This window comes from Myodes glareolus, chromosome X, assembly GCF_982192425.1.
Source record: "Myodes glareolus chromosome X, mMyoGla1.1, whole genome shotgun sequence".
Classification (NCBI taxonomy): domain Eukaryota; kingdom Metazoa; phylum Chordata; class Mammalia; order Rodentia; family Cricetidae; genus Myodes; species Myodes glareolus.
Window position 1 is genome coordinate 17,188,845 of NC_142053.1, and position 72,089 is coordinate 17,260,933.

Here is a 72,089-nt window from a genome sequence, read left to right on the forward strand (position 1 = left end):
GCCTCAGCAGGTATTCATGTGTTTTGGATTTGGGGAGCATATGGATTGCCCAGCACTGTCCCTGTCAAACGTCAAATGTCAGCTTCTCTTTGACAGACCATTTTTCTAATTGGTCAAGGTCACCTTAGATTTTGCTCTTGCTTCATGAGGAATTTTCAGGTTGTATTTCCACCCCCTCACTCTCCAGCTTCATTGCCCAACATTGTGTCTTTGAAAATTTGTGGGAATTTTCTTATTTCTTTCATTTCAGGCCCTTCAGAAAAAATTAGAATGTCCAAGAGAAATGTCTGTGGTCTCTGGTATATGTTGTCCCAGGTTTTTCCTAAAGCACTGCTTAATGCCCTTGCTGTAAGTCTCATGTAATGGTATAATCCAGGCCCGATATCCCCAGCTCATTAATGGAAATTCCTTGCAGATCCTCGTAGCTTTAGTGAAGTCCAGATGTGTCCTACACTGATTGCTCCACCTTTTTATTCAAGACTTGAAACTCTGTCACAGAAGGAAATTACATGGGTTCATCACAAAGCTATCGCCTTGGAATCTTTTGTGAACAAATGACTCGCTTGATTTTAATCCTATGATCTTTGTTGCAAGAAATTAAAAAAAACTGATTCAGTATAGAAATACTATTTTAATTGCTGGAGTGAGCCAGAGATGACACAGATTGCCTTGAAGAAGAGGTGCTAAAGATGCCATCCCTACAAGCATTAAAGGGAAATTTACATTGGTTAGGATATTGACCTGTATGCCTGGCCTCCCAGGTTTCTTTTCAATATTAAGTTGCAGTGATCCTGCATTCTTTTATGATCTAATAATATGTTTTCTTTCATTTTAAATCGCTTTTCAATTGCTTGGTTTTAAAGGCATTTTCCAATTTCTATAGAAAGAAATTACTTTTTTCCTCCATCCCATACTTTAGCTCATGTCCGATAGGATTGTAAATGAGCAGAGGGGACTGACAGACTAAAACAGGCACTATTTATCTTTTAGCTTTGAAGCAAAGCAGAGGAAAAAGGAGTAACACTTTATTGAATTCTTCCAGATTGCGTAAATTGAATTGATGGCGGTTGAACTACAAATGCAGAGTTCAGGGGATGCACGGAGGCTTAAGAAATGGCTAGCGGTATCTTTGACTTTCCATATAGCTCTTTCCTGGGACTTTATCAGATACTGGCTTACTGAAAGAATTTGCAAGCTTTGAAAACTGATGACTAATTAATAAGGCCTACCAAAAGTAACCAAGTAACATGAAGATGACTATTAGAAACCCGATAAAAGCTAAGCACAAGCAAGCTAAATATTGTCAATGTCTAATCTCCAAATTATATGCTCAAGGTAAAGTACTTCTATTTCTTTTCTCCTTATGATGGCCTTTGTAGAAATACAACATTCTGTGGGACATTCACATCGCTGAACCCCCTGATTCCACTTTTACAGAATAGGTTGTTAAGGCTCCCAACCAGCTGAAAACCTCACTAGATCTATGAAGTAAGTGATGAGTATTAGTCTCCATTTTGACATGTGCTGGAGGACATACAGAGCTGGTTCACTGCAAAGAAATGAACCATAGGTGAAAATGTGACTTGTGCTGCTGCTCAGCGTCTACAGAGAAAGGCACCTTTTTCTTTTGATTTGGTTTTCAACACAGGGACTTCCCTGGGTAACCACTACGGCTGTCCAAGAACTCCCTCTCTCTGAAGATCAGGCTTGCCTTGAACTCACAGATGTTCCCCTGACTCTGCCTTCCAAGTGCTGGGATTAAAGGCTAAGTAAGCCACAGCTGCCTGGCAAAAAGTATGTTCCTAAGGAAGCTGAAGATGGAAGGGCTCTGCTCCTATCATGTGCACTGGGAAGAGCAAGATCGTATGTGCGAAGACCGCATATATAGCTCCTTAGTAATGTCTCCATATTTAAAAATTCTTGGTATTTGTACCTCAATATTTTCATATAACTTGACAAAAACAAGTCGTATGGATTTTAAGTCAAATCCCAAAGACATTCTTGTACCAGAATCAGATGAATATTTGGGGAAAATCTGTCCATATGTTTAGATCTCATTGTTTTTGTCTAAGAGATCCTAGAACACACTTAGACATAAAGAACGGCTATGTACAGTAACAATTAACTCAAGTGACATATTTTTTCATATATCTTTTACAGAACACAGGGCAGAAGAAAGTCCTGCCAACAAACTGCCAGGGATATTGAAGATTTGGTGCATCCGTTATTGAGGAATGAGTCAGCATAGAAAAGATAACACAGCAGAGGAACACAATATGCAGAGACAGCACTATCTTTTCTATTCTGTTTTGGAGGAAGGAGTTTAGAAGTAGAAATTGAATTTTATTTGCATCGATTCACTGTTTTCTGAGTATTTTTGAAGATACATTATTCTTCTGTGTTGACACGAGTTCAGAAATAAAAGGCCTTGAAATAGATTACAAGATGAATATATCTATTTGGAAATGAACCTAGCAAGCACACATGTGAGGTAGCAAAGGAAAGCTAGCTCAAAAAGTTTTGCCTTCTCAACTCGCTTTTCTCCATGCCCTGTTATAGCTCAGCCCGTCGGGAGAATTGTGAGGAACGGTAGAATATATAGAATATATGTAGAGAGTTATCACAACTGAAGGACAAGGTGGCCATATGGAATACTCACTGAGTTCCAATTTACCAATTTTAGAACAATGTTTCCATGGATTTTTGACACTGTAGTACTTCTGACTTGCTCTACCCGTAGGCTGAGCCTCTTCTATTGGCTAGAAGACAAATACAACCTTTCAAATTGAACAAATGAATGCGGAGCAACCACCCATGGTATACTGACACTGAATCTAGGGATCTTGGAGTTTAGAGTATCTAGCCTGCTGTTGCTTTCTCAATGTATTAAATGATGTGTTTAAGTGGACTATAGTGCAGTAACTCATTAGGCATTTTATATACAATTAACCCACGTTAGAATCTATGCTAGATCAAAGACCTAATAATTCTCTGACTAACAGCAATGTCTATATACTGATTCATTTTTCCTAAAATGTTACATTCTTCCTAGACAGTGACTATCATCCCAAAATCATTTTCCCATAAACACTCTCTTAATCTCTCAGTTAGTGACCTTGGGTGTGTACAACTCTCTTTTCCTACACTTCTGTTCCTGCAATTATATCTGCGTTTTTTTTTAAAAAATTTTAAGTCAGATGTGGTGACATATGCCTTTAATCCCAGCACTCAGGAGGCAGAGGCAGGTCTCTGAGTTCAGGACCAGCCTGGTTTACAGAGAAAGTTCCAGAACAGCCAGGACTACACATAGAAACCCTGTCTTGACAGAACAAAACAAAAGTTTTCTAGTTCAACCTAAGATGCTAGTTACAGATCATCTTTTAATTCTGAACCTAGGCCGGGCTCATTTAACCCATTCCCTTCACTGATTTTAAGGTACCACCCACTTTCACCTGTCCTCTGCCAGAAGAAAGCACTATAAATCTAGTACTTCAGCATCTTTGAAGTATTTTTCTTTTGACCTCTACTAACTATTGATCATCCACCACTGAAATATTGTTTAATAGTACCTTCTGTATTTATTCATTTGAGCTTTATCATAAAGGCATAATTCCAGTACCAGTATTCTCATTTTGCTGATGAGTAACTGAGGCACATCCAAGTTAATCAACCAGTCTAAGACGGAGCTGAAAGTTGAGGCTGCACATTCTGCATCCAGAATATGTGTGTTCATGTATAAACTATTGGAGAAGCTGTTTCATCTATAGTTTCCATATTGATATTGGTAACATAAACTTCATCATCTATGAAAACAAGAGCTTGGGTTCAAGCTCACAACTAAAGGGTCTGCCTAGCATGTTTGGTGCCCCGGGTTCAATTTTCAGCAAAACAAGAAGTTCAGTAACTCTATAAAGGGCTTGACTTCATATGACAACATTGTTTTGTTCTATTTCATAAAGGTTTAGTTGTTTAATTACAAAAATATAAAACGAGCCAATAAGTAGAAATCACTAGTAGATCTACCTTAAAAACAGATAAGAATCATTATACCACTTCATTAAGATGTCTCTATATATGGGTGTGGCTTAAGTGTATATGGTTCCCATAGACTCATGTGTTTGAATGCTTGGTCCATAGGGGGTGGCATATAGGAGGTGTGGCCTTGTTGGAGTAGGTGTGGTCTTGTTAGAAAGGAAGTATGTCAAGGTGGCTGCTTTGAGGTTTCAGAATCTCAAGCAAGATCTCAGATATATTTTTGCTGCTACCTGTAGATCAAGATATGGAATTTTCAGTTCCTTCTCAAGCACCATGTTTGCCTGTATGCTGCCATTCTTTCTGCTATGACTACAAGGAACTAAGCCTCTGAACTGTAAGCCAACCCTAATTAAATGCTTTTTCTTATAAGAGTTTCCATGGTCTTGGCGTTTCATCACAGCAATAGGAACTCTACGATAGAAGTTGGTACCAGGGACTTAGATGTTTCTGTGATAGGTCTGATCATGTTTTTCTTTGGAGAAATGTGGTCATTGAAAAAGTAATTGAATGTGTTAAGTGGGGCTTGATGGGCCATCCTAGTAGGGACATGAAGACAATGATGCTGACGGTGATTTTATCGGTTGGGGCCTGGTTCAAGAGGTTTCGGAGGAGAAGAAGTTTGGTATGTGGCCTGGAGACTATTTGTGATATATTGGTGAACAATGTGGCTGTTTTTTGTCCTTGCCCAGATGAGGCTATTTTGAAGAATTTTGGATTGGATGCACTGGCAGAAGAAATCTGTCTTGTGGTTACTTGTGTCACTGTTAGGAAGATCTATCATAAAAAAGAGCAAGCTGGGTGAGGAAAAATATAAAATGTACAATTAGAGGAGAAAGGGGGTACCAGGAAGTAAAATGGAGCTAAGTCCTGTATTCAAGGAGATAAATGAATTAAAGAAAAGCCTGCTATTAAATGGAATAAAGGGAATGGTGGCCTCATGTCAAGATCTAACCCAGATAAGCTTCCACCTTGTGGTCAAGACTCCACCCAGAGAAACTTCCAATGTGTGAAAAGGAATTAAAGAAAAGCTTTGGTCCAGGTACGGTGATGCATGCCTTTAATCCCAGCACTCAGAAGCCAGAAACTTGTGGTTTTATAAATTCAAGGCCAGCCTGGCTACAGAGTGGGTTCCAGGACAGTCAAGCTTAGGCAGTGAAGAAAACCATCAAAAACAGAGAGTTGGTGAAGATGTAATTCAACAAGCAGGGCATGTTCCAGCCTCAGCAAGCAGCAGAACTTGGAAGCCTTGTCCGTGTTGGTCTGGAGTTAAGGGCAGAAGAAAGCAACTATGGAATTTACCTCTGGGACCAAGGAAAGCCGCTGTGGCAAGGCATGTGGCAGGGGGTTCCCAGCATGGGACCTAGAGAGGCCATTTTGTGAAACTGTGAAGGTAAATCCTGGATTACCTTGGAGGCCCCAAAATGTTGGAGGTGCCAGAGCCATGGGAAACCTACCGAGGAAAACTGCTAACAGGGAGTGAAACCAGCCAGAGAGAAAGAAGTGTGTTGCTGTCAACAAAGATGGACCAGTTGAAGATCTGTAGAGTGCTTTGATATCAGAGCTGCAGAGTTTGGAGTTTGCCCAGTGGGGTTTTGGTCTTGCTGTGGTCCAGTATTTCCTCACTATGCTCCCTTCCCTACCTTCCTGTATTTTGGAACACTAATGAATATCCTGTGCCATTATATGGTGGAAGTATGTGATCTGCTTTTTTATTTTTATTTTACAGGGGATTATAGTTAAGAGATTGCATGAATCTCAAAATAAACTTTCAACTTTGGACTTTGAAACATTATTGAGACTGTGATAGACTATGGGGACTTTTGAAGTTGAACAAAATATATTTTCCATTATGTTATGACTTTAAGCCTATGGAGGGCAGGAAGTAGTTGGTGATTTGAATAAGCATCGCTACAATAGACTCATGTGTTTGAATGCTTGACAGTATTAGAGATGTGTCCACATCGGAATAGGTGTGGTCCTGTTGGAGGAGGTATGTCACTAGGGGCTAGATTTGAGGTTTCAGAAGTTCAAGTTAGGCCTAATGTATCAGTTTTTTCCTGTAGCCTGTGGATGAAGATGTAGAACTCTCAGCTCCTTCTCTGGCACCCTGTCTGCCTGCATGCTGCCCTGTTTCTTGCCATGATGATAATGGACTAAACCTTCAAAACTGTAAGCCAGCCCCAAGTAAATGCTATTCCTTATAAGAGTTGCCATAGACATGTTGTCTCTTCACAGCAATAGAAACTCTAACTGATACAATGGAGTTTATGTACCCAAGGATTGACATAAGATGGTTAATTGTATGACAATAGAAAAAGTTACCATGATGTGCCAACCTCAGAATTTTTCTTGTTTATGCATTTATGATATTTTCTTGTTTCTCTTTTTCAGTTGTTTCACCCTGCAGGTGTCCAGATAAGCTGGGCATGAACTAGCAGTCTCACTGACCAATCGGAACAGGGAGTAGAGGGTTAAATTGAAAGCTGAATTCAGTTCTTGTCTCTATCCATTCTACCGAGAAGGACTTTTGGAATAAACAGGAATGGGTTCAAATCCTCACCTCACTACTTATTGGATCCCAGTCTATTTCCTTATCTTTGTGATGAGGATAATATGACCAGCCTCGCAGGGCTGTTGTGAGGATAAAGTGACCTATTGTGTATAAAGTATTCAAAGCAGGGCCTGGCACGATCCCAGGATGTAGAGATGTTTAATAGCTGTCATTATGTAACCCTGCTGGAGAGATTAAATGTTCAACCTCTGAAATCAGGCAGTCTAGGATGCGTTCGTGAATCTCCCCCTTCCATGCTGTGTTAGACAACTTACTTAACCTCACTGAGCCTCCGTGTTTGCATCTGAAAGAAAATAAGTCAATTTTAGTGGAGTTTTTTATTTTAATTTTGTCTCTGCCTATCACCTCAGCATGGCAATATCCTCTAGATGTTTACTTTCCTACTGTACACTCAAAATTTAATAAAAGGAATATAGACTTCTGGGGCATTAGTAGGAGTGATTTAGAAATATTTTTTTGTAATACAGATGTCTTGTACCCATGAACATAGTACAAATTTTACCAGGGCTAGACAATTTGTTTAATTTAAAAAAAAAAGTCAAGGATTCACATTACCTAGCTTTGCTAGCTCTGCCACTATATGACAAATTATAACTCTCTCTCTCTCTCTCTCTCTCTCTCTCTCTCTCTCTCTTTCTCTCTCTGTTTCTGCCTCACACATTCTCCCTCCTGTTTTCTTAATTCTAAAATGAAACTCCAAAGCAGTACATAGCTCATCATGAGCCAACACCTAGGAAGTGCTTACTACAATACTCCATGTACAATGAATGTCAGTAACTGTTACTCCTTCAGAAATGACTAGAACCCTTGGTTGGCTCTTAGAGAATAAAGACTCTCACTCACCAATTTACAACCTGGAATCTTTCATAACTGACGTAGGAATAGCATCCTTTTAGAGATACTCTGTGACTGAAGCAGACATACATGGTGATGCAGAATCACAAACGAAGATAGAAATGAGATTTTAAAAAAGTGCTGGGAAAAGAGATGCAAACTTTGCATCAAAAGATCCCAATTTAGGCCAGTGAGATCATCCAGCCGGTCCAGGTGCTTGTTGCTCTGTACCTGATCCCTTGACTTTGATCCTTGGAACACACATGATGGAAGGAGAGAATCAACTCCTCTGAGTTGTCATCTGACCTCCACACCCGACCTGACTCATTCTGTAGCACACATGCACAGACACACATACACACACATGAATTCACACATGCGCAAGCGCAGGTAAGCACATCCTCTAATATATGTATATAACCAAATTACAGTGCTTCTTCTAAATGCAGGCAGAGGTGTTATATTAGTGTTTGTAGGCTTTGTTTTTAAATTTTAGCAGCTTTTCTTCCCCTTATCTCATCAGGATAATGTCCTATATCTATCTTCAAACACTTAATAAGGTAAGCTGTCTTGTGAAATTCACATACCTTTACTGAGAATTAATACATCTGAAAATTGAGCACAATAAACCCTTTTGGAAATGCCAGAACAGAATTAGAACACCAAGAAAAAGGTGTGTTAAATCACTATGTGCCAAGAACAAAATGTTTCTTGGTCATCACAGGTGCTGTTAAATTTTTAACAGATCTTTGCCCCTATACAGCTTAGATGAAAAATGAACTTTTACCTTGGGAATTTCTAGAATCATCTGCTTAAGATCTGGACCTGGTCAGAACGGAAAGAAACTCCCAGGCCCTTAATTGAACTTGGTGCCGGGGTCCAAACAGTAACACTCACACTTAAACTTGGGTGCCTGTTAAAATAGGTGGCATTACTAATCAACCCGGTGGTGGCTACCCGCTGCCCAGAACACGGATAATTAAGTTCAAGGGCCATTTTTCTCCCGAGGGTTTGCTATTTCATAGCCAATTACCAGGGCAGCTTCACCCCACTTTGAACTTTGTGGAAAGTAAGGGCAGCATATGCATCTGCGGCCTCAATAGCTTCCCTGTAGTTCCTGCCATCAACTCTATTCATCTGTTTCTAAAGGAGTGTCAGCATCCACCTGCCTTTTCGTATTTAACTCCTTCATTTAGAAAGAAGCAGCAGGAAATTTGAACCAAGAGCTATTTTTATCTTTATAATGGCAAAAGCAATTTTAACACTATATCCCCTCTGTAATCTGCATTTTTTACAATCTGCTATATTTTAAAATATCAAACTCAGGAATGAATGTGCCCCCTCTCAGACGCTAACATGCTTCCTAATGCATTTTTTTTTCCTAATTAGAATGGTGCTCAGTTAAGAGCAAGACAGTTAATGTTCTTGGTCCCTAAACCGAATACAAATTCTACCAAAGAGAGGTCAGTTTTCCTAAAGGAAGTGCAGTTTTATTATGGCATGAGTTTGTTTGAAAAGGGATGATTACTAAATTGTACCAACCATACTGCTAGAATTAAAGAAGACATGTGGTACAAGGATAAGCCTGTACTTCTCCATCCAGTGGCATACAGAGCAGGCTGTCCCAGGCCTACTGTCTGCGAGAGTGGCTGCACAAGGACAGTGGGGAGAAAAGATGGGAGATGAGTGTATAAGTGACAGATTCCGCTCTCTATTCCTATTGGTGGACTCGGCATCTCTGCTCACACTCAAGCACACACGTACACCTTCTCTCTCCTCTCTTCTCTCCCCTGTCTCTTCAGCTCCTGAAATACCTCCTAGAATCATTCCCTATATTACAAACCCAGAGAACATCTCTTTATCTTCAGAACATCTTTTCAAGGCCTTTTGAAGACCAGGAACGACTTTCACAAAAGAAAAACCAACTTGGAGGTGAAAGGGAGACTCATATAATGCTATCTTCAGAATGCAGCTTCAGGCATTCCCTCCTTCACATTTTTCCCGTTTGTTGCTCTGTACAAGAGTTTATGGAACTTGACCTTATGTGCAATTTGCCTCGGGAACCTATTGAAATGCAAGCAATCCCTACTGGGATCCCAGTTGAAAAGATTGCTACAGATGCATGAAGCATATTTTTTAAGATCAGCATGGTTGATTCTAATCTTCTCTGTCTCCCCGAATAAGCTGTCTATTCTCCAAGGCCAGAGATACCATCTCATAATTCTACAGAGCCTCAACATGTCAAAATCATAATTGGAATACCTTAAATGCTTCTGGATTAACTGATGAATTCTCATAAAAGGCTGATTAAAACTACAGAAGCCAGCATGGCGTACGACTGGTATCCCTTAGAGGCTGTGGAATGTGGAATAAGCTATTCATCGTCTCTAAACTTCCATTTCCTCTTCTGTAACACAGTAAGGCAACTCTGAAGACCATATAAAGTAACTCTTGAAAGCAGCATGCACAGCACTTGATACAAAGTAGAGTCTCCAAAAAGTAAACTTCTGCATTGTCTTACATTCCCCAGGATAAGGATTGAAAGCGATCTGCTAAAACTTCTGAAAATGGCTGCTTGAATGTTTTGCTCCTTTCCTAGAATTTTCTGGAAATTTCTGAAAGTCATATATTTGTTTCCTTCTTATAGTGAATAAAGCAAATTTAGCATGGTGAAAAGGTCCCTAGAACTTGTAATCAGACACCCTACATTCACAATTTTGTTAGCATTCCTAATGCCTGCAGCCCCTCTACTATTATCTATATTGTAGAGATATAAAATAAAACAAAGAAGATAAATATCATTTATTAAACTTACCCTGAAAGTTTCAGGTATCCTTGTGAAAAATATCTTTATTTTTCCGTTGCCTATCCATTTCTACTTTCCTTTCTATAGAATCCCATGTTATTTTCACAGAAGTAGATTTCTGGGACTTGTAATGATTTGACAGCACTTCAACCAGAACTTTCCACTGAATTAGACATCGACCAGAATCTAGTTTAGGTACTGATGCTTGCTTGTATCACTTTCTTCCTTCCTTCGTTCCTTCATTCCTTTCTTTCTTTCTTTCTTTCTTTCTTTCTTTCTTTCTTTCTTCTTTTAGGTGTTTTGAAGGGAAATAAATCATTTCAAAATGGCATATAAGAGAGTAATGCAAAACATATCCTTCTAACGTTGTAATTTTACTGTTTCCTCAGTAGCTATAGTTTTAATCAGAAATTTAAATAACATTATATATTTGTGCAGGTGATAATATTTTTAGTCCTTTTAACTTCGCAGTAGGCAAGCGTTCTCTGATCCTAAGTTGAAAAGTTTTAAAATAGTGCAGGTTGAAGCACATGTACCCTTTTTTATGTTTGCTTTTTTAATTTCAAAACCCCAAATCATAGAATATTTGACAAGAGTGTACATTTCTATAACTTGTTCCTACTATAGACTTTAAATAAAATCCATAGTTTCCCATATTAAGACAGATGTGTGAGGTGCAATATCTGATTCTATTTTCAATGGCAAGGAAGAAAGTGATAAAGTTGACTTAGGTTTCAGACAACCTAGTTTTAGGCACTATAGCTTTTGTCTGGTGTCATCCTTCATGGAGAATGAGTTCAGCTCCTCATGTTCTAGTAGACCTCCAACACATTTCAGGTTGCTATGATAGTGCTTTCCTCATGCACTCCTGTCTTGATCCAGGTTGCCTGGGAAACAGACTCTGAGGATAAAGTTAACCTCTAGTCGGATTACTTGGGATGGGGGCAGGGAGTATGCTCTCAATAGCATTGCTACTGAGTGACTTATAATGGCATATGAGTTCGTAAAAGGAAAAAGCCTTGTTTACAGTTTGGGAAAGATCTAGTAACCGAAGAGTTCACAGCTTCTTTCCCTATCACTTTTACTTTTTGAGAAAAAAAAAAAAACGAAGTCAGATAGTATGCGCATGTAGACTTTGCTGAAAGACAGATAATCAAAACTGTGGGAGTCTGATTTGGGGGATGCGCTGCTCCTGGCACCGCCTAAGTTTCAGCATCTTCTCTTTTTCAACAAAGGATCCCCTGTGGAAATCTTAATATCTCGAACCTACTAATATAGGACTACCTTTAAGGAGGGAATGGGACTGGGAAGACAAAAAGTATATGTGTTTTCAATAGAGATTTCAGGCCATCGGAAAGAAGCTAAGCTGGCTCTTTAGGGTTATTCTGAACAAGGCAAGGGGTGGGGAATCTGGCTTTTGAAAAACTGTATCAAGCAGTTATCTAATACAGCCTGGCCTAAGAAGGGGACAAATTTAAGCACCTTTTGATAAAATGGAAATCCCTAGAGGTCAAATAATTTATACCTTTTCACACTTGTATAAATGAATGCCTTATTTATTATATTAGGAGTAAACCACTAGGCTTATACACATAGCCCAATCATGGTAATTACCTACTTATACACAGTAAATTAATATAAAGTGTGGTGTCTTAAAACAATGATGATTTGTTGTCCATCAGAAATTGTGTGTATTATGACATAGAAAGAACATAGTAGGGTCTGACGCCAAAACTCAGATTCAAGATTGGTTGTTAAAAATCATCAGAAAATTCACTCAAGCCTTTGTCTTCAGTTTTGCTACCTGATACTGTTGACCAACGGTGTAGACTATTTATTTGACCAAGCTCTAGTTAGTCTCCTGTGAAGTCTCTTCTCAAGTAGACTTCTGTAGGGTTTTTTGTTTTGTTTTGTTTCTTGTTTGTTGTTGTTGTTGTTGGCTTCTGTGTTCAACTCTACACCATCCAATTAGAGTGAGAATCCGAGAATCCTGTTGAGTCAGGTTGTATAGCAAGTGTTCGCTTTTGCTAGCTCATCAAATTCATTTCCCATATTTAGATCTGATAACCCTTGCTGATCTTTGGGGGTGGGGGAAACTGTTGAGTCAGTTTGGCAAAGAATTGTCCTATCTATCTCTTAGCAAATTTACACATCCACTTTGCTCTTTATCTATTCATATCTAGCACTTCCTTGGAGCTGAGACTTATAAGGACCTTACTCTCTTTAAAATGCATCAAGAATACCATTTTTCTTCAACTCCAGAACATTGGCATGTAGCTCCTCTAAGTAGTTTAGGTTTGATCAGAGTATGGTGACTGTGTTCCATTGACAAGGGGTGAAGAGTAGAGTGGCAGAGAGATAAAAATGGGAAGAAGAGGAGGAGAGGTAAAATAATACAGGAAGAAAGAGGAAAGGAGTGGAGAGAGGAAGGAAAAAAGAGGACTGGCAGAACTATTAAAATCTATCCTCCAGAGTCACCTGTGCTTTGTCCAATGCTTCATGGCCATCCATTGAGGCAGTTAAGAGGGATGAAACCCTCCCGTTACTCAATGTAAAAATAACAAGAGCATCTTTAGAATGTACTTTAGAACCAGCCAGTCATGAAAGGGGCACCTAGATTGAACAACTAGGCAGTTGTTTATTCTATTGCTTATGGTCACTTAAATTCACTAACTTTGCATATTAGAAACAGTTTCACTAGATGTGATGACTAATCTTAGCTATCAACTGGACTATATCTGGAATCAACTAAAAATTTATCTCAAAATCATAGCTAATACTAATGTTTCTTCTCATCTACTCCTTGTTATTTTATGCATCCTTACCTGGCACTTATAGTATCCAAAGTAATTGAGTTGGTGGAATGACCCAGACTCTCATGTTCTGATATTCTAGCCCCTCGTCAAATAGACATTTACAAGAATACAGCGATGTTTAATCTATTCATCATCCATAGCTGGGAAACAACCTTTCCTAGATGGCCATCCTCAATCTAGTGCCATTTGGTCTTATGTTGCTTTATCTTAATTGTCACCTAATTGGACTTAGAATCACTGAGATTATACCTGTAAGGATGTTTCCAGAAAGGATTAACTCAAGAAAGAAGACACCCTGATGGGAACAACAACATTCCAAGTGTTGGTAACCTAGACTGAATAAAAGGGGAGCAAAAGAAGAAGCTGGATAAGCACCACCATTCCTCTTTCTTTGCATCCTCATGAACTGAAATGTTAGCTGTTGTTGGAGGTCGCTGTTTTTTCCCCAGCTGCCCAGACCATGAAATAATCACTCAGAAACTGTATTAATTAAATCACTGCTTGGCCAATCACTTAAGCGTATTGCTCGCTAGCTCTTGTATCTTTGGTTAACGTTAACCCATTTCCAGTATTTTATATTTTACCATGAGGCTGGTGGCCTACTGGCAAGATTCCAGCTGGCAGCTTGTGTCTTTCCCCTCTGGCAGCTACATGGCATCTCATGACTCTACCTTCTTTCTCCCAACATTCAGTTTAGTTTTTCCCCCACCTAGCTCTATTCTGCCCTACTATAGGCCCAAAGAAGTTTCTTTATTAATCAATGATAAACATAGCATACAGAGGGGAATCCTATGTCAGTAAGCAATTGGCCTCCTAATACCATAGACAGAACCCATTCCCACCACTATGCTTTCTCCATCACATAGTTTCCCTGAACTATGAGTAAATATAAGTCTTTTCTTCCCCACATATTACTTCTTGCGATGTGTTTAGTCTCATACCAATGGGAAAAATCACTAATACAAAGCATATTCTTTAGTCCAATGGTATTTTGACATTGCTGTCCATTCTTCATCTAATAAGGATTTAGTCCATGGTTTTGAGCTTTCATTTCTAAAAGTCTAAATACCACATAAAGTTGGATTGAATGAATTTACTAAATTTCTCTTATTAATATCTCTTTTGTTATAAGAACCAATGTCCCTTAGGGCGGGTGAGGAAAAGTTTCATGCCTTTCCACTTCTACAGCGTCCACTCCTAAAGATTTGTCCCTTTCCCTAGAATTCTCTGTACTCTTATGTTTTCCTTTGCAGACCCCCAACTAGCAGGCTTAGTCATCAGTCCAAGAAACTGTGTATATTCTCACCTTAGGTTATTTCTCTCCACGTGAGATATATACATGTAAGCATACTCTAACTCTGCCTTTAACTGGTACCTCTTTAGGCAACAGCAGTTCATGTTCACTTTGTATCCACGTAACAGCCAAACCCACTTTGCTTCCCCCTAACACCTCTATTTGCTTCTCATAGGGAATGTTTTCCCACCATTCTGATGTGAGCTGTGGCGCCAATATAACACTAGTAAGTATAGCATGTAGTTCAGAGCCATCAATTCATGCAGCTCACTTGGTCATGCTCATGATCAACCTAAAATGCACTGTGTCCAAAATTAAGATAGAGTATTTAAGCCCACCCCAACCACACACATGAGAGACCATTTTAGTTTTCCATTACTACTGGATTGGTGTTCCTATTGGGCATGCTGTAAATCTAACACTGCTCCTCTTTTTCTTTTCTTTTTTTGTTTTTTGTTTTTGTGTTTCCTTCAGTACTAGAGTTGAGCCCAGGGTATTATGTTTGCGAGGCAAGTACTTTCCCACTGAAAGAAACATCAAACCCGTATTTGTTGCTGTTTTGTTTTGCTTTTATTTGTTTTGAGACTTGGTCTCACTTTGTAGCTCAGGTTGGCCTATAACTCAGCTTCCTGAGTACTATAATCACAGGTGTATACCACTATATCTAATTCCAAATTTTGTTTTGACTTTGGAGATATATCCAGTATCATTAAGTCTGTGGAGTCAAATGCTAGATGAACCAAAACTGTCTCCACCAGAGACATATGCTGTCTTCAGAGTTCAAAGGGACTCACAAAACACTTTGTTTTCTTTGTTGTGGTAGAGCAAGCAAGATGTAGCAACTTGCTGTCAACTTGGAAGGGGACATTCCAGTATTGAACAGGGAATCACTAAAAAGAAAAGTCCAAGGAAAACAGGCCTCTGAGACTTTATATCCTACCTTGCACCTTCTGTGATGTCCGTATCTTCATACAGTGTTTGATAGACTTGCCGCGTCCCCTGCTTTCTCACTAATAATATGTCATTTATAGATTGGATCAATATGGAGTTCTGTAGGCCTTCAAAATGGCCTAGCTTTCCTCAGATCACATAAGGACTGTGTGAGAAGGTTAACATAGCCTTGAGTAGGAGTCTAAATTTTGCTGTCACTTGCCCCACATTAATGCAAACTTCTTTTGAGCCTCCTTCTTGATAAGAATGGATTAAAAACTTATTTGTCATATCGATGACCACATGCCATGTACCTAAACTGATGCAAACATGCTTCAGTATGATTGTAGCTACAGCTAGACTCAGTTTACCAGAGTCCACTATAATCCTTCAGCATGCAATGATTTCTTTTAGGGAGAAAACTGCTAAATTAGTGAGTATATCATGAGAACTCGCAACTTTTTTGCTGTGGGATAATGCTTTTGTACACTGTGAAAAATTGTCATTCATACTGGTTTAATAAAACACTTTCAGTAGCCAGGCAGGAAGTATAGGTGAGACAACCAGACTAGGAAAATTCTGGAAAGAGGAAAGTCAGAGAGTCAGTCACCAGCTAGATGCAGAGGAAGCAATATGAGAATGCCTTATTGAGAAAAGGTACCAAGCCATGTGGCTAAACATAGACAAGAATTATGGGTGAATTTAAGTCATAAGAACTAGTTAGTAATTAGTCTGAGAAATAGGCCAAACACTTTATAATTAATATAAGCTTCTGTGTGTTTCTTTGGGATTAAATGGCTGCAGGACCAGGAGGAACAGAAACTACCTTCTACACTCTTGCATTCTTCAAAGTTCTTAGAGAGGCATCAGTTTCTAACATTCTTCAGAGGTACCATTTCATTTGCTGTTTCAACTGAACTTAGGGAGAAGGAAAGGAGAAAATGATTAAGGCCTTGTATTTAGCCCTCCCCCTGTGGTAGTACTTACACCCATTCTAATTAGAAAATTTGACGTTGGGGTGAGAGCTACAAAGGAGATTTCACAAATACAGACCTACTCTGATTTCAATTTACGCCAGGGCTCCATTTGTTACTGACCTAGCAGAAGGATCATGACAAGACATCTTCCATCCAGGAGTCATTATCAACTGACCCTAACAAATTTCTAGTACTTGTACAGTTTGTCTTCCCAATGGTTGGTTTCCCAAATGGATGATCTTAAGTTCTTTCAGAGTGAAAGTGAAGGAACCTCCGCAGGTTTTCTGCTTGCTTTACTTTTGGATATTCCATAAGCCCAGAGACAAAAAAAAATAGACAAGAGAAAATTTCTCATTAAGGAGGCTATCTTTTCTCAGCATTATCCAGGAATTTGGGGGGTAATGTCAGTTTAAAAAATTGTTTGATTCCCATTTATATTACTCCCCGAATATCATGTTCTATTAATAATCCCCATAGCTCTTTGCAGAGCAGCAGTCCTTGCTGTTTACTACAGTAGTCACACATACCTTTCCCTGATAAAAAACATTACTAACATACAATCTCTATTATTACCAGAACTCCTTATTACCTTTGCTATCAAGTAGCCAAGTTCTTCATCAGCATCTCCTACCACCAATCTTAGTCAGTATAGAGAAGTCAGTAAACTTCTCCATAATGATGCTGTCCTTCTCACAAGCACATTCTAGTGGTTTAGTAAAATGACCAATTTCTCAGTCTTCCTGTGGAAAGTGTTTGGCTGGTGTGTTTTTCAGGATTTCAATGTATACTCTTTCCCTACTCAAACAATTCTGGAGACCTCTGATCCCTTTTTCTACCACCTTCTGTGAAATTACTGATAGTAATTTTTACTTCATAGTATTCTGAGGAATACTTTCCCCAACTTATTATGAGTCATCCTGATGGCATTTTAGCACTATCCTTCCAGCGTTCCTGGCAAGTTAAGTTGTATAGTAAAGGAGTGTTGACCTTTCTTACATTACTAAACTCTCATTTCCCCATTTACCGTATGGATTTGTTCTGTTACTCCTGGTCTGGCATATTTAGAATCCAGTCCATTATATACTCTCCTGACTCCCATTAATAAATATTGACTAGGTCCTTCAGTTCAGTTGGTATGCATTCCATTTTTATTTTAAAACACTCAGTGATTTCTCAACTATGAAATTCTATGGTTATAGCAAAAACTAAATGGTATATAAGGGTAGACTTTTGGAGCACAGGAATAGCTACAGTATCTTCTAGCTTGAGAATAGCATGGGACTTTAACAAGGAAGACTAAACCACGTTTGCAGATCAAGAGAATCCAGGAGAATTAAAGAAATTGAAATATTAAACTCCATTGACCCAATGCCTCAGGTACCTCTGCCCAATCAGTACCCTGACCTTCACACAGCTGATTCTCTAGAAGTTGAAGATTTCACCTTCAGCGTATCTGTGAGGTCCTTATAAATAAATCTTAGCTTCATCTTGGCTTCTGGTAAGAAGACACCAGAATCTTTTTATATACTGCCAAAGATATTTGACATTCCTGCTCTACCTGTATTCCGCTGTCTTTGTCCAAGGCATTGGTGGCACCTAGCCAAAGCCATTAAGTTTTCTTGTGTTTATAGTTACTACTTCATTCAAATATTCAACCATAAAAAGTACTCTCACCACCAAGGTAATCCCTGCCTCTGAAAACCTATCCCAGGTTCCCACTAATAGTCTAATTCACTGTTACAGAGTGCTGAAAGCTGTTAATATTCCACTTACTACCAGAATAATGGGTTTCATTCTCAGCTGGCTTATAGGTAATCCAATTCCAAAATCATAGTTTTGGCTGATCCTCATAAACTAATTCCTAGAATCCAGCCATTAGGAGATATATCTGAAATAAGAACTTTGGGGGGTATTTAGTGGGTATAATTATGTCTTCACAAAAATCAAACTTCTCAAGGAACTGAGAAATAAATTGGATTCAGGGAAGTCTTGAACAGTCACACAACTCCTACAGAGATTTCAGGTAGTACCACAGTGTCCTTAGGTTTGGCATAGCCTTGCAAAGTTTCTCTGATAGTTGGAGAAATATTTTATAGTTGATTTAAATGTTCAACAATTTACATACGTATTGAAAAATTTCTACTACAAGATCTTCTCTTACGGTTGATCTATGTTTAGGAGTACTTCTTATGTAGCAGTAATCTAATCATTTATGTAACAGTATTAATGGCATATCATTGTATATCAACAAGTAGGTGTAATACAGAATTAAGATAAAGGTTAGTATATTAGTGGTTTTCTTGGGAGGAAGTTTTTAAACAATAAATAATTTCTTGTTATTGTCATGTACCATTGCTCTCTTAAAAACTTGGCAGAAGTAGAGGGGTAAATTCAATCTTAGAAGAGTAATCAAAGAAAAAATACTGGGATAAAGTTGCAGTATTGTCTTTATGGAACTTAATACTCCTTAAAGACCTTTAAATTGGTCATAGGGCCATTGCCTCCTCATCCCTCACACGTAGCAGGCAGAAGAGCTGACCGAGCACCTCTCCAACTACAAAACTAGAGAAAGCAGACTCTGCATCTTGCTTAGGCATAAAAGTGGAGCTGACCCTGTTGATCGGAACATGAGTGAGGTGGCCCCATCTCTTATCTGCCATGTGGTGCCTGTGTCAAATGGGAGAGTTGGACTTGAGGTCATGAGAACAAGTGAGCTGCAGCACTAGGGAGAACAGGCCCTGCACCTCACTTGGGCAACCCAGTAGAACTGACCTTGCTAGTGATGGTGTGCGTGAGTCAACCCCAAAAGCACAAGCTTGGGAGACCTAACCCCACTTCCTCTCTGTCATGCAGCAAGGGGGAGAGCTGCCCCCTTGTCCCTTGCCCCTTACTGTCTACAGCACTCAGAAGAATAGGCCCAACACCTCACTTGGGCACAACAGTGTGCTAACCCTGCTGGTGGGGGCTCAAGTGAGCCTGCCCTAAGGTCGTGAGAGTGGGAGAGTGGGCCTTGCACCCCTTGTTTGCCATGTGGTGGTGAAAGAAAGGTAACGATACCCTCCCCCACCCTTTGTCACCTGCAGCAGGCAAGAGAGCTGATCCTGCCCCTCACCAGTTGCATCAGTAGAGAGAGAGGGCCCTGCACCTCACCAGGGCAATATAGTACAACTGATTCTGTTGACAGAGGCATGGGTCAACCAGCCCCAAGAACATGAGCTTGAGTGATAGAGTCCTGCCCCTCATTTACTGTATAGTGGCATGGGCAAGGAATAGAAGCCTCCCATGTCCTTCCAGGTCTGTGGCAGGTGAAAGAGCTGCCCCTAATGACACTAGAGCAAGAGAGCTCTCCCTGCCTCTCACCAACTATAGTACTGGGCAGAATGGCCCCAACACCTCACCTAGGCAACACAGTAGAGCTGGCCTTAGTGGTGTAGGTATGAACAAACTGACCCCCAAGAACATGGGAGCAGAAGATGTGGCCCTACCCATTGATGCTTACTACATAGGGTAAGCTAGCCAGAGCAGTACTGGAGAGCTCATCTTGGTGTTGAGGATGAAGGAGAGCTGGAGAGCTGACCAACCAAGCAATCACCCAGGCCCAGAACCAGTGCTACGAATTGGCCCATCCCATCATCCACTCTATGATCTGCTAGAGTGCATGAAGGGTCCAGTCCTGCAAATTTGAAGTTGTGGTATCTCCATGACAAAGGACAATAACAGGATATCCAAGAGAAGGCCCAGTGAGGACCCAGTATTGAAGATGGAGCAAAAACTAGAAATCTCAAACTAGATGAATGATTCATGAAATAAACATGTGGGGGTAATAATACAGGAATAAAGAATACACTGTGTGACTCACTGGGTCACACGACAGCTTCCACAGTGAGATTTTTTTTTCTTTTAAAATGTATCTTGTTTTATCTTGGGGTTAGGGGTTGCAAGGGTTGAGGGTGGATGGGAACAGACAGAGAGAAGAGTGGGATTGAGATACATGTCATAAAATCCACAAAGAATCAATAAAAAGTTAAACTTGGAAAAAAGAAATATTAACTCAGTACATGAAACTATAAGTTAAGATTTCAATATTTTTTTTCCTTGAGAAAAAATTGGGTCATAGGGATAATAGTAACAGCCTTTGGCCTGCTGTAGAAGTAAAGATATTTTTTATCAGTAGTGAAGTTCAAATATCTTTTGTCATGTGGCATACTGACATAGAGGAAATATTCACTTTGAAACAGAAGCATATCCATATCCATGTTATGCTTCACCTGCGCTTTGTTCCCCAAAGGCCCATATACTGGGAGCTACATGCCCCGTGTGATGGTGCCAAGGTGATAGGGAAGCCTATGGAAAAGTGGCAGTCGCCCATTCTCATGAATATATTATGATTCTCAGGAGAGGGTTAGGCACCCTATGGCTGGATTGGTTCTCATGAAGGCAAGTCTTTGCACAGCGAGTGTTTACCCTGTGTGATTGGATATGTCAGCCTGAGACTGCTCCTCTTTTATTAGCATATTGTGACAGCTAGAGAATTTCTGCAAATGTACCAGTGCTATACTTCTTAGAGCCTCCAGTCAGCAGAAAAGTGAGCCAAATTAGCTTCATGTATATACAATATTCAGTGTCCAGTATTTTGTTATAGCAATACAAAATGGTTTAAGACAATATCTAATACTGATTAGATATTTATTATAATTTATTTTTTGCATTAATCCTATGTTTAACAGTACTCATGCAGCAGTAGCTTATTCATGTATTTAATGGTATCAATGGCATAGCTATTATATGTAAAGAACTAGGGGGCATTTAAGAAGTATACACAATCTTCAAGAAAAATGCATTCTAGAAAATGTATGGGATTCTCAAAGAATAAACATTTTATTTAAAATAATAATAAAATGAATGTTCCAAAAAAGAAAAGTTCACTCTAGGAAGGATTTGGAGAGATATCGTGTACAGAATAAGAAATTTTCAAGAGCTATAAATGATGGCACATTAACAAAATACAAGTATGTGGCTGAATATAAAAAGGAGAGGAAAGACTTTGGAGGAAGAAGTTCATTGAAACTGAGAGCACAGTACAGTGAGGAAATAAGCCAGGAGGAGATGGGGGGTCAGTGGGTAGCAAACTTCAAATAGCCCCCAAAGAACAACTAGCATGAAGCCCCTGAGCTAAGTGTGAGCTTGGCATGACCAGCAATCAAGAAGGCAGATAGTTCAGACAAGTTAACACTGGAGACTGTGCGTATTGAAGATTACACTGTCCTGGAAGCCATAGCAAATAATTTAGCTTATACTTAAAGACAATGGGAAGACAGCACCACACTCTGAGCAGGGCAATGGTAAATGCAATGTTAGAAAAGAGTAACTCTGGAAGCTTTGTAAGAGAGACTACACAGAGTCAAGATATGAACAGGAGTGCCAGTCAGAAAAGTATAGTAGGCTCAGAAAGTGGCTAGAGATAACAGAATGGAGATCCTGATGACTCATCAGACCTGGGGTATATTTTGAAAGTGAAGTGAAAAGAATTTACTGATAGGCTAGATGGAAGATGTGGTAGGACTTGAATCAGCTTATAGCTAGGGTAAACGTAGCAAGTCATAATTTAAAAATATGTTGATTGCAGAAATAACTTACTGGAAGCCAAATCACCAAAGTCCCATTATGTGCTCCCATCTCTCTCTCTCTCTCTCTCTCTCTCTCTCTCTCTCTCTCTCTCTCTTTCTCTCTCTCTCTCTTTCTCTCTCTCTCTCTTCTGTCAGTGCACACATGTGTGCATGTGTGTGTGTGTGTGTGTGTGTGTGTGTGTGTGTGTGTTCAATGGGACATACAGAAATGCAAAGATATAATTTTATTCACTGTTTGTCTCTGCTAGGCCACAGGCAATGTGTTCTGTTTTCATCGACTGTATGAGAGGTCTTCACTTTCACTTTTTCAGAATTGCTCCTGGGGCTTACACTCTGGCAAACATGAAGGCACCTCATCTCTTTTTCTCAAACCCACTTGGTAGCTTCTGAAGTAATTTAATGTACATTACAATGCTTCAACAGAAAGCTGGGCCTGAGGCTATTGAACTCCTGGCACTAACTACACAGGTGGAAGAGATGAGCACGCATAACCCCGGCTGCATGTGGCTGAATATGCTGCACGATGAGCGCCCATAAGCCCAGCTGCATGTGGCTGGACACCCTGCCCTTTTGCACTTCGCAGGTGGGAGGCTGTTCTAAAAGCAAAGCTATCCCACAAGCCCTGGGCTGAAACAGAACTGATTTCCTTTGCGGAACCAGCCACAGAGAAAACCCTCATGTGTGCTCCCGGACTCAGTGTCAAGGGCTTGTCATGTGCTGACGCGAGCCGAGAAGGTACTGCTGGAGCCTTTGGGAATTCCAAAAAGCTGATGGGACGAAGTGTAGCGAAGCCAGAGGTTAAGTAAAGGTAGAGCTTTTCTCACAGTGAAAAGAAAATTATACGATTAATTATTTTTACCTTATCTGTTTAATCTTTTATTTATTCTTTGAAATTTGTACGCATACACAATGTGTTTTGATCATATACATGCCCCGTTTTCCTCATCTAACTCCCTTCTGCCCCCTTCCAACTTCATGCAGCTTTCTTTTACCTCCCACTTAGTCCAGTTAGTGCCGCCTATATGAGGACTGTGCTTGCGGGAGACCATGGCCTCACCCTTAAAGGGAAGTGGCTCCCTTCCCTTAGCAGCCATTAACTATGTGAAGCTCCTCAGGTAGGAATAAGGTTATTGGACTTCTCTGTCCTATCCATGCTCACGTTTTGTCTGTCTTAAATCTGTGCAAGTCTTATGAAAGTAACCATAGCTACGGTGAGCTCATGAGTACAATGTCTATATTGTGTCCCTAAGACATTTTCCAGCAAGCACTCTTTCCCATCCTCTGGGTCTGACATTCTTTCTGCCCCTTCTCCTGCTTCTGCCCCCAAGTCCTTTGCTCCCTGGATTCTCTCTCTCTCTCTCTCTCTCTCTCTCTCTCTCTCTCTCTCTCTTTGTGTGTGTGTGTGTGTGTGTGTGTGTGTGTGTGTGTGTGTGTGTGATATGTGTGTATGTGGGGGGATATGTGTGTGGGGATATATGTGTGTGATATATGTGTATGTGGGATATATGTGGGGGGATATGTATATGGGGGGATATGTGTGTATGTGATATGTGGGGGGATATGTATGTGTGCGTGTGTAGGGGGATGTGTGTGTGTGTATGGTGTGTGATATGTGTGTGTGTATATGTGTGTCCTATTTACGGCTGAACACTCACAGTCACATATTCACATATTCCCTGGAGTTTGACCAGTCATGAGCCTGTGTATTAACCACTGCCCATTACAAAAAGAAGCTTCACAGATAAGGTTAATAACAGTATGGATCCATGGGAATAGACATATATTTAGAGAACAATTTGGCAAAAATGACTACTTAGGAAAATGAGTATTTTATAGTGCCAGGCATGAATTTCCACCTATGAAGCATGCTGCAAATCGAACCAGAAAGTCACTGGCTGCATCCATAATAGTTATGGCCTACATAAAGGTCAGTAGTGACCTCACATACACAGTGCTGAAGAAGGCCATTGTTGTCTTTTCATATATATTTCACACACACACACACACACACACACACACACACACACACACACACACTTTCTGTTACTCTCCAGAACCCTGACTAATACATGTGAGAAAGATATATTAAAGAATGGGTGAGCTGGGCAGTGGTGGCACACGTCTTTAACGCCAGCACTCGGGAGGCAGAGGCGGGCAGAGATCTGTGAGTTCAAGGCCAGCCTGGTCTACAAGAGCAAGCTCCAGGATAGGCTCCAAAGCTACAGAGAAACCCCCCACCCCTAAAAAAAGAATAGGTGATAGTAAAAAAAAAGAATAAAACAGAAGTAGAGAGAGTGGGTGTTAATAGGGGCAGAAGGTTAAAGAAGAGAGCAGACAAATGAAAGGAACAAGGGGATAAAATGAATAAATCAAAATGAAATGTGTATAAAAACATATAGAAACCTATCTTTCAACCAGATTAGAATATATAATCGGATGTGATAAAAAGAATTAAGGAAACACTGGAGCTCAAAGGTTTAAGTGGGGATACAGTTGGGTAGAAAAGGGGTGAGAAGTCATAGGTTATTCATTAAAAATCTCAATGCCAGGCATAGGATAGCTCCATTATGAGTTATTGGTCATGGAGGACCCAGTGGTCTCCAAAACAACACAGGCTATTGCTATTTCTCTAGCTTATCCACTATGACTAGATGTAAGACCCTGGTGCTGAGGGCATCATACACTGCAATTGCAACGTGTAGAGAAATAAATTTCAAACTGTAGTCAAATATCTTTCCTGGGTAGATTACACAGTGCTATGGCTGAACCTTTGTGTCATTCTCTGCTGAAATATTCTTTTTCAACGGGTCTGTGTCCCAGACCTGTTTTGCTCATTATCAGCAGGCAGACTGCCACCTGGACCACCTGGATAGGTCCACAAAAGGATTCTGGAATCAGGAACAAACAGAAAGACCCTAAATCATGCCCAGAGTCCGTCAGCTAAGTCGTGTTGTCAATAGTTGCCTCAGTAACACAACTTACAGTTTCAAGTCCTGTTTTTGAATTTGATCCCTGAATCCCTCACAGTCAGGCTGCAGTTTTACAGTATGAGTGGAGCATGCGCATCAGCAGAAGTGATAGCAACTAGATGGAATAAACTAGTCAACTGCTTCAAATAGTTGCTTTGATTGCTATTTTTTTTTTACTCAGTCAACTTATCTTGTGTGTGTGTGTGTGTGTGTGTGTGTGTATGTGTGTGTGTTCCCACATGCACATGAGTGGGGTGCGGGCACATATGTGCACCTATGCATGAAGGTCAGAGGTCAACACTAAAGAGTCCTCCTCTATCACTCTCCCTTATAGGTTTTGTGACACAGTTTCTCTCTGAGTCTGAAACTCGTTGATTTAGGTAGACAATCTGGTCATTGAGCTCTGGATGTCTGCCTATCCCCAACCAACCAGTCCTATGGTTACAGGCAATTACATTTTATACAATTTTGTACAATTACCTTTTTATTCATGGATGTTAAGGATTTAAATTCAGGTCCTTTGGCTTGCATGGCAAGCATTTTACCAAACGAACAATCTCCCCATCTCTGCTCAGTTGCCTAGCTTTACTTTTCTAAATTGCAAACAAAATAACTTTTTTTTAAAAAAGGCACACTAGCTAACGTTTGGAAGACACAATTGCATCTCTCTCCGGAGCTGTTGCCATCACCTTGAAAGCTGAGAAACTAAACAGTGATGTTGAAGGGTGTCTCTCCAGACACTTCTTTTAGACAGCCCCAGAGTGGGGGTGAAAAGCTGAAACAGTTGTTTGAGGTCATGAATTCAAAATACCCAACTGATTGGCTCAGTTCCTCACTACTTATACAATCAGAACTCATGTACAATCAGCATCTGTTGTCTCTGTACGGTACCAGGCTCTTTGTCCCCTTGCAAATGCCCCTGTCAACAGATTATAAACATTCCACACCTTGAGTCAACCCTCTTTGTAGATTTTCTCACAGAAACCTCCCCAGTCACTGTCTACACACCTCCCCCACCTCAGCAGCTGTGTGCCCCCAAAGATTTTCCTTCTAATCAAGACTGAAACCTATTTTGGATTTTCACACAGACAAACATGGGACTGCGTGGATCCGCAAGCAGTCTTTTTTTTCAGTCACTCCTGGTTAGATGATGCATTGAAAATTTCTACGGGCTTCCCAAAGTACCAACTGTTTAAGCTAAACAAGGAAACCTAATAAAATGATACATCAAACATGGACATATCAGGAGAAGGCACAAGATGCCGCGTAGGATGACTCACTTAGAGGGGTGACATAGGAGAGGCTGAATCTCCAGATTTTACAAGCCAGAGACAGCACAAAGAAAAATGGGAGAAAGCACAGAGGGACCTAATCTAACACCGACAGAAAAGAACTTCCCGTTGCAGCCAGATTTGTTATTCTTTCTAATCATCCGTGTATGGAAAGCAGCCACTGTGGCACTCTCCTGCCTGGCGTGTAATCTTCAGTATACAAACGTGTAGTTTTAAATTTTCTTTTAACAAATCAATGAAATGCATAATCGTTCTATGTCTAATAGCATAATTCAATGAGTTAAAAGTCTAATAGCTGTGCTCCTGGGTAGCATAACCATAAGTGAGCTACTCAGTCTTTCTCGATGAGTGGGGAAAAAAAAAGAGAGAGAGACTGGTTTTATACCAACCACTTCTCCTTCCTATTATAATACAATTCTGCCCGTCACCAGCAGCCTGAAATTATAAAGAGCAAAACATTTAATGAACGCATTCTCATTAAACGATGCATATCCACGAACGCTGGGGGAAAGAAAGCCAAGACTCGCAGTTTGAATGGTCCTAGGACAACCTTAACAGCAGCTTGTTAGCAGTCAGACAGAGGAGTATTAACTGTTTCAGCAATTTGGAAGCAATTTATTTTATTTATTCTCGCCACTGCACTTTTTGGACCTATAATATATTCCTTCCATCAGAAAGCTTTATCTCAGCTGGAAAACAGGAATTCTTATTTGGGTTTCTAAAACTTCAATTCTTTACACAATTCTAAGTGCCTTTAAAAATTGAAATGCTCACGGTTGGCATTTATTCTTTTAGGTAAAATGCATAGTTACATTCATATTTCAGAAGCGTGTGTATTTAAATTCATACCCAGAAAAAATAAATAAATGATAAAAAATAAAATAAAACTCACACCCTGTCAAGAGCATAATTGAAATTGAGAACTTTCCTCTATTCCTTTGCTTTCAACTTGAACATCAAGTTTCTTGCTTACTGTCTATCAGTAACACTGGCACCGTTCTATCAGAATAATCCAGTTTGGAGTTCTCAGTTCTGGCTAAGAGCAATGAGGATACTTGATCTTGAAAGTCTCCTGATGGAAGAAATTTAAATGAAAACATAGTGGAAAGGTCACCGGGTGACCTAGTTTAGACTGAATGGGTGCATATTTGTTTCCTTTTATTTTTGATAGTATAACTGTAACAACACAAAGCAATTTGAAAATAAGCACTTTAACAAGTGTTTTCATAGCAACTAGGTGCTATATGGCATTGTAGACTAAACCAAACTGCAGCATCATCCTTTCGTGCATCTATCTAACCATTACAGAAATACAAGTTTGGGGTTACATGTTCACACATAACCCAGTGACTGAGGGATAACAAGTAGAGAGCGTTCTATTCTGCTTAATTATTCTATAATTGTTTTTGCACACAATTTGTATGGATATCCATCAATAAAAAATGTAGCCTGAGCTGAGTGGTGGTGGCACATGCCTTTAATTTCAGCACTCAGAAAGCAGAGACAGGTGGGTCTCTGAGTTCGGGGTCAGCCTGGTCTACAGAGTGACTTCTAGGACAATCAGAGTTACACAGAGAAACTCTGTCTTGAAAAAAAAAACTGCACATACACAAAACTAGCCTGGAAAGTCAGTATTCCCCAAGACAATGGCCCCTAATTGGTTATCCAAAACCAAGTGTTCAGCCCTAAAAACATACTAAAAGTATACACATATAAGTAATGCTACATAGACTTAGAAGGGTGTGTGTGTGTGTGTGTTTGTGTGTGTGTGGTGTTTAAAGAAAAAGAGGCCAAGCATTTCAAAGAGAACAAGGGAGGAAATGTGAGGAGCTGGAGAGGAGAAATTATGTAAATGCAGTCCTCATGTATGAAAATTTTAAAATTAAGAAGGAAAAATATGGCATGCAATTTTTTAGAAAAGAATATTTTGTGTTCTGATAGAAACTGTCCAAGCTATGCATTAATAAATATGCATTGTTTTTGTTTCAACTATATAACCTCTGTCTATATTGATATTGCTCAGATAATCTTCTATAGAACTCACACATGTGTCTGAAACCCAGAAGCAGAATTTGGTATTTACAGGTAGCAGTCAAATTTTCAGAGTGGCAAGCTATGGTGTTTATTGAACCACAACAATAAGTAAGTTGGTGTGTGTGTGTGTGTGTGAGTATTATATATGGTCATAGAAAAATAGATTAATGATAGATAAATGCATATATACATATATTAAAATGTTAGATGATAGATATATAGATAGAAAGTAGATAGAAAGTAGATAGATAGATAGATAGATAGATAGATAGATAGATAGATAGATAGATACATAGATACATAGATAGATACATAGATAGATACATAGATAGATAGATAGATACATACATACATACATACATACGTAGATACATAGATAGATACATAGATAGATACATAGAGGAAATAAGCAGACACAATACAGTGCTGGGGACTAGAGAGGCAAACTGGATTTGATTCAGATTTTCAAGGACCATCTGTCAAAGACCAGAGCCTGGGTCTGTATGTACAAGCTTACCAAACTGACTGTCTTCGCTAATCTGGCAAGTTATTTTAATGAAAAAGCCACTTAACTCCCTGCCAGCTCCATTTTACCAAAACCTCCTGCTAAGGAACTTATGCAAAGTCTTATTTTCCAGATCTTTGCAAACCCTGTTTTACTCTCTGCTGCACTACTCACCTGCCTCCTCCACGCAGCCCTTTACTGGCTCAATTGTTTCCTCAATTGTGATTGGAGTTAAGGAATAACCATTTGTTCCCCAGGACACACATTTTCCGGGGATTGAGTGAGTTACAGTAATCAACTGAGTTGATGGCTGCCCTGGGCAGAAGCATTGGAAAGCCCCTGAGGAGCAGGTTAAACTCCCGAGCATCCCAAGAAATCTTCCACAATCGAAAACTCCATGAGCTGCTAGTTTGGCATTTGTTCCACCATTTCATAGCCAACACTCCGCTTCTGAGCTAGTGATGTGAAATACTCAGTCAGCTATAATTTCTCTTGAGGCTAGCCAATAAACGGAAGTGGGTCAAGCCAACCCGCAATTCTGTAAGAAACAGCTACCCAATGGCAAAACACTGCCCATCTTCCTCTCCGAGCAAAGTGCCTTGGTTTTGAAATGTGTGACGAGAAGTACAGTTGTGTAATTTTTAATTGAGATGTACTCATTTCCATTTTAATTGTTAATACAGTTCTCTATAGGAAACAACACATCCATGGGAAGGGGGAGGGGAGCCCAAAAGAGCCTGCCTAGAAGACTCACTTGCTTTCTTTAGGCATGAGATACCCACCATCTTCCACAAGATGGCAGGCAGTTTTCATTTTACTAGTGGTGATCAAGAGGAAATTGTTCTACTCTCAAATGACAACAACCCCAGGTAGCTAGGGTGACATTTGCTTTACATTATGATACACACTAATTAATCATTAGTGATCCCAGAAGTAAGTCTGCTAAAAATTCTTTGCAATGGCTTTTCCCAGCAGGGGCTTTCAATATTGATACTATTACATGCACATATGTTCAGCCAATATATGTTCTAGCCATGGCTTTAAGCTTTTAGGGTATTTTAATTAATATTGCCTCGATTAATATTTACGTCTCATTCAGAACGGGAAACAGCAAGGCTAGTAAAATCAAAACAGGAAGGGAAAGCAATAAACAGGGCTTTGCAGAGCTGAAGGTATCTGCCAAGTTTTCAGCACGAGGCATGTCTTTCTTCTGGCATCTGATAGCTTCAACTTTATCTCAGGCCTACCTTAAGTTACCGAAACAAACATCTGCTTAAAACCAAAATAAAACAAAACCCCTTAGCAGGCATGACTGGAACTGTACACTTAGCTTGTGTCCTCTGAAATCATAACTTAGAAAACAAACAAGCAAAACCCAGGCTGTCGTATATCCCAAGCTGCTCTTGAATTCCATATGTAGCTGAGGCTAACTTTACACTCCTGATTCTCCTACCTCTCTACCCTTGCGTGGCTGGGGCTTGGATGGCACTCATACACCAACATGCCCAATCGTGTGCAGTACGCCAGAACCTCATGTGTGAGAGGTTAGTACTTAACCAACTGAGCTGCTGTCCTCTGTCCCCTCCACGGACAAGCAAAGATTCGACTGCTTTTTAACAGGAACCCAATTCCTTTGTAAGCATCTCCATTGTGCTAAGCTGCTGCTCCAGGCCTTGGCGATGCTCCAAGCTGTAGAAGAGGAGCTGAGATTCTTCTCATCTACAAGGTGTCATCCAGAAAGGGTTCATCAAGGATTTGAGCAGCTACAGCCAGCCTAGTTTCTGCCAGCACCTGAGGCTGGACCAGAGCAGAAACAATCTGCCTGTGCCTGCTCTACTGGCTGCGGAAATCGTGGATTTTAGACTCGCTCCTGGTTTCCAATTATAACTGACTACTTCTTCGCTCAGTCTAACTACACCAACACCCCAGTTCATGCTAGTGCATCTCTTGAACTTTTTTTTTAACTCTTTCATTGCAATTTAGCTTTCTTTGGATAATTACACCTCCTTCACAGCCACTTCACCCATGTTTCTTCAACTGGAATGTGTACATGTGTTGTCTGGAGATCTTCTTGCCAGAATTCAGATGACAGTTTAGCAGGACAGCAGTGGGCTCTGAGGGTGTGCCCTTCTAATGGACTCCCTGGTGACCTTGGAGGGTGCAAGTCCACTGACCAGACTGAACTTTATAAATCCCTTGAAATTTCTTTGTCTACACTCCATATGCTAAAACAGAGAAGCCGGGCAGGAATTCCTAATCCCATATTGACTGTCTGGAGTCCTTCACACCAAGAACTCCTCGTCTGAAGCCCTCCTCATTCAACTCCCAAATGAAACTGTCTTCACAGTCATTACTAGATCCACATCTCAGGAATTCCATTGCATTCCAGAAGGTTCTGGGACCCAGATTGTCATTTTCTTCCCACCATATCTTCTTAAAGATTAACTTCCATGTGACTAATGCGTTTAAGGCACTAACTTTCATCTGTCTTATTTAAATCACCTTCATCTATATGCCAATCAGCTTACCAGTCAGCTCAGCAGCTACACCAAGAACTTTTTAATCCTCTAACACCAATCTGACACTAAAATCTTTTTTTAACCCCACTAACACTAAAATCTTAATCCTTAAAACACACCTGCCTTATCTCAGCATCCAAGGGGAGCCTTCTGACTCTGCACTCCCTTACTCCAGGGAAACACAGTATCCTGCTTTCCTTCAGGCTTTGGCTCCTCGGTCACCCTCCATATTCTTACATCTGCAACATCTGTTCTCTCCTCCATTTCTAGCAGCTGGAGATGGAGATTGTACTGAATTACTTTGACTCTGTAATTAAAAAAAAACATGATCTCTTTTCATTTAGTTTATCTTTTTCAGACACTACTGTGCTAAATGCAATTGTAAATGACCCACACTTAATACTTCACTCATCCCCATCTAAAATGATCATAGTGAGCTCTCAGACAGCTCATCCTACAGAGTGACCCCCACTGTATGGCCATATCATTCAAGTAGAAGCATTGCTGCCATCCTAACTTGTTTCCTCTTCTATCTCCAGCCCTTTCCCTTGATTTCTCAAACTGTAAGCTATAAAGTAGGGCTTTCCTTGGTTTCCATCCATTCTAGCTCAGTCTTTTAATTGTCTTTGCTCAATTTCTTTTTTTTTGTCTATTCTTTTGTATTGCATTTATCTTCCAAAATCATCTCAACAAATTTTACAATTCCAATATATTCCCTCTTAGTTTTTTCTGTATATTCTTTTTTTTCTTGAGCCTTTGAATCTACCTTGATGTGTTTCATGGTTTCCAGCTATGATGGTGTACTTCCTCATTGGGTTTTTACTCCCACTTAGTACACCTTCTCACATTTCCCTCAGTAAGCATGATCTCTCCTAACCCAAAATAGTCTCAAGAAACTTACTTCTTGCTCATTCATGGAATTACCTCAACCTCCCTTCTATTACTAAACATTCCTCACAAGCCTAAGAAAGGAACCCACGGAAAACATGCAAGACAAGCTCTCTACCACTACCACTGCCCCACACCATGGCCTTAGAAGCTTTAAAAAGCAATGCCTTCCTGGGCTTTGTAAATATCCATTCTCTTTCTAATTCCCTATAAATTTGTGCCATCACATAAATCAATGTCAAACTTTCAGCATCTCTGCCTTTATCCTTCCAACAATGGCCTTTTAATTTTCGGTTTCAGTGACCTCAACTCTGTCATCTTGATTTTATCCTGGCAACATTGATACTATGCTCACTCTGTGATGAAAACATTTCCTGTTCATCGCCCTGGCTCTCTCATTCAATTTTATTTTTCTCTCCTATGATGGTTACTCATTTCATTAAACTTTTAATGTTAATGTCTCAAAGACTGTGCCCCTATGCCTTTTCTTTATGCTTTGCACTTTCTATTTTATCCCTTTTCCCTCTGGGCTATCATAAACATTCTTTTTGTTTTGTTTTGTTTTGTTTTGTTACTGGTTTGTCGCTTTTGTTTGTTTGTTTGTTTTGTTTTCCATGACAGGGTTTCTGTGTAACAACTCTGGCTGTCTCAGAACTAGCTGTGTAGATCAGGCTAGCCTCAAACTCGCAGAGTTTGCCTGCTTCTGCTTCCTAAGTGCTGGAATTAAAGACATGTGCCACCACTATATGGCAGCAAACATTCTTATAAATGTAAAACAAAATAATAATATTTTGTTTTGGTGTTTTATACAGAGTCTCTCTATGTATCCTTGGCTGTCCTGGAACTTACTGTGTAGACCAGGCTGGCCTTCAACTCAGAGATCCACCTGCCTCTGCCTGCTGAGTGCTGAGACTACAGTTGTGCGCCTCCATGCTCATTTGAAAATAATGCTTTTGAAGTAAAGATGATTCTCTTGATTTCAATGCTTGTCATATAATATACATTCTATCTTTTGATACAGCAGTTTCTCATATGTTCTTTGGTACCTACCTCCGTGTCTCTACCTTAACACTGCTGACTGCCAGGTCCTTAGACACTGATTACTCTGTCTCTTACTAGCTTACAAAGCACTTGGGACACAGTAAAAGCGCAACACATTTTAAAATAAGTAAACCGCCCCCTATAAAGCAAGCAATGCCATATTCAGAAGTCTGAGCCACTTTTTCTCTTGAATAGTTGCCTATTCAAAGTTGTAGAACCAGCACATCAAGCGTAACGTGTCTCTAACCAAAATCATTATCTCCCCCTGCACCATATTGCTCTCCCTGCAGTGGTTGCAATAGCAGATCAGAGCAGTGCACACCTACAAAGTTTGAAGTCATCTGGTTCATTTATCCTTTCTCACCCTGCAGAGCCAATCAACCATTAACTCCTACGGACTCTAACATCTGCAATAGCTCGCAGGGCCATGAGCTCTCTATTTTCCTCTTCCCAAATACAGACACAGGCCAGTTTCTGCTCTTGCCTACAGTCCTAAAAATACCTGCTAAAATTATTATCCCGCTGTCACTACTTGCCCACGCCATCTATCCCGTACAATTGTGTCTGACTCATTTTCTGGAGAAAAAAAAATCATAAAACATTAGCTCTAGCCTGGTAAGTCTACAAGGGTTGTTCATTTTCTATAGGTTCAAGGTTGAATTCCTCAGCCTGACTTTTAAGCTCCTCCATCAGCTGCCTTCAAAATTTCCTTTCAGCTTCATTGCCATTGTATTTGTCCCCATCTCTATCTTGAGATAGGTCTAATCCAAATGTTCATCTGACCCATAATAGAGAAAAAATTCTAAGAGAACAGATAAGAAAAAATGGTGAGTTACTTAAAGAAGATATGACAAGATTCGAGAGATGAAGTGGTGTGGTTTAACAGTAACCTCTGCTGCGAAACAGAAATCTGAAAAAGACTTGAAACTAAATTTGGATAAAGTCACTCCAATTCTTAGGGCTGCGGGTCTAAAGGGTTCCTGAGGTAAGGTCTGCTGGAGTGGGTTGTGGTATCGTCATTGGCAACAGGTTTCCTGAGAGACTCACGTGCATTCAGTCCTGCAAACAGCTAGCTCTGGAAGTCATAACTTGCCCCTCGCTTCTTGAAGGGAGTGAGAAATAATGCCCACGCCCTAGTGCACACAGGTAACAGGAAAGCCACTGGATTTGTTTTCCACTTCCCTATGTGCTTCAGTAATCCACTCAGTACACTGTGCATCTGCCACTATAGGGGTTACGGTTTCCTTGAAGCTATGTCTCATCATCATGGATCCTGAAGGGGCATGCCGCCATACTGAAGTTCATGCCATCACCCTGACCTGTGAGTTAGGAAATGACTGAGAAAATGACTCAAACATTACAGTGTCAGTCAACCTTACATAAAAGATCAAGCCCTGTTCTTGTCTTGTTACTCGGCCTGCCCACTTAACACTGGCTTACACTATGTATTCATTTAGTTATCTTACTTCAATCTGTCCTTCTCCACTGAACTATAAACTAAATGACAGTAAGCATTGGGACTGGCATATAATAAATTATACCTATATAAATCTCGTCCTTCCGTCATGTATCTATGTATCTCCCCGTGTTTCTCTCTCTCTCTCTCTTCCTCCTCCTCCTCCGTCTCGTCCTCCTTCTCCTCCTCCCTCCCTCCCTACTTTCATTCTCTTGTACACTTCTTTTACACTTTGCCCCTTATATCTATATCTAAAAAGAAGGGATAAATTAGGTGGGTTGGTAATGCAAAACAACATGTGTCCACTTTTTTTGTCATTTAATTTGTTTGAATGAATCATCAAGTAAGGAAAATCCTCTCCATTAGCTGTCATCTAATAGGAATGGCAAATCATCTTTCTTTCAGCTAAGAATTTCTGCTTTCTCAGATCACCAGCCACAAAATCATAACACAGAGACTTATTATGAATTATGAATGCTTGGCCTTCTCTTATGCTTGTCCCACTAGCTCTTATAACTTAAATTTACCTGTTTCTCTTCATCCATGTTTTGACTCGAGGTTTTTTTACTTTTCTTTAATTCTGAATGTCCTACTCTGTGTCTGGCTGGCTGGCTGGCTGGCTGTCTCTTTCTTTCTTTCTCCCTCATTCTCTCTTCTCATTCTCTTCTTGAGCCTAGATTCCTTCTCCTACTTATTCTCTCTGCCACCAGCCCTGTCTATTCCTCTACTGCGTACCTATTGACCATTCAACTTTTTATTTGACCAATCAGGTACCTTAGGCAGACAAAGCAATACATCTTTACATCATCAAACAAATACAGCATAAACAAATGAAGCACATCTTCACGTAGTTAAAGTAATGTTCCGCAACATCCTACAGAGTAGAAGATACCCTCTTCTCGGCTAGTGGGCTTGCTGGTAATACTAACAGAGGAGACTTTGAGTTTCTACCTGAAGAAATAAATATCGGTGGTAGACCTATTTCCTATGTCCCTCAGTGCAGTCATAGAAGCTGCTGCCATCTCAAACATGAACAAGATGGAAGCATCCACAAAACTGTTTGACCTAATTTAGTGTGGAAAGACCATGATGCCATTTAACCAGAGGGAGTGTTTTCAGGGATTCAGAAAACCTGTGCAAGATAATAGAAGAATCTCAAGACCTATCAGGGTGCTTTGTGAATATGGATGTATTGAAGAGACATACAAACCTAGCTCTTACGGAAGGCTGAACCATTTCACACAAATACGGCATGGCATAGGAGTAACATAACTCTTAAGGATTTTATTTCAAACTGTAGAAGAACCACAGGAAGGGAAACAACCTCCAAAGGACAGATTTATATTTTCATTTAAAACAAATTAAACACTCTCCTTTCCTCTCTCTGTTGGACCCCAAGAAAACGTCAGGACTTTCAAGATTGAGCCAATCTTGAGCTCTATTTCCAGGTTGTTGGAATCAATGATCACTGGTTTCTCGGGCTCCCAGGAGATGTTCTTTTTTAGTGCCTAGCAGCAAGCAATTGACTCCAAGGGAAATCCTGTGGCCAGTTTCCACCCATCAGTTGAGGAGTTAGCTTGTTATCCATTGATTAATCTCCATTTGGCGATATGCAGTGGACTCAGACACTAAATGGTGATAAAGGAAAATTCCTAATTCTCTATTTTCGAAGATTGATGGGAAAAGTTGGATGCTAGGAGTCTTGGATTTTGTGGTTCTCATTTGACAGATGAAGAGCCTGAGACTCAGAGACTCATACACCTATTTCTTTCACCAAAGAACTGTTACATCAACTTTAGAGGTAATTCATTATGGATTATAATCTGCCTTGTTGAGGTACTTCCAGCAATGTGCTTCCTTTTTTATAAATGTCCTAAATGGTAATGAAAAAGGCCTTAAAAAGTGGGTATGTGGAGTCTCTATGGAATGGAAAGTTCATAACAATATACAAGGAGAAAATAAGATAGCACCTCTCCAATCAGGATTTTATGTGCTCAACACTCGTCTGCTAGTGGTACTGAATGCTAAAGCAAGTCTCTCTCTCTCTCTCTCTCTCTCTCTCTCTCTCTCTCTCTCTCTCTCTCTCTTTTGCTCTCGCTCTCGTGTTTCTAGACTCTTCCTTTTTCAGTCAACATTCTCTAACTTTTTAACTTTCCCCCAGCCCAAATGCCTTTCTATTTGTAAAAATATGAAACTTCCATTGAAAGATAACTAATTATAAGCCTTTTCATGTGACAGTTTCACATTTTAATCAGACTCGAGCTATTTCTTCTTCTACAGAAACTTATAGCATTTCACAACCTGCTATCAGAAAACTGTTCAATAGATATGAATTCCTCTGTGAGATTGTGAACATTTGAAAGTCAGGGGCTTGATATTGTCTCTGTAAAACTCCAGCATCCAATACAGTGCACGTTAGTGCCCATCAAATCACATTGGACTGATTAATCAAAAACTAAAAGCCATTCTTTCTAGACCACACTCCTGAATTTCTAGCCCCAACCTGGACACTCTAGATTATAGTGGGAAAATATCTTTGTGTGATCAGATCAGGAGGGGTTCCAATCCAGAACTGTAACTTCCTGGATGGGTGAGCTCAGACAAATCATTTCCCTTGTGAGCCTCTGCTTTGCTTGCCTGTAAAATGTGTGTATGATGTCTAGTTTTGATTGTCACCTTGACATAATCTAGAATCACCTGGGAAAAAACTCTCAATGAGGGACTGTTTAGATTAGGTTGGCCTTTGGTCATGTCTGTGGGAGATTATTTTGATTGATGGGAACACCTACCTACTTTGGGTGGCACCATTCCCTAACAGGGGATACTTGAAGTGGAAAAGGTAAACCAAGTAGTAGCATGCATTCATCGGATGATTGCTCTCTGCTTTTGACTGTGGTTATGATCTACCTAGATCTGTTTAAAGTTCCAGCCACCTTGACTTTTGCAACAATGATGGACTATAAGCCAGAATTGTGAACCAAATAAACCCTTTATCGCTTAAGGTACTTTTGCTGGGGAATTTCACCTTGTCAACGGGAAAGGAAGTGAAAACAAGGTGCAACTATTGCCATGAAATTTCTGGAAGGAATAAAAATAAACATGCCATGAAGCAAACTTTTGATTCTGTCTCCTTTGATGGCAGGCAAAGGCCCACTGTAGGAGAAGCAGTTGTTACTCTACACTATCTAGTAGGCAGCCTACAAGTAAGTGAATGAGTTTAGTTGGCCTCTAATTTTTCCTAGATCTATGCTAAATTGGGCATGGAAAATGAAGGATGAGAAGCAGCAACTTCTGTCTTCAAGTATAGAAGAATCTATTGGCAGGGTAAGAAAAACATTAGAGACCAGGTGTGGTAGCGCATGCCTTTAATCCCAGCACTCAGGAGTCAGAGGTGGACAGATTTCTGTACATTTGAGACAAGCCTGGTCTATATAGTGAGTTCCAGGACATCCAGAACTACATAATAGAGAGAACCTGTCTCAAAAAGGAGGAGGAGAAGGAGGAAAAGAAGGAGAGAAAGAACCAATGATAAAAGAAAAAAGACAAAGACAAAATAAAAACATCAGAGGCATGTACACAGACTCTCAAGATGCCACGTGTTAGTGACCATAGTGTTCAGACAAGAAAAATGTTTAAATTGGGAGGGCACATTTCAGGAGAACTTAAAAATCATCTTAAAAATTCTTTGGGACACAGTAAAAGTCAGAAGACAAAGAAGCCATTGCAGCCAGAAGCAATGGCATGTGTGCCAACATAGGACTGGACTTTATTCAGCTGGTCACTAAGTCTGGATCCCTCTGAATAGGTAATAGGGTAGGAAATTGAGGGAGAGCACAGTTTGGGTCTTAGAAGTGCCATTGTAGTAGATTTAAAGTAACATTGTTAGTTTTTGTCAAAGAGGCACCCATGGAGTCTCTCAACTGGAAAACTGATTTCTAATTTAGAGGGTCTTTTTACTGAGGTCACTCTTTAAGTATGCATAAAATATCCACTATTCAGCAGTGGCCGGGACTACTGAGCTACAGGAGTGAAGCAGAAACTTTCATGATTTTTTACCAGCTTTCAGATGTAGGGACTCTCCAGACCTTGGTGTATAATAGCTGCCCTCCCACCATGGAAGTTTCCCTCAGTGCACGGTGGAGACGGACTCCCCTAGATAGACAACGGAGTTGCCCCAGACAACCTCACAAAGGTGAACATAACCAAATAGCTCCTCTTTCATCCCTCGCCCAAAGCCAGGCCTCTTGTCTCACCTTGGACCCACAGAACTACAGCCTACCAAGGTCATCACCGGAATGGTGCCCTGCTCTTGGACCCACAGAACTAGAGCCCACCATGGTCACCCCAGGATGGTGAGCTGTTCTTGGTTCCAAGCTGCCTGTGCCTTCATGTGCCTGGTGTGGGGGAGGAAATCCTACTGATTGGTCTCCAGCTGGCTTTGTTGTGCTTGAATAATAAAAAAAAGGACAGGGCTCTAAACCAATGAGGTCATGGATTGAAGAGGAGAGGCACAAGCCCTGCATCCCACACCACCACCACCTGCTGAGTGGCAAAGTTTTCTTTGGCAGGCAAGAGGGGTGGTGAATGGGGAAAGGCCAGGTGGTGGGGTGGTTTGCTCCTGGAGAGTGGCTGGGAAGAAGACAGTATTGTGAGCCCCTGACTCTGTGTGGGCTAGCGACAAAGTGTGAAGACCCCTTATCAGGTGAGCTCAAGTGCCAATCAGCTCACTCCATCATCTGCTGCCTCTCCTCCCCTAAATGTTTATGCATGCACATGTCTCTGGGCTGTTTATTTTCTGTTAGAAAAGGGAGATCTGTATGTCAGCTCATTTGCATTCTTTGGTTCCAAACAAAACCATATTAAAGTGCTTTGAAGAGTCCAGCTAACTAGGGAGGCTATTTGCGGTGGGGGGCGGGGGGTCCTTACACTGAAAGGGAATCAATGTAGTAATTCTATTTTCATGCCAAGTACAATGCTTGCATTAGAGAGGGGAAAAAAAACATAACAAAACAAAAAAATTCTCTCCCATTCATTCTGACCAGCAAGTCTGAATGGGATGGCTAAGAACTTCGCATCTTTTTCAGCGGCCTTTAGATATCTTAGCTGGTGTTTTTCTTCATTTTTACCAACTCGTTTTGAGACTTGTGAATGCAGCGGGATGAAAGAAAAGGAAGGAGGGAGCAGCAGCTTCAGCAGTGACCTGGTGTCTGTCCCTCCAGAAGTGTGGATGCAGTCCCTTGTATTTCTTGGGAAACAGATGGTGTTTTATGCTTAACATAATCAGCACCGCCTCTCTATCTGTGCCCCTAACCTTCTCCACCTGTGTGAAACCTAATCAGTGCCTAATGAACATGCTTGGAGCTGTCTGGATAAAATTAGTCCCAGTAGGAGCTGGCCTTCAGGTACCCAGCAGTCTCTTAGAGCCATGTAGCTGCAAAAGACAAGAAATCTTTACATCGGGGATAATTAAATAAATGTCTCCCTCTGCTAAATACATGTCTGCTCTTAGAAGTAGGCAACGTTCAAAATATTATTTTGCTTAGTAAACGCAGACCCCCCCTCCTCACTGCAACAATGTGCAAATGTTTTTGTTTGAATTTTATCTAAAGACATGAGACAGCAAGAGCCTGTTCGGTTGTTCCTATGTTGGATGTGGGCTGCTTTCTTTGTGCCAACGTACTCATGCTAATGACCACAACATTTAGCCTATGTGTGCCAAAGGGCTGCTTACTCCCCTGCCCTTTGACAAAGCTATGGTGTGGTCCCAAGAGAATGAAGGGATGAATTGGTGTACAGTGCCAGCCTACACTACACATCACACACAACTGTAACATTGCATAATTATCACCGGCACATTTAAAAACTGTATGAGCAACTGCCACAAGCTAGAGGCTTCTGGGTAATGTGTCAATCACTATGAATGAACTCACCTTTTTCTGGTCAAAAGCTGTTCCTTTTGATGACGTAACAAGGTCAATGGGTCATAGTAGTTCCATCACTTCACCTTGAGTTGAACTCTGCTGATGACATACGAAAATATAAATCATCGTGGATTAACCAGGCTGCCTCTCTGCTCACCCTACCCCATGCCACATCTTTAACATTTGTGAGCAATGGGAACCCACAGATTCTGCTCCTACACTCTTCGTCTCCCTGGGAATGTCACTCAGGGGTCACATTAGTGCCCCTCACTTTTTCCGTATGGCATCCACAAGAGCCTGATTTCTGATCCTGATGCATGGAGTTACAGGCAATATGAATCCCAGCTTTGCTTAGCTCAAGATCTTAGGGTCATCTTTTTGTTGGAGCCTGGACTTCCATCAACCTCCAACACAGAATTTAGTAGACTATAGCCCATGCCCCAAACCTTGCCAGCCATCTGTTTGAGTGAATAAAGTTTTATTGGAATACATCCTTGTTCATCTGTTTATGGAGTTTAAAACTGCTTTCTCACTACGAAAGTGGAGCTGAATGGTTGTGACAGAAATATAATGCTATCCAAACCTTAGGAATACTTAGATTCAGAGTCCTTCACAGGAGAGCTTTGTTAATCTCTATGTGGCAGGGTTACTAGTTGTACCAAACGATTCTTCCTTTAGTCTTCATGTTCCTCATGTATGGAGGGAAGATGTGTGATACTTGTCCTCAAGGACACATCATAAGGGTCACAGCCAACACTCCTATAATAAAAGGCAGGTAGACAGGAAGAAAAGAACACATCCATCTAATCAAGGTGTCACATGACACAGGAGCCTTCAGAAATGAGGGTAACAGGAAAACTGTCTCCTTTTATGCCTAAGCAACATACTTAAGTTTGATGACACAGGCAGTTATATAGCTAGATGACAAGACAAAGAGAAGAATCTAATGACAGCGGCCTGATGAAGGAAGCCAGTGAAGTCTATCTGGTTGCCGTCTGCTTGGGCTCCCTGCTTGCGTATCTTCCTCTGGGATACTGGGCAAGCTCCTTATGGAACAAGGATCTAAGACTGAAGACCAGACAAGATATGCTAGAGAATCTCTGCTTTGGAAGGCTATTGGTGAAATGGGTTCTTACACTGTAACCCATACTGACCTGTAACTCATTGTAATTCTGAACTCCCAGCAATCCTGCTGCCTCAGCACCCAAGTGCTGGAATTACAAATGTGAGCAATCACACCTAGCCTACAGAATTTCTTTATGGATGGCTCCTGCCTTGAAAAGGTAGGTAAAACTTAAATTTCCAGACTTTATGGTTATGTTTTCTGGGAGAAATGTTACAATTTCTATGGCTTGCTTCAGGGAAGAGAACTGCTAGTATCTATGGAACTCCAAGAAAGAAGTGAGAGGAGAGGACAGGAGGAACCAGGTCAGTGAGCTCTTCTGGGGATCTACCAATGACTTTCAGGTTAACGGATTCAGCATGCCATGTTACTATACTTTAGGGGACTTTTTCTGGAGCCCCAATGTCTGCTTCTAACTAAGCCTGCCCCGGCACCTATTTGTTACTGGAATTGTTTGATCGGAGTTTGGGTTCTAGCAGTCCTAACAAGCTAGGCACAGCTGCCCATCCTCAATAAGCCGATTAAAGAGACAAATAATCGTGAAGAACAGAGAAAGGAGACTCAAGCATTGTGACCACATTGAGAAAAGAAACAAAGAAAGGGGGCCTGGTGACCAGCACCCTACACATCCATCACAAGGTTACTGACATGAAATTTAGGTTTAAAGAGAAGGCAAATCTGGACAGGGTGACACACAACTTTCTTTGATTCCACCCCTTAAGAGGCAGATACAGGTGGAGCTCTGAGTTCCAGGTCAGCTGGTGCTCCTTAGTGAGACCTTGTCTAATAACTAAATAGAAGATGAGAGATTTGTATAACTAGGCCATCCGAGTCAAACTGCTGTCATGCACACCATCGACCCATAAATGTCTTGACTCCATTCTTCCCTGCGAATAGCCAGAGTTGTGTGAAATCTCTTTCAGGAGACAAGGTCCTGCCCTGCCTATCTCCAGAGCCTGCACCCTCTTTCTTCTTCCACCACAAGATTCCTGGGAAAATTCCAGTTTCTCAGGGTCTCTTGTGTCGATCTGATACCCAAAGGAAGGGGCATAAGTGTCCCCCTAAAACATCTTCCCTCCTGCCAGGATAGTTGCAAGTCTACAATAAATTCACAAAGGTAGACGTTTCAGAAGGACACAGAGACCTTATCGGAGCATCCTGCCGTGACTGAAGCTCGGGTATTGTGCCCATTACCAGCCTGTCCTTGTCTGGGAGAAATTAAAATAGGAGAATCAAAACTCTCTCGCAGAGCTAAGAACCACCCCCTCAAAAAAGCCCTGAACCACTTCAGGCAAAAGTGTAGGAGAAGAAGATGCTTTAGAGCTCACAAAATAAATAACAACAGTAGCAGTCCCCTGAGAGAATCCAATTCCAAACATCAGCGTTTAGTCTCTGGACCCTGAACCATCTTAAGCAGCCTTGGTATTACTTTCTTGCCACAGGCTTAGGTGGGGCTTTAAAGGGATTCCTAAATATTCTCTCCAACTTCATTGTATCTGTTTCTCACCTGTGGAAAAACCTAGGTCCCTAAAATAGAGAAAAGTTAAACAATTCCAGCTGGGTCCCAGCTCTTTGGACTTTTTAGACTACCCTGAGCAGAGATCAAATGTGGAGGTGGCCAGCAGGGGAAGAGCACCCGGAGGGCACTTACCACTGGAAAAGTTCACTCTCAAGGCTGCAGCTCGCAGGGGAAGAGCACGGGGCTCACCACTGGAAGAGTTCACTCTCAAGGCAGCAGCTCCTGCTCTCATGTTACTCCTCTAGTCCAAAGTGGATTTGCCTCCAAAACGTGTTAACCAATTAACCAAGAGGGCAAGAGGCAAAAAGGAAAGAATTGCAAAAGAAGGCTGCTCTGAAGTCCAGGACAGATGCAACGAGGACCTTTGGGGGCGGGGGAGCGGTGAGAAGATAAAAAAAAAAATAGGCCACAATCAACATAGTATACTCACAGGCAATTGTGAAAGGGCACCAGTAAGGGTGGCCTAGCTGCTATAACCACCTCCTTTAAAGGTGGTTTACTATAAAAGCCATCTTTAAAGTAACTAATGGTTCAAATCACATAGCTTATTTGTTGTGCACATAGAAATACTGAACACCACAAGAGCTGAACAAATAAACCATTTTCCACTCAGGGTACCAGGCTCACAGAGGCACTGCCATCTTAAATATGTAGGTTCCCAGGTGACCATTTACATTCTATTAATCTGAATAACCTAGATCAACAACATCTATTTGTATAGATGTGTTTATATCTATACAAATAAGTACATACACTACACATAAAATAAAATAAAATAAAATAAAATAAAATAGCCAGGGGGTGGTGGTGCATGGCTTGAATCTCAGCACTCAGGAGACAGAAACAGGTGGATCTCTGTGAGTTTGAGGCCAGCCTGGTCTACAAGAGCTAGTTCCAGGACAGCCACCAAAGCTACACAGAGAAACCCTGTTTCGAAAAACCAATAAAGAAAGAAGGAAGGAAGGAAGGAAGGAAGGAAGGAAGGAAAAAGGAAGGAAGGAAGGAAGAAAGAAAGAAAGAAAGAAAGAAAGAAAGAAAGAAAGAAAGAAAGGAGCTAGCTCACAAACAGTAATCAGCATAAGCCAATTCTCAATCAATTGGAAAGCGGAGTCATTTCTTGCCAGAGTTCTTTTCTATTTTCCTCACTATTCAGATTCACAACAGAAAGGTTTTGACCAATAGAATAGAGAGGCTGTCCAGCCAGCAATCCTGTGGAGAGTAGAGAGTAAAGACTCTCCTGGATTTGGTTAGTGCACCAGAAATAATTGAATAGTTCAAACCATGCTTGCTTTGTGCCTTGGCCAGGCTTTACATTCTAACAATGGAAATGCACAAATGTGTCCAGGGAGTCATTTATGCACTGGAGTGCCATATAAGAAACCCAATTGAATATAATGAAGTGTATAATGCACATAAACTTTTAATGAAGAGTAAAAGTATTGCCAGGCCTCTCCAGGAGCAGCCTCTGGTCCCTCCTTTCCCCTGAGATGGAAGGAAAGGGTTAAGCCAGCTGTTCTACAGCTGCAGATGGAATGATGGTATGAAGGAAGAGAACAAGGCATGGGTTGAACCGCAGTGGACAGTTCAGACTTGTCTTGAGGTGCCTGATTAACCTCAGTAATAATAATAATAATAATAATAATAATAATAATAAAGTCACTATTGCAAGCTTCTGGGTTAGCTTAGCATGTTTCAGTATCTACTTGGCATTAGACTAATGCTTTTGGGGAACTGAGGCAGGCAGGTCAAGAATTAGATCCTGACCCTCCTGCCTATTGACTAGGCAAGCTTGGACAAGTCACTCTGCTTGCCTGAACTCCAGCCCGGACATGGAAACAAGGTAGTTGATGAGGATTCAGTGAAATAATGTGAATGCAGGTGCCCAGGCTGTACCAAGAGCTCATGAAATGCTAGCTGATGTCATTTTCACGATTAAATCTACCCCCTCCTAGGGGACAGACTAATTCACATACCACTGCTGCTGCTTCAGAGTCAGGATATGTTTGGTTGCCAAGGAAACTGCTCAACACAGAAAATGCGCCAATAAAATGCCCATCCATTATTATTAGCTGAGGGTTAAACCCCAAATCCTATGAGCTGGACTTTATAGGACATGTAAACCTGAGAAGTACTCCTGCCTCTTTAGCTTTAAGCATAGAGAAAAGGTGCGCCCGAGAACTCTTTTTAATATGCATTATTAGATTTAGAATGTAACCAGCTGCCCCCAAACGCAATGTTTGGAAACCCAGCTGTTTCTTTCAGAGTTCTGCGTGTCAGTAATATAGACTGGGTTCTGCTGCATGGTTCTTTTGCTGATCTGGGCCGAACTGGTACACGTATCTGCAGTTTACTCAGGGGCCTCAAATCTCTAGGGATTGCTTGAGTGTCAATGAACTTAACAGAGGCAACCGGTTCATGTATCTCTAATCATCTACCATACTAATCTGAGATTCCAAGAACAACAAGTAAGCAAAACCCAGTGCACACATGTGTTTCAAACTATTGCTTGTGCCATGTTTGTTAATGCCCCGTTGGACAAAGCAAGTCATTGTGCCAAGCAAGATTTTAAAGATTGAAGATATCAATTTACATTTTGCTGGTTAGGATCTGGTCTGGCCCATATTTGCCATTATGCGGATTATATGCAATTGTAACAGCTTGGATACATACTGGAAATACTCTCTGATCATTGTTCTATGTGACTTCACTGGCCTTCCTCACTCTGTCTCCTTACCGTTATCACCTTCACTCATTCTGCTGCGTACCAACGGCATGTACATTCTCATCTGTGGCTTCATGCACAGTGTTCCCTCTGCTGGATACACTCCAGCCTCAAATATTCACATGCTGGTACCTCTGGGGCCAAATGCAAGGAGAGAAGATTGGAGAGATGATGCACAGTTGCTCAGTTACAAACTGTGGAGGCACTCTTAACTACGTGTGTTCTCAGAGATGATTCTCTCTTTTGCTGTACCTTAGTGACTTCTCGAATAGCCCAGCCACTTCCTGGATAAAGTTACCTCTCTGGCCCACTTCTTATTTTTAACACTTTATTACAGTATAATTCAGACACAGTGTAACCCATCCATTTAAAATATACAACTCAATGCCTTTAGCATATTCACAGATATGAACTACTTATGGCGATTTCTTCTAGAATGTTTTCTTCACCCTAAAAATGTCTTTGAATCCTCACACTCTCTCCCAGCTCAATAGCCATTGTAAGCAGCCACTAAACTACCTTGTAATTCTATATTTTTTCTGTTCTGAGACTTCCTATTAATGGGATTATAATATGGTCATTTTGCACTTCCTTCTGCTAGTATAATGTTTTACAGTTTTGTCTGTGCTGTGGCATACATGAATATGAAGACATAATGACTTTTAATGGCTCAGCAATACTCCATTGTATGGCTAAACAACATTTTGTTTAACAATGAAACAGCGGAAGACATTTTATTTGCCCTATTTTTTTATTATAAGTAATATCTGCTTCCTAATGTGCAAGTTTTTGCAGAACATGCTTTCAGATCTCATAGGTGAGATACTGTGAGCGTAACTATGAGCTTATAGTGTTAACGCTATGCTAGTTTTTGGAAGAAGGGCTGATGTTTCCATTGGAAGTTGTACCACTTTAAATGCCCACCAGCCATGTACATGGGGGGGGCAGTTTTCCCACATGCTTATCAGTACTACTTTCTCCATTTAAATATAATGTGATATTTCATTATGGTTTGAAGTAACAATAGTAAGCATCTTTCCTGGAGAAATGTCCACTTGATGCATTTGCCTGTGTTTAATGGGAGTTGTTATTTTATTATTGTACTGTGAGTGATCTTTCTACATCCTACGAACAGTTCCATTCAACAAAGACTTACTTTAATTTTGTATTATGTGTATGAGTGTTTTGTTTGTTTGTATGTAAGTGCACAACATTTATGCAGCACCCTTGGAAACCAGAAATAAGTAGGAGATCCCCTGGAACTGGGGTTGCAGGTGGCTATGAACGACCACATGGATGCTGTTAACCGAACCTGAGTCATCAGTAAGAGCGGCAAATACTCTTATGCACTGGGTCATCTCTTCAACCCCCTATGTTTACATCCTTTATTAAACATGTGAACAAATGATATCTATCATTCCTTGAGTGCCAGATGCTCCAGCACCATGCCTGCCTGTCATCATGCTCCCTATAATATTGGTCATAAGCTTACCCTCTGAAACTGTAAGGCCAATAAATCTGTCTCCTATAAGTTACTTTGGTCATGGTGTCCTAGCACAGCAATAGGAAAGTAATTAAGACAGTAAGTACCCTTGTCAAAATTGGCCATAGAGGTATGGGTTTACTTCTGGACAGTTGATTCCATTCCACAGGGTTAGTTATCTCCATCCTTCTGGTTGGCTCTTTGAAATCCTCAGAATGAGTGGGGTATCCTGTCTCTACAAGTCCTCAGACTGAATGCCTTGAGCTCCTGTCTCCTCCTGCCTTATATTCCTATCTCTGCCCAGCCATATCCCTTCCTGTCTCCACCTCCCTTGTGCTGGGATTAAAGGCATGTGACTCCCAAGTACTGGGATTAAAGGTGTGAGCCACCACAGCCTGGCTCTGTTTCTCTTTCAGACTGGATCTGTCTCGTGTAGACCAGGGTGACCTTGAACTCACAGAGATCTGTCTGCCTCTGCCTCCTGAGTGCTGTGATTAAAGGTGATGCCACCACTGCCTGGACTTCAGGTAAGCCTTACTTGTTAGATCACAAACAAAATATCACCACAAGTATTAATCACCATTCACAGACATTTTGTTTGAATTTGTACATTCAAATACTATAATTTAGGTAATCCACTTTGAGAATGAGAGGTTACATAGGTGACAGGTGAGAAACAGCATCTTCTGGACATGTCAGGGCCATTGCACTTATGAATTCATCGTGGCTGTGAGAAGCCCCTGCACACAACTTACCCCAAATCAAGCCAAGCAACATTCCAGCAAAGATCAAGAGGAGTTCACGAAGTCCTATTTCTTCCTAGCTGAGGAGTTATTGGAGACTGAACATTGTTGGGGTAAAGAGAGTCAGTTTTCTTCAGAAAAGTGGCCCCTGTTAGGATGCCCATGCTCCAGTGAATTGTGATACAAACACCCAAAGGTTAGCACTGATGGTACTCAAGGGACTACAAAAAGATAATGTGAATTTGGGAGGGCTGGAATGCTGAGATTCTTAGAGGAATTGAAGGAGAAATTGGAGGGTTGGTATGATCAAAACACATTATAGTGTGGTGATATCTTATTTGTACAAATAAAGCTTGCCTGAAGATCAGAGGGCGGAGCTAGCCAATAGTTAAGCATAGCGGTCTGGAGGTCTGTACAGAGAGACAGGAAGTAATATGGCTTGGCAGAGAGAGGCAGGAGGAAACAGGAACTCAGTCTATTTTCTGCTGGGAAGTTGAGAGGTAAGGTGGTAGTGGTCTGGTTCCTTCATCGTTCTGATCACTCAGTACTTTCCCCTGTATCTGACTTTGGGCTTTTATTATTAAGACCTATTGGAAAGCATGCTACATTATAGGACGAGTAGGACGGCTCAGTTGGTAAAGGTGACTTCTTCCAGGCCCAATAATCTGAGTTCAGTCCCTGGGACCTCATGGAGTAGAAACCAGGTCATTCACAGAACCTTGGGACAGTGGAAGTGCTTTCTGTTTAAAGTGGCTATGTTTTGTACTAGTTACTACATTATAGTAAACATTAAAAACACTAGCATACAAGCGGACCACTAAACTGCAGTGTTTATATATTCAAATTCATCTAAAAGGGTAGAGAATGGTGACTGATTTTGGACAACAAAAGAACATTGCAAATTTCAGAGTAGAAAGCATTCTCAAAATAGAACTTACCATACTTAAGTCAATGTGTGGCAAAGACTGTTTCCGGTGTACCATGGTTCTCCCTTTCCACTTCAAGATGCTTTGCAATGAAGGTACAAAGCAAGAATGCAGAAGACATAAGAACCAGAGGAAAGAAAACTCTACAGAATAGTAGGTAAAGCTCAGCCCCAAAACATCAGACGGTGGTGAAGGGCAGGGGGATTCAGAGGGGCCAGTGAAGATTTTAAAAATTTGAAGAATTGAAGCAAAATAGCCAAAGCAACAGACTGATACCAAACAGTACAGCTTGATACTAAGAAACCTGATAGAGCAGAGTTGGAGAAAGAAGCTAATGATTTTCATTAAGGGCCTTTCAGAAATTTTGAACTTTTAGAAAACACATTAAGGTAAACTTTGATTTAGAAGATATATATTTTAGAACTGAAAAAGTGTACTGAAATTTCTTTCTAGAGTTTTGTAGGGAATACAATGAATGTTATCGGTCAAGGGTTAAGTGTTTCTACAAGTTAAAGATGCTTTTTGAATTCCATATTAACCTTTCTGTGACCTACTCTACTATATAAAAGTTCCACTTTAAGCTAGGTCACCTATTTTATGTAGACATTAGAGCTTACCAATACATTACTGTGTTTTCTTCTTTCATTATATAAAAATAACTATAAATGGAAATAGTCTTGTAAGTACAATCTAATTGCAGAAAAGATTATTGGTTATGCCAAGATAATGAATCTTTGCTTTCATTTTTTATATATGGAATTTAAATTAGCCATCTGTAGATTAAAATATGTGGAAAATTATAGGCAGATTAGCCATTGAAGATCCCATTTAAAATCAGAAGTGTGATTATAAAGTAAATAATATCTTAACTTTTTAAGAACATTACCACACTCACAGGGTGCAAAACAGTTGTTTTCCATACTGGATTTTCAGGTAAAGTTTATAGACTATGTAGGAAAACAGATAATCTGCTGCTCATGAAGACTGAGATGCCAGAGAAAGATCAAAAGTCCAGGTTATTTTCAAGTCCCTAAAAATCTAGGCACATTTCTGGTTTTTTTTAAATTATGATATTTTAAAAAGAATAAATTCACCAATAAACAGGAAAATTATAGGCTTCCGTTACTAAAGATGGCTAAAAAGTAAATATGCTCTAACCTTAGCAAATCCTTGTGTCTATAACACTGGCAAAACTTCATACATGTTAGAAACCTTCCAGTTACACCTGTCTATTAACACCTTTTCCGTGTGAAAAACCACCATCAAAGTTACCAAAATAAGAAAATGGTCATGGTGTCAGTGATTGCTGAATACTTTATATATTTGTCATCAAATTTCACATTTGTCTATGTGCATGTGTCTACACACACCACATGTAGAAAGGCATCAATAAAAATGTAACTACTGTAATACAACTGTTCACTTTTATGAACTCAAGAACACCCTCATAACTTTTATGACTTCCTAACTATAATTCTCTTGTAAAGATCACTTAATTTTTTCTTTGATTGGCATACATTCATTGCACACTGTGATGAGTTTCATAAAGACATTTTATACAAATATGTCACATGCTTTGACCATATTCATCCTCGCTGTCCCCTTCTATCACACACACACACACACACACACACACACACACACACGCACGCACGCACGCATGCACGCGCACGCGCCTATATGATCTACTGTGACTCTATAGTATCTGCAAATGAGACATTCCCTTATTGAGCAAAGGTTCAAATAGAATAGAGATTCTAGGTCCAGTGTATATGTGTAGAAGAGACAAAATATTTGTGCTTTCCTGCACCACGCCTTAACTTTTATATTCAAGTTAAACACTTTATTTGTCAGAAAGGGTAACATTTAGGAAAGCTGAGACCCAAAGATGAAGAAAAATTTACCCAAATATACAGTGGCTGAATGGTACTAAATCCCTGTTTTTCTCAGTATCTTTCCATAGCACCTGAAAGCCCAACGCCAAATCCACGAGCTTCTTTATACCTAATGGCGTGGCACATAGCCAAAAAGTTGTTCCGTTCTTTACTGATAAAGGTGAAGAGCATAACATTTTAATATAACTCAATAGTAGAGACTCAGCGGTGCATGACTCACTTACGCTAAGGCAATTTCTTTTCCATAACTGGCAGAAGTCTCCTTCAGCCATTCCTAGAAACAGTTCCCTTTGTGATGAGATATGAAACATTCTTGAATGCTGATGTCTGCTTCTATGTCAAACCTTTTCAAACAAGAAAAGAATCATGGGGTCCCCATCCCTTTTCAAATCTCTATACCGATTGGAATCCTGCCTGCATAATTAAGTCTCAACTTTGCAGGGTCTCTGCTGGTTCAATATGAAGGTTTTGGCAGGAACCTCCACGAACGATCATTATTTCTGAATCTGCAGGTTGTTGGACCATTACCATACCTCTGGTGCTCAGAGTAGTAAATGTTACAGTCCCAACATTTCTCCGGAGACCAACATGTATATTTGAGGTGAACATAATTTTTGGCCTTTGCTAGTTGGAACTGATTTAGGCCAAGTAAGCTAAATATGATAGGCTCCATATCTATTCCAAGTACTGCCATATAATCTAGATTCCTGGCTGCTAACATTTGTTTTAAAAGGTATAGTTTGAGAATATTCAAAAGCACATCTCAGCTTCACAATTCTATACTTCAATCCCAAACGAAATTCACACACACACACACACACACACACACACACACACACACACACACACAAAGAGATTTTTGCAAATTCTTTTGGGATTCCATAAAGGAATGAGTATCTTTTACAGTATTTATTGCTATGGGCTTAAGTTAGTATTTTTAACTCTTTTTGTTTTATGACATGCTGTAATTATATGCTCAAACCATAGTCTAAATTTATCTTATTGTAGTTTTCTGGTAAAATACTATGTACTACATACAACATTGATATTTATAAAGTCTGTGATGGGGCAGAAAGAGGTTTGTTTAGAACTTTAAATTAGGGTATAAGAAAGAGAAAGGAAAAATAAATGAATTTGAGAAGAATTCAGTGTCAAAATATATATGTTAAATGCTATCATGGATAATTGGGTCTTAATATATTCCCATCTCTTGTGTGCGGATGGCATGAAGTCATGTCATCTAGGAAAACCCTAGTTTCTTCTATAGCTTTGCCACTAACTAGCCACCTGGTTGCTTAAAGTCAAGTTGTAGCAGCCTTTTAAGAGTTCAAAAGCCTTTTGAAAGTCAAAAGCCTTTTGACTTTCTAGAAAATGTCAGATGACAAAAAGATATTATGATAATTCTGAATCTCATAAGATGAATACATAAGATGATCTGTATATTTACTCATCCATTTCACAATCAGGATACATTTCCAACATAAGACCAGTTATAAAGAAATTATTCAGGCAGATATGTAAATTTTTTTTCTTTGAGAGATAGGGTCAGTCTTCATAACTCTGACTGTCCTGGAATTCACTATGTAGATTAGGCTGGCCTGGAACTCACAGATCTGCCTGCCTCTGCCTCCCTTGTGCTAGAATTAAAGGCATATGTCACAACACCCAGCCTAAATGTTTTTTGAAACAACAGTAATTATTGGTAATTTAAAAATACCACTGAATTTGGACAGCGAACACAGAAACTGCAACTAATGAACAAACAAACTTCGTATACAATAAAGGAGATATGACAATTGTATAAAAATGGAAATGATGAGGCAGTTGTCAGCTATTTAAGGAGAAATTGAGCCCAAATGAATTTCAGATGAATGAACAGTTAAATATAAATGTTGAAGCCATTTTGGGATCCCATTCTCTTTGGATGTGTACCTTGTTCAGCCTGGATGTAGTAGGGAGGGCCTTAAACCTTCCACAAAGCAATGCACCTTACCCTCTCTCAGGATTAGATGGAGGTGGGGTGAGAGGATGTGTGGAGGGAATGGGAGGAGGGGAGAAAGGAGTGGGAATTTGGATTGGTATTTGTTTAATCTAATAAATTAAAAAAAAATGTTGAAGCCAGTGGCTGGGGTGTAGATCATTTGTAGAGTACTTGTCTAGCATGTAAGAGATTCAATCCTAATACTGTCTTTCAAAACATTAAAAACTAGAAGAAAATTCAATCTTAGAATTAAAAAGGTATTTGCTGTCTAGCACCAAATACAAAACTACAAAGATAAAAATTAAAACTTGACTATATAATTTTAATTTTACAATAGTTTACTTATAAAAATAATACCACACACAAAATTAAGAAGCAAACGACAAACTCAAGATTAAGAAGGTGCTTATAATCAGTAATGAAGAAAAGTAATCAAATAAAAACCAGGCAATTTGCAAAAGAAAAAATACACTGCTATCTAATAAATATTAGGAAAACACTCTCATTAATCAGAGAAATAAATACTAAACTAATGAAATATACAAATTTAAAATTCAAATAAAAAACTCAGAGAAAGTGTTTGCTCAAAAGTAAGAGATGTTTTTAAAGCAAAAATACCCACTATAGGTGTTGGTCATTATTTGAACAAATATGTAAAAAGCAACCCTTGCCTGTACAGGCATTGAATAAGTGCTGGGGGCTCAGAAATGATTCTTGTTCTTGAAGGATTTGTATATAAAGAAAGAAGTTTTGGAAACTCTTTGTATAAAATGTCTACCTGTTCCTTACCAGACACCAATGACAAACCAAAGCTTAATTGCAATGAAAATCCAACTTGCAGAAGCAAGAAACCCATTTACTGGGCTTCCTTAAAGGGTGTGTGTAAAGGGCTCCTTATAGAGCATGTAGAAGGCTCCCAGTTCCATCTTCAGAGAAAGCAACCCATCCATATCATACCCTACAACTGCTAAAAGTGGAAATTACTGTTCCCCTTCTGTTGAGCAACATGCCCGTCCTGTGGCCCTATCATTTAGCTTATACAATTAACAATGCTAAATGTAGAACAAGCAGTTACTAGATAGATATCAAGCCATATCGAAAAATATTATATGCATTACCTCATCTAATCATCCTAACTTCCCAAGACTGGTAGTATAATATTGTATTCTCATTTTCTATAGAGGCACATAGTTGCTAAATCATTCGCTGAAGTTTATAAGCTTGTAAGTGAGAGAAGCAGGACCAAAACCTAATCATCTTAACTCCTGAGCCATAAAGTCTGCTAGAAGATCTTAAACACAGCTCTGTTTATGTATTTGAACGAATGTAAACTGTCTAAACAAATAGCAAGAGGAGCTCACTTCAATACATTCACTAGGTACTATACTGTTCCCAATAACCACAGTGGTAATGGTTATTGTTTTAAAGCTCAAGGACAATTTTATTAGAGTTTAAAAGGAAAGGCCCATGTCGGGAAAGCTGTAAAATCTCAGCAGCTGCCCAGAAGAGGAGAATGGAGACGAGAAGTTAAAAAAAGACCCCACTGTTTAACCTGGCCTGGAGGTCAGACACTTGACAGGAAAGAATCCACATTGTAGGGAAGGGGCCTTTAGGGAAATAATAAGAAGCCCAAAACTTGGGGTGAAAGCCCAAAGGGTTAAGGAAAGCCCTTTAAAAAAGAGATAGAAGGGGAAAAGCTACACTTTTCTGAATAATGATGGGCAGACTTAAAGCCAGCATGGCTATGACCTCTACACTACTGTCTTAAAGGTTGTTGCATGCCAGAGAAATTGACTATAGCATATTATTATGTAGAATAAATCAGTTTTCAAATATAAATGTGGGCTTGATTGGGTAAATAACTCAATGTTAGAGCACATGCCTACCATGCATGAGACACTGAGTTCTTTCTCTAGTGTATATGTAGACACACACATACACATGTGTACACACCTATATATAATACAGATACAATGAGGAGTATGTCTGAGTAAAAGTTTCTCCTCCCCTCCCTTTGACTTTGTCTTTGACTCCAATTCTTCACAGAAAGGATCTGTGTTACCTTCATATTAATAAATTTATTAGAGCTATAACTAGTGTTAGAGTTAAAGCCTGGGTTCAGATTTAATAAGCCAAGTTCATCCATTTGCCCACAATGAGCCAATTAAACAAGCAAGTAATTGTGAACATTATGAAAGGGAGATTTATTCAATGTATCCACACTGAGAAGACAAAAAAGTCCAGTGACCACCCCTCAAATTCATCTTTGGGATTCTGACATGAGACTTAGATTTATAGAAAGGACAAAAGATATGAACTATTAAGTAGTCCTGGTCAACATGTGGTACATCACTAACCCCATATTGTCTTGTCTCCAGTGTCTCATGCAAGGTTATCTAACAAAAATTGTCAGAATTGTGTGCACTGTCTAGAAGACAAATCTTTTCTTTGCCTGTCCTTAGGGTAGAGCATCTCTGGGTTCCCATGATACCTTGCTGATCTGGGATTCCCATCTGTATGCTGAGAATATGTTTTATTACCATTGGTTAATAAAGAATCTTCTTTGGCCTATGGCAGGGCAGAATGTACTTAGGTGGAAAATCCAAGCAGAGAGACAGGGAGAAAGAAGGTGGAATTGGGGAGACTCCAGCAGCTGCCAGAGAAGTAAGATGCCAGAGCATTATCAGTAAGCCATGAGGCATGCGGCAATATACAGATCATTAGAAATGGATTAATTTATATGTAAGAGCAAGTTAGTAATAAGCCTGAGCCATCAGTCAAGCAATTATAATTAATATTAAGCCTCTGAGTGATTATTTATAAGTGGCTACAGTGACCATAAGGCAGGAGAGAAACTGGTCCAGTGGACCAGATGGCACAGAGGAAAGCTTCCAACTACACTTTGCCCATATTTATTTGGTAACTCTATAGGCCTTTCACAGTAACTGGTTCATGGAACAAGTTTATTTTTTTAATTTTTTTTAGATTTTTTTTATTTTATATCTCAGCCAGTTTCCCCTCCCTCCTCTCCTTCCAGTCCCTCACTCACACTCCCTAGTACCACCTCCAATTCAATCCTCCATTTCTATGCAGGAAAGGGCAGGTCTCTCATGGATATCAACAAAATATGGCATATCAAATTTCAGTAATACTAAGCACCTTTCCATGTATTAAGGTTGAGCAAAGCGACCCAATACCAGGAGTACAGTCTCAAAAGCCAGTAAAAGAGTCAGAGACAACTCCTGGAACAAGTTTATAAAATAAATGAAAAACATCTCTTGGTAAAGAAAAGAGAAGAAACTCATTTTCTAAGTGTATAAAATACTATGTTTATAGATTTGCTTGGGAGTTGGTGGTAAGGTGTTATGGGATCCTGTACACTGTGAATATGTGCTGCTCTCATTGGTTGATAAATAAAGTTGCTTTGGCCTATGGCAAGGCAGGAGAGAATCATGCGGGAAATCCAAACAGAGAGACAGGAAAAAAAAAAAAGGGGGTCGAATCTGAGATCTATCAGCCAACCTCCCATGGAACGACATGCTGGCAGATCAGTAACGCCACAGCCTGGTAGCTAAGCTTAGATTAATAGAGGTGGATTAATTTAAACGTAAGAGCTAGCTAGTAATAAGCCTGAGCCACCAGGCAAACACTTATATTTAATATTAAGTCTCTGAGTGGTTATTTTAAAAGCAGTTGCAGAACTGGGCAGGATGAAAAGCCTCCATTTTCTCCACCCAGCAGCCAGCAGTTTATAATGCCACGAAGCTCTTCTCAGCGCAGTGGTGGGGATGGCAAGGAGCCCCAGCCCACTACACAGCTCACAAAGCAGATCCAGGGCCTTAAGAGGAGGATTCAGAAATTTGAAGAAAATTTTGAGCAAGAAAAGAAGTATCGGCCCTCACACGGAGACAAGACTTCAAATCCCGAGGTTCTGAAGTGGATGAATGATTTGGCTAAGGGATGCAAACGGCTCAAAGAACTATAGCTGAAGCTGTCGGAAGAACAAGGGAGTACTCCCAAATCCCCCGGAGAAACCCACCCTGTGGACAGCCTCCAGTGCCCAGAGAAAATGGCAAGTTAGAAGCTCTGGGTCTTGAGCCAAGCTCCCCTGGAGAGGAGACTTCAGATGCTGTGGTGATGGAGAAGAGAGACCAGACCCCTTCCCAGAGTGATGTCAAGGTAACTAAGCAAGGCAAGAACCTCATAAAGCCTCTTTATGACCGATGCAGGATTATCAAGCAAATCTTGTCAACACCATCCCTGATCCCAATGACTGAGGAAAAGGACTCTGAAGAGGACTGTCCACAGAGAGGCCAACAACCTTCTTTACGAGATCCAGTGTCCCGCCTTCCTGTTGGTGATCACCTCACCTACTCTGAGACAGAGCCTACGAGGACCCTCCTACCAGATGAAACGAAAGAGGGGAAGCAACCAGATATCTCTATGTCCATCTTACTAGAGGCCGTTATGCCAGTCCTTGACCATCTCTGAGAAACTAGGGCTGAGAAGAAGAGGCTACAGAAAGCCCTGCGAGAATCTGAAGAACAGTTGTTCAAACAGACAGGAAGAAGTCCACAGAAGGAAGACAGGCTGAGTACTTTGAATACAAGCACATAAAAGTCAAACTGAGTCTGCTAGACATCCTCATCAGCAAGCAGGACGTGGCCAAAACTATTTGAGGCTTGGCTCTGATCAGTTCCACTCAAGACAAAGTCAAGTTTATTTTTCTCTATTGTTCTTGCTAAGTAGTTTTGATGTTCTGAAAACTGAGCACTTTAGAGATAGTATTAGCTCTTTATACAAAGGAAGAGCTAGTATAATTATACACGAGAAGGGATGTAAATAGGGAAATAATAGGTAATATTGGGATCGGCAAAAGCATTCACCCTACTCCACACAAAACTGAAATCCACAGTCAAACGTACTTGTCTCAAAAATATATCTAATATCTTGTCAAACCTAACATCACACATAGGCAGACTACCTGCTAGGGAAGGTTTATTAGTGCCCCAAAATTGACTTCATTGATGTATGGAAAAGAGCAGGGTTTATATTAACTGGTGAGACAAGGAAAACTTCTGCTCTTCATCCAGGGAGAAAAACAGCTGTTAAGAAGTTAACTTAGCCAGGCGGTGACGGCACACACCTTTGATCCCAGCACTTAGGAGGCAGAGGCAGGTGGATCTCTGTGAGTTTGAGCCCAGCCTAGTCTACAAGAGCTAGCTCCAGGACAGGCTCCAAAGCTATAGAGAAACCCTGTCTTGAGAAAACAAAAAAAGAAGATAATTTAAATGAGACAACACCCACTACCTTGTCCTGTACGTCCGTAGGCGTTCTAAACACCCGACAGTACACCCGACTGTGTCACTGATCTCTTACTTCTACATGAAAATAGTGCATTATCTGAGCTGTTATTTGAAAACTTCCATTTCTGATTACCAAAGTTCATCTGGATGGCATGCACTTTGTAAGTTATCTTTGTCTATAACTGACAAACGTTTATATTAAAATAAAATATTAAAAATTTTAAAAAAGGAAAAGTCTCCATTTGCAATAAGGCTTGGGTTTGAAGCATAACACTAAAGAGTCATTAACATATGTCACTCTGTGTTAATCTCTTGAACAATCTATTCCTTACCGCCTAAGGACAAACTCCTTGGATACTAGTGCCCTTTTTCCCTATTTTATCTTAGATATTCTTACACTGGGCTCTTCCTCAGACAGTGAAATTCTTCTTCTATCCTCATGCAACAAAAACTGCCATCAAATACCCTATGTACCCAAGAATCACATTGAACATCTGATTCTGCTGCCTCTACTTCCCAAATACTAGGTAGGATTCCTAGTGTATGTCACTTGGCTTTATGCAACACTTAGCATCTAACTCAGGGCTTTGTGCATGGTAGACAGGTACTCTACCAACTCAGCAATATTCTTAGCTGACTGTGAGTGTCCTGAAAGATTATCCACGAATTTCATCTCTGCGTCCTGTGCCTAACACAATACCAGAGTCCTTGCTACAAGCCCTCTTGACTACTCAAAAACCTTTCCTCAGCAGATGGATATAGCAGATATGACAAAAGAGCTGACATTGAGATGAAGCTACTTAACCAGCACCAACATACCCTGCTTTTTGACACCCCTTGTACTGTGTATGTGTGGAAACACCACACACATTCAAACTTCAAGTTCTATTGCAAAATTCCCACCCACCACTAGAACTGGCACCACATACAACTTGCTTGATGGAGGTTGTGGGGAGGCAGAAATGTGGATGTGGGCATAGAGAAATGGCTCAAGTTTCATATCCAAGCCAGGCCACAGAAAACGATAGAAAGACTATTTTTCCTCCCAATTTGAAAGTTGAGCTATATAATTCCCGACAGAGAAAATGAAAGTCAAACCCTTAAGTGATGCCCATGCTTTGTACCCTCGTGTCTTTCTTTTCTCCCAACACTGACTTCCTCATACAAAGTATCTGAAAATCTTTAGTCAGGTCTCCACCTTTCAAGCAGTCAGTATGGTCGGCAGACAGTGTGCATCCCCACAGAACAGGGGCTCTGTTGTGTGTATAGCTCTCTGCTTGCTCTTTCCAGGTGTGAGCTTCTCCCCTGTGAATCTTGCACCTGAAAAGGCCAATTACTTTTAGTTGTAAGTCTCTTGACCTCAGGCAGTCTGGCTTCCTTGTAGCCTTGGCCACAGATCTGTGCTAATTTGCATCCATTATATTTCTCTTCCCAGCCCTTCTGATGATAGCCAAGACCCAGTGCAGAATGTTCCCAGTACAACGAGAGTGTAGTTAGATCAGTGCCTCATGTGACTCAAAGGGAACTGGAAATCTCATCAGAGAAGTAGCTTGTGGGATTTCCAACCTCATTTTCAATCATCATTCTCTAGGTTCATAAACACTTCATATACCCATGTGGACAACATTCCAAGAGAAACTGTGGATAAGAATCTGCTAGTGGCAGTGTATTTCATCTACGCACATTTTTGAAAGCTCACCTGGTGAGACCTGAAATATAGCTGGGAGACTAGCCAGCCATCAAATGATATAAACACCCAAAAAACTAAAGAAAACCTTTTACTATATGATTCATGTTTCCACTAGGTTAGAATTCAATAGAATGTACTTCAATACAGAACAATCATAAAGGGCCAGTAAAAACCATAGAGAGATGAAGAGGAATAGCTCTAGAGGCAAATAGATTAATTTCAGAGAGCACAGCTTTGGAAAATATGTTCTGGACTATTTGAACCTCAGTTTTCTCACCTGAAAAATAGGCCTAAAAATGTGCCCCTCAATCAGGTTTTATATAAGGATTAAATGAGGTAAATGCCCATAACACAGAGCCAGTGTTCCAATATATTGATTGCAAGCATTATTATTACCTATGGAAAAGACTCCTTATCAATACCCAGGTTTCCCTTTGGTTGAGTACCCAGCTAAAGCACATTTCCCATCTTGTGACTAATAGTGGTCTTGTTTGGAAAAAAAAAAACTAAACAATTATAGTCATGACTTGCAGTTACAGCCCTTCTTGCCAAACTCTTTATGCTCTTTCCTGCTGTGGGAACTCCTTCAGCCAATAGACTTTAAGATACAAGCCCACTTTGGGTGTGGCCTCACAAACTACAGGCGCAGATGAAAAGTGTGTGGGGACATCTTCACTGCTGAATTCAGTTCCAGTTTCCAGTACATGCAGAGGACGACAGATCATTACCCTTTCTGTGAGTTTATCCCCAAATAAATAAACCTTTGTTAAACTCCATTCTGGCCTATTGTGGAACTCTTTTGTACGCTAACAAATTGGCGCCTAAAATGGGGCACGAACCCATGACCCTGAGGTTAAGAGTCTCATGCTCTACCAACTGTTCTACACTTTCCTCTTTCATTTGCTAGATATTGACAAAAGGACAACCTTAGGTACCCTGAATTAAAGATACCAGGACCTCCACTAACACAAACTCTAATTGACTGCATTGTGCACAGTTCTAAAGTTGTATCATTACCATAGGTTAAGGGCATACATATAGGACCATTTGATAATAACTAAATAAACTTCTATAGTGTTAAGACACAGCCTTGGCAGTATTTGGGTCATGGCAGATACTATTGATATTAGAATACACAGCCTAAGTCATAGAAAAGCAAATCTGAAAATGCCCTTAAGGAGCACCTGTAACATAGAAGCAGATATCAAGTCTCAGGGTTATCATCAAATGACTTTACATTTCCAGAATTACAACACTAAACCCTGTCATTTTACATGACACGCTAATTAAAGGCTAGCGTAGTCAAAACCAGATATACTCTAAAGGATATTTTAGAAGAGTATAGGGTAAATACAGACCCATTATACAGAGCAGCACAGCAGAATGGAACCAAAAGATTCCTTTTCTTATAATTTCTGTAATTATAGAAAAGTAACTAAAAACTTGTACCTTCTTCCAGGACATATGAGTCTATTTCAACATTATGTTTGAAGAATCTTTGAAAACTAGAGATGTCAATATATTACTGAAATACTTCTGTCTTTTCAGTACGTATAAGTTTAGAGCACTAATTTTAGTTTTATAGCATAGTTAAGGGGACATTACCCTTATTCACATGCACAGCTTTCTCCACTGTCAACATCACAAATCAAAGTACTGTATTTGTTGCAACTGATAAACCCATATGATTGCCTGGTTAAAACCCAAAGCCCAATGGAGGGAAGCAGCCAAGCAATGACATCTACGAACAAAGCAATGATCAGCATGCCACAGTTACCTAGTAGTGCAATAGTGATATGCATACCTCGGCAATGACCAACAGTTTTCTTATTGGATATAAGACCTACACAGCAAGTCAGAAATCATGCCTGGTTCTGGAAACCTGGTCAACTACCCAAGGATAATAAAATTGTAGATCTTGGAGGTGAACCTACAACTACCACTTCACTAAATCAGCATAATCCTTAACTACATTCTAAATATTTATACTTATACCCACAATAAGGGTAATTCCTCATCAAAGAAACTTCTCTTTGCAACAGATGGAGACCATTACAGAAAACCAAAACCACTCAAAGTGCAGAGCTGTAGAGCCCAGCCCCAACTGATACATCTATAACACACCACCTGCACCAAACAGCGTAGGGATCATTGCAGAACACGGCAGGAAAGTTGGAAGAGACAAAGGAATGAACTATAAATTTGTGGTGATAGCATAACTTGTAGTAATATCTAAAACTACACCCAAAAATTCTCACCGTCATGGTGGCCTAAACATGATCTGAACAAAAACAACACCATTAGACGTGCTAACATGGATAGGGAAAAGTCCAGGAGGCTTCAACCATAGACAAAGTACTACAGTCAACTAAGAAATTCTGAGAGCAGAAGAAATAGAGTCCTCCCTAGGGCACAATACACAAATTGGCAATCCAGTACCAAAAGTAGCCCCGAAAACATACACATGCAATTAACAATACATCAGCTGAACATGTATTTATATCTTTAGAAATACACACAACAATATATAACAATTAAAGAAAGAGAGACCATGAATTTTAAAGAGAGCAGGAGGGGCTACTCTGGAAGGTTTGCAGGGAGGAAAGAGAAGGGATAATACTGTAATCAAAAACCTGAAGACCTACTGTTCATATTAGAATTCAGCCTCGGCATTGTACAGCCTACAGGTTTGTACTCATGGATAGTGATGTGTGCCTACCACTGTGGTATCAAATGGAATACTTTTACTGTCCTAAAAATCCTGTGTGTTGCAACTAGTCAAACAAAGTGCAGAAAATATGTTATAATGGCAGGCTTGGTCACCAAGACAACATCTGTGGCACGCCCCTGTCCTGAAGTCTTGGGGACCATTGCAAAAGAGGTGATAGAAAACCTGGAAGAGTCAAGCCCAGGGAAGTCTGCTGCAAAACAGTATCTCCTGAACCTGATAGAGATATTGTATACACAGACCCAGTTGTAGTTATCTAGATAAGACCTGTATGAGTTCAAGCCAGTCAATACTCCAGCATTAGGAGGGAAGCAGCTCCACACGTTTTCCAAATAGCAAAGAAATGTTCTCTAGCCCACTTGCTAATATTGTCCTCCTCTGCGAAAACTCTTGAACTGAGACTCCATAGTCCACATTGCTCTCAGCACTTTGGTCGCTCAAGCTCTTACTAGAGTAGCCCATTAAGCCCCATTTATATCGTCCAACTACTTTCCTAGTCTAAAACTCCGATATCGTCTGCATTCCTCCACAAACAGTATGAACAGGTGTATAATAACAGTAGCCCACTTCCTGTGAAAAGACACCATAACCAAGGCAACTTATAAAGGGGTATATTAGGGCTCATCTCCCCAGAGAGTTAGAGTCTATGATCATCATGGGCAGAAGCAAGGCAGCAGGCAGGCAGGCATGGTGCTTGTGGTGGTTTGAAAGAAAATGGCCCCCAAAGGGAATGGCACTATCAGGAGTTGTGGCTTTACTGCAGTATTCCAATGTTTCAGACTATAAATCAAACCTTTAAATCCCTATTCAGTACATATAAAGTATAGTTTCTGAAGAAATTATCAGAATTCTTTCAACTAAGGAACATTTAATACCTCAGTATGAAAATTCATCAATCAAAGAAAATCCTAGAATATTGGAAATTTTAAAATCACACATTTAATGCCTTAAAAATGTAAGTTGATAATTCTTTTATATCAATTGCTTTTGTTATTTTTTCCCAGTGGAAAATGGTGCAGATATTTGAGCTACTGCCAAATGACAAAGACTCCAACTCACACATTTACAAAAGAGAACAAAGAGAATACAACCAGAAGATGACTGGAATGCTTCCCATATCCAACTGGGACTAACTCAGAGAGCCCCAAAGCCCCAGAAATCCCAGACTGTAGCCCATTTGTACCACAGGACAAGGAAGTATATAAGAAGAATTATTAAGGGATCTTCCATTTGCTCAGGTTTTTATATAAAATTACCCTATCAAGTCCTCACAAAAACTTTTCATGTGATATATATATATATATGTGAGTGTGTGTGTGTGTGTGTGTGTGTGTGTGTTCCTTTTTCTCTCTCTCTCTCTTTCTATATATATATATATTGTTTCAGCAAAGGTAAGTGACAAGACGAAGTAGCGAAGGCATGAATTTGATTTCAAGACAACCTCACTTCAAAGTGCATTGTATAATTTCCACATTTAAAAATACCAGATCTTGTCAAGGAAGCTTCTTTGCATAGTGGACAGTGGTTAGTGTGGAAATTCATAACTGATCAAAGAGCCATGAATAAATTTCTCTGGCACGCTCAGCCACAAATGGGACATCTCTATCACCCTCTTTCCCAAAGCTCAGGGACCATCACAGAAGAGGGGCCAGAAAGATCCAGGGGTTGGGGAGGATGCTGATGAAATAGTGTCTCCTGAAGGTGACAAGGCTGAGTCACTCATGAACTCACAACAGTTGGGATTACACATACAAAACCCACACAAGATCAAACCATTAAACATCCCAGTGTGGAGGAGGAAAGTCTCCCAAACATCCGCCACTGACTGAGGCGCTAGTGACAGCTGAGGGCTACTGGGGAAGAGTGGGTCAGCTTTCCTGAGAAGTATGACTCCCATTTGAACAATCATGCTCTAATGGGTAGCCCCATAGCCACACGCATTGGAGTAGTACAGATAAGACCCAGTGAGTTACTTTTCAAGAGAACGACGACGATGTGAAGTTGGAATGGGGTAAGGAACTGAGATGGACCTGGAGAGAGTTAGTCAGAGGACATTATGAAAAGACATGCAAATGTTTGTGATCTTTTTACATTAAAACTGCTTCAAAGAAATTTTGCAGTTTTGATAGACTCTTCCAGAGTCCCTGAGGAATTCACATTCTGCCTTCCTTAGGGATACATGCAGAACCTCTGTAAGAATTTTATGTTAAGTAGCGCTAGCATATCTTTCCAGAAGTGGATGCATTTCTATCTGTCAGGATTTTAAGTAGAACAAGTTGGCAAATTAACATAACTAGTAATTTGTAAGTATAAAATGACCAAGTTGTACTTTCTAATAAAAACTGAAGAAAAAGGGGCTGGAGAAATGGCTCAGTGCATAAGAGCACCTATTGCTCTAGCAGAGGACTCAGGTTCTGTTCCCAGGACTCACGTGCTCGCTTACAACTGTCTATAAACTGAGTTCCAAGGAATCTAATACCCTCTACCGGCACCAAGCACACACACAGTACACATACAGACAGACAGACAAACATTAATACACATAAAATAAAATTTAAAATCTGAAAAAATTAAAGTGGAGGAAAATTGGTATTTAGACTATGTTTGTTTTAGTAATGCCTACCAAATGTGGTCTTCCTGGCATTATTTATAACTGTAGTGTAACAACTGCCGTCTCCATCCTCACTAGCACCATCCTCAGCTTCAGACAGGAAGCATTACCAGAAAAGGTAGCTTCAAGTTGAGTGCAGTTGTGTGTGCTTTTAATTCTATTACTCAGACAATTGAGGCAAGAGAATCATGACCTGGAAGCCAGACTGACCCACATAGTAAGACGTCTTCTCAAAACCCAAAAAAGGAATTGAAGAATTGCTTGATATTAAATCTTACAAAGATAAAGAGGAAATTGATTGAATGGCATAAGCTTAAGAAGAAAATTCAGAAAGTTGGAGTCTAATTATTTTTCTCATATTGCCAATTTTGTTAAACTAATTCTAGAAATTACTTTTTATGTCTTAAGGGAACTACCGCTGGGTTAGACAACCAAAAACATTAAAAAAAGAGTGAATTTTAGCTGAAACAGACGATTGCTTTGAATTTACATGTGCATGCATTTTTTGTGTAGGAACCTACTTGAGTATTTTGTTACTCTGGTAATTTGACCCCAGGTTTTATCTGCAGCATTCCTTATTATATTTGTTGTTGTTTACAGCACATAAAATGAGCCTGGATCACACAGCTCCACCCTTACTGTAGAGAGCATAAGGTACCCAGTTAACAGAGAGGAGCAGCTTTCCTGGAAGCTTCCCATTTCAGAAAGGCTTGCTCTTTAGTCAGCCGCTGTGTCACTGGTATCAGTCTTGCTTCCTTTGACTGGAATGGTACCAAGCCCAAGGTGGGCTTCTCAACTGGCCAGTGCTGAGCTCCTTTCTCTAGGCAGCCTGGATCTCAAAATGACGGGATAATCATCACCAGCTCCTTTTCTGTCTCCCTCCCTTTCAGTGAGGTTTCAAACAGAAATAACGAGCCACCTAAGATAGTCGGACAGCTTTCTAGACTTTAAAAATGCTGGGTTGTTCTGGCCCGTAAAGCTCAACACATGAGTTTCTGTTTCTGCTGTGACTCTGCTGTGTTTGTTCATAAGAACTATACTAGGTAGTATTTCCTGAAATCCTACCACTATAATCTTAAACTAAAAAAAAAAAAAGTTGGATTCTGAAGGCTCCTACACTGGAATTAAAATTATGTAAGAAAAATGCATGCATTTTTGACTGAGAATAAGAGGGATAAAAAACCATGAAAACAGTTTGATTTGCAGGGGGTGGCAGGACTACAATGGGGTTTGTCCCATTCCTTTCCGGTTTCACTAACATTCTCAGAGGCAATGAAAAGATCAAGTGAAATCTAGAACTTTTCGTGGGTGAAATGTTGGTCATTCTTCTGTCGCCCAACATTTGCCATACATGGACAGTGCCCACTTTTCCACATCACCTGAAAGGACAGATTCCACTATAATTTCAGGAGGAATCTGTGCCAAGAAAATCAATAAAGACATATTTGTCCAGAGCCTAAAGTAGGCTGGCTTTATACAGGAATGTGTTGAGTTAATTGAAAAGGTTTTGGTTCAAGTTAGCCTGTTGGAGATCACATACTGTGAGTGTGAACTTCGTACAACCTTTCCAATACCTTCGGGAAGGCAGGAAATGGAAATATTGTGCTATATTGGCAACTAAATGGTCATTTATCATCCATGCTAAGTTTGGAGCTGAGGAGCCCGATTTGGAAAGTCTCGCAGGGCCTTTATGAACAATTTCAAAGTTAAGTTGGTATATGTAGATTTTTCACAGCAGATTTGGGGAAGACTAAGAGATAACATCTGTGTATACTATTAGAACAGCCTTGCTAATAACAACTTTGGACTGTATTCACACCCCCAAAAGCTGCATTAAAATCCATTAAGCTTGAGACACCAACTGACAAAAGCAAGGAAATTCACAGTTAAAGGGGAAACACACCATATGTTCTTCAATACCTAAGAGCAACGGGGTGCAGTTGGAAAGTCATTAAAGCGGCACCCAGTTGTGCCTAGGTATTGGAGAACATATGGAATCTTTTCCTATGCGAGTGTAATTTTCCCTGCTCTCACTTGAATGCATGTATCAGTCTTCACTTTTGGTCATATAAGTTTTTGTTTGCTTAATTACCATAGCATGTAAAATAAATACCTTCTCATTTCCCGAAGTCAATACAGACACACTCTGAGAGCTGCTCCTTGGCCCCTGTTGCCTGATGGTTCCCAGTTATGCTTTTCAAAACTGCCTGCATTATCTGTACAGTTCCAGAGGTTCCCAGGGACATTAAAAGCACCACCTCTCCTTTCTTCATCCTGCTGATGCAGTCATGGCAGGGGTCAGCATTTGCTCCTTCTACTAGCGCCTCCATGGGTTAAAAGTTCCAATAACCCCCCCAAAAAAGTATACACATTTGTATCAAACTTCTCTTCCTAGTCCTCCTTCCGCCCCCTCCCTCTTTCGCCTTTTCCTTTTTCTCTCTCTTTTATATTTTGGAAACTGGACCCCACTATGTAGTTTAGGCTGGACTCCAATTTACCAATACTTCCTTTTTCTACCTTGCCTAACTTTAGTCTCACTCTTCTTTAATTTTTGAGATTCTAATTTAATGACATCATTTCTCTCCTTCACTTTTCTCTTTCCAAGCCTTCCCATATACTGCCCACCTTGCTTTCTTTCTACTTCATGGATTCTTTTCCTTTAATTAATGTTACATACATGTGTCTTTTTCCCAAATATATAAGCACAACACTCCCAGTCCTTATAATGTTAATTGTATTTATGTGTAAGTAAGATTGACCATTTGGTATCTGATAATCAATTGGTATAGTCTACCCTGGGGAACAGCTATTGCTGGCCTCTGTATTCTTTGTCCACAGTTGAGACCTCATGAGCTCTCTTTCATCTACATTATCATGTCTATTTGTTCAATCATTCTTAGACAGCCCTGTTGCTGAGATTTTCTGGATATAGTTTCTGACTTCCTTGGAGACAAGATCTCACAGCAAACTCACTGTTCCTCTGGCTTTTGCAATCTTCTTGCTCACTCTTCCTCAATAATCCCCGAGTCTTTGGTGCAGGAGGTGTGTTGTAGGTTTATCAGTTGGGACTGGGTTCTACAACTCTGTAATTTAATTGGTTGTGATTTTCTGTAATGGTCTCCACCTATTGCAAAGAGACATTCTTTGGTGAGGGACAAAAACTATACTCATTTGTGAGAATAAGGAGAAATATTTAGAATGCAGTTAGGGCTTTTGCTGGTGTCTTTAAGTGGTGGCTGCATATTCTCCTCCAAGATCAATGTCTTCAGCAGCCCTAGGTAATTAGCTAGGTTTCCAGTACAGACACGATTTTCTTCTAGTTGAATAGGTCTTAATTTCAATTAGAGAACTATAGGTTATTGCTGAGATAGGAGTGCCACTATTGCACCCTTAGGGATATGATGTCATGCTGGTTATTGTAGTTTGTAGGTCTGATAGCTGGGTAAGACTATTGGTTGCTTCTTTCCTTTTGGAAACTTGCACGGTGCCTTTTGGTACCATGAAGTCTTATATTCAGGGAGGGGGTTTCTATGCCAGATCCAGCTCAAGTCCTTTTGGTCCTATGCATGAAGTGCATGGTATCATCTGCAATAGGGCCTTACCATTCACATCTTGGAGACAGCCAAGGGCAACAACAATAGTCGATAATGTTTTGGGAGTCTCTTGGAAAACCCTGAACAATAACTCAATAGAGGACTTTTTGTGCCTGCGGTTGGGGTTTTTGTCAGATTGTCTATGGTTCTTGGGAGAAGCATTGCCAGCCAGAGTGGGAAATTTTCATTTAAACTATATATGTATGTGTATATACCAATTCACATGTATTATAGGTGTTTTTAGGTAGTTAATAGTATGGTTCCTGATGACTTTTCCAGGCATTCTTACTGTCACTTTACCCCCTCCCCGCCTTTCTGTACTTCTCTCCCTCCCCCTCATTCTTCCTATCTCCTCTTTCAGATCACTTGTACCCTGCTATTCCCTTCTCTATTGCCTGCCCCCAGTCCCTATAACGGGTCCTTCCTAGTTTCCTGGTTTCTGCAGTTACTCCAGATTATATACTGAAAATTAAGAGCTAAGAACCTCCAATGGGAGAAGTTGCAATGCTTGTCTTTCAGGGTCTTGGTTACCTCACTCAATGGGATCTTTTCTTGTTCCATACATTACCTGAAAAGTTCACTATTTCGTTTTCTATACAGTTGAATAGTATTTCATAGTGCAGATGTAACACATTTTTGTTTTCCATCTGAAGGACATTTAGGTTGTCCACCTCTTAGCTATTGTGAGTAGAGCATCAGTGAACATGAGGAGGTAGTGTGTCAAGCCCTTTGGGCAGAGACCAAGGAGTGGTATAGATGGATCAGATGGTAAAATTTGGGATTCTCCACACTGATTTCCAGAGTGGCTGGACTCATTTGCAATCTTTTTTGTTGTTGTTTTGCTTTGTTTTTGTTTGTGTTTGTGTTTTTTTTTTTTCGAGACAGGGTTTCTCTGTAGCTTTGGAGCCTGTCCTAGAACTAGCTCTGTAGACCACACTGGCCTCGAACTCACAGAGATCCACCTGCCTCTGCCTCCCTAGTGCTGGAATTAAAGGCATGCACCACCATCGTCCAGCCAATTTGCAATCCTACAGACAATGAATGAGGGCTCCCTTTCCCCAACTCCTCACCAGCATTTCTTGCCTGTTGTTTTTTTGATTCTTACCATTCTGACTGGTGCAATATGAAATCTCAAAATTGTTTTGATTGGCATTTCTCTTATTTCTAACATTGCAAAACATTTTTTCTGATTTGAACATTTTCAAAAGGTATTTCTTGGCCATTTTTAGTTCTTATTTTAAAAACTCTGTGTTCATATACCAGACCCATTTTTTGAATGGGTTGTTTTTTAATACTTCTTTTTTGAGTTCTTTTTATATTCTGGATATTAATCCTGTCAGATGTATAGGTGGCAAAGATACTGTGGGCTTCTTCTTCACCGAATTAATTGTTTCTATAGCTGTACAGAAGCGTTTCAGTTTTATGAAGTCTCTTTTGTCAATCGGTGGCCTTAATTCCTGGGCAAATGGAATCCTATTCAGAAAGTCTTTTCCTACACCTCTATCATGTAGGGCACTGCCTATGTTTTCTTCCGGCAGTTTCATTGTTTCAGGTTTAGGTCTTTGATCCATTTGGAGCAAGGATATAGCTACTGATCTAATTTCATTATTCTACATGTGGACATCCAGTTTTCTCAGCACCATTTGTTGAAGGTGCTTTCTTTTCTCCAGTTTATGTTTTGGAATCATTGTTATCTATTAGATGGCTATAGTTACTTTTATTCATGCTTGGGCCTTCTACTTTGTTCCATTTATTTACATGTCTGTTTTTGTAACAGTACCACATTGGTTTTGTTACTATGGTTTTGTAATGTATTTTGAGATCTGCAATGGCAAACATTCCAGCATTGTTCTTGTAAGTCTCCTTTAAACTAAGGTTTTTAGCTACTAATTTTAGCAAAAGTCCTGTCCAGTTTGACATAAATGCATGGTAGCAAAACTGACACTGTACCCTTCTCATGGCGTTCTTTTATCTAGTTATTCAGTCATTTAATTGTTGACTGTCCAGCCAAGGGCTAAGCATTAGGAGTAAAATACTGACCTAAGTGCTGCTTCCATGTTGCTCACTATCTAAAGTGTTTACCATGTCACATGACATGTGCTCTTCTCCACATCATCAGCACTGAGGAGAGAGACCTAACCCATGGTAGGCATTATAGAGTTAAAAAAAAAAAGACAGGACAGAACCATAACCAGGCAGAGGTGATACATGCCTTTAATTCCAGCATTCAGGAGGCAGAAGCAGGAGGATCTCTGTGAGTTCGAGGCCAGCCTGGTCTACAGAGCAAATTCCAATACAGTCAAGGCTACACAAAGAAACCCTATCTTGGGAAAACAACAAAAAAGAGAAGAAGGAAACAAACAGTCACAACATATCATTATTACAAGCTCAAGTTTATAATTAAATCAATTCATTATGCTCCACAAACTTTTATTGAGTACCTATAGCATGTCAGACACTAACCTAGGCATTGAGGATACTGGCACAGTTCCTCTAAATCTTAAACAGTGCAGTTTGGCTAAATAACTGGGCTATAAGACAGAGTAGAGGAAGGACAAGGCATGCTTCATAATTCAGAAGTAGAGAAAACATAGACAGTTTAGTTTCCAAAGTGTGATTTGGTCAAATCACTGTTTTACAAGCATCATTTTGGTAATTTCCCAGAGAGTGAGGGAAAACTGCTAGAATCTGCTGGAAGATACTGAGTCCCTTGAGGAGAAAGGGCACATGGAGTAGAAGGGGATGAAAAAATCTAAATGACAGAAGACACCAGTGCTGTGGAACAATGGCCTTATACCCTGTAAAGTTTTGTAAGTTGTATTGATTTAATAAAATGTTGGTTGGCCAATAGCCAGGCAGGAAGTATAGGTGGGGCGACTAGAATAGGAGAATTCTGGGAAGAGGAAAGATTCAGTCTGCAGTCGTCACCCAGACACAGAGGAAACAAGATGAGAAGGCCTCATTGATAAAAGGTACCAAGCCATGTGGCTAACACAGACAAGAATTATGGGCTAATTTAAGATGCAAGAGTTAATAAAAAGCATGAGCTAATAGACCAACCAGTTTATAATTGATGTAAACTTCTGTTTGTTTCTTTGGAACTGAATGGCTGTGGAGTGGGGCAGGACAGAAACCTCTGTCAACACACCAGTACCTAGTGATCAGTTAGATCCGGGGACAAGAAAGACTTGGCTATGACTGTGAGGTATGGAATTCATACATGTGCAATGACTCTTAGAGAAGGTGATCCAAA

The 72,089-nt window shown here is 40.2% G+C and overlaps 1 pseudogene; it reads left to right on the forward strand.

The window, feature by feature from the left end:
- The first annotated feature begins 19,700 nt into the window (after positions 1-19,700).
- LOC125415359 (protein FAM13C pseudogene) lies at positions 19,701-57,587 on the forward strand (annotated as a pseudogene).
- The last annotated feature ends 14,502 nt before the right edge of the window (positions 57,588-72,089 follow it).